Source organism: Adiantum capillus-veneris, chromosome 22 (assembly GCF_014529385.1).
Source record: "Adiantum capillus-veneris isolate H3 chromosome 22, ASM1452938v2, whole genome shotgun sequence".
Taxonomy (NCBI): domain Eukaryota; kingdom Viridiplantae; phylum Streptophyta; class Polypodiopsida; order Polypodiales; family Pteridaceae; genus Adiantum; species Adiantum capillus-veneris.
The window spans coordinates 48,956,881-49,028,969 of NC_140952.1; the positions used below are offsets into that span (position 1 = coordinate 48,956,881).

Below are 72,089 nucleotides of genomic sequence, written 5' to 3' on the forward strand. Positions count from 1 at the left end.
ATGGTGGGCTAGCCTTAGTGGAAACGGTGAAACCCCAAAGACATGGAAAACTCTACGAGTTTCCATCATGAAGCAATTCCTTGCAAGCGAGGCAAAGGACAAAGTACTTACCAAATGGCGCAGTTTGAAGCTTCTCTCACATGAATCTATTCACAAATATGTGGACAAGTTTTGAAATTTACATCTCAAGGCTACTGTCTTCCAAAAGATAGACTTCGCCGAGCAAAAGCAACAATTTTTTGTGGGATTCCATGAAGAAATGGCCGAGTATGTCAACTCCCAACGGCCTGGTTCTATCACCAAAGTAATCCACCACACCATGGTTTCTTCTCGCATCAATTTCCAACAAGGGGCTAGATGGAATGTCAAACCCATGGAAAACAAAGACAAAAATGATGGAAAGGGAAAAACCAATGCCCAAAATTCTTCCCAAGGCACTTTCTACAATAACAGCAACAACAACAATAGGTCCAAGGAGAAGGGAGTTTACAAAGGTAAAAACAAACTCTCTCATGAAGGGATTGAACCTTTTTGCAAGGATCATAAGTGTTTTAAGTGTGGGGAGCAAGGACATGGCTATCATTCTTGCCCCAAGAAAAATGATCACAATGAGACTCCTGGGCTTCCACCATCGAAGCTCCAAAAGAGGATGCTCATTGCAAAGGATCATCTCTCTCCTATGCTTGGGAAAAGGTAAGGGAGCATGATGCCTTCATCTTGTTTGACCCTAGCTTTACTGACAAATTCATATCAATGGAATTGGCCACCAACTTGGGCATTCAAGCTTTTGAGATGGGAGATATTGTAACGGCTGACACAGCTTTCAATGGACAACAAGCCTCCGTTACTCCCTTGATTGGGAAGTTGAGGCTTCATGTTTAAAGCTATGTCGACAAAGAAGACTTTTTCATCTCTCCTCTCCAACATGAGGATGCTATCCTAGGGCCGCCATGGTTTGATCGCATGGCTGTAACCATGAAGTTTCTTGAAAGGAGAATCTACTTCACCTACAGGGGAAAGAACACATATATAGATGCTAATGAGTTAGGTCATACTATACCACTTGTAAATTCACCAGCTTTTGATAAGTCAATGAAAAGCTCTATTTTTGTGTACATGATTTTTGTCAAAGAATCCACTAATGAGGCTAATGATTTATCAAATGAAAATGGTAGGAATCAACAAGAGCTAGACTTGTCTACTTTTCTAAATAGATTCCAAGATGTTTTCATCGATGATATCCCTATGGAATTACCTCCAAAACAAGGGGATGATGACCATCGAATTGAGCTACTACCAGGAAACTCACTGCCTAACAAGCCTCCTTATCGAGTTTCCCAAGCTCAACATTAGGAGATCATGAGGCAAGTACAAGAATTGGTAGACAAAGGGATGGTGAGGCCTAGCTCCTCTCTCTTTTGTTCTCCAGTCCTTTTAGTGCAAAAGAAAGATGGTACATACCGTATGTGTGTGGATTATCGAGCACTAAACCATATCACTATCAAAAACAGATTTTTCGTACCTCGAGTAGAAGGTCTGTTTGATAACCTACAAGGCTCTACCTACTTCAATAGGATAGACCTTAAAAGTGGCTATCATCAAATAAGGATAGTGGATGAAGATATCCTAAAGACCGCGTTTCGTACAACGTTTGGTCTTTATGAATATTTAGTCATGCCTTTTGGCTTGACCAATGCACCAGCCACATTCAATCGTTTAATAAAGAAAAAATTTAGACCCTGTCGCAAGTTCACTGGAGTGTTCTTTAATGATATCATCATCTACTCCAAGTCCTTGGAGGAACACAAGCAACATCTCCAAGTGATTTTTCAAGCATTGAGGGAGAACAAGCTTTTTCTCAACCAAAAGAAAAGCGATTTTTTCCTTCAAGATATTCAATACTTAGGTCATATTATTTGTCAAGATGGTATCCGTATGGATCCATCAAAGTTAGAGGTAATAAAAGCATGGCCTAATCCAAGGAATCTACATGAGCTAAGAAGATTTATCGGTATGTGTGCATACTATAGACAATTCATAGCAAAATTTTCTCAAATAGCAGGACCATTACATGACTTAACAGAGAAGAACGTTAAGTATTCATGGACTGCTAAGGAGAAAAATACTTTTGACAAGCTCAAAGAGAAGCTTACCTCTCAACCAGTCCTCATGCTTCCGGATCTCTCAAAGCCATTTGAGGTCCAATGTGATGCTTGTGGTGATTGCCTTGGAGCAGTCTTTCTTCAAGAAGGGCATGCCGTAGCATATGAGAGCCAAAGGTTCAATATGGATGAACGGGTCTTGGGCATTTATGAGAAAGAACTTTTAGCTGTTCTACAATATCCATGGATTTTATCTTTGGATTACCCAAGTCTATCCATGGAAATACGAGAATATGGACAATAGTCGATAGGTTTAGCAAGCAAGCACACTTTATTCTTGTCAAAAAGACTATTAAGGCACACCAAATGGCAACCATCTTCATATCTCAGATTTTCAAACACCATGGATTACCAACATCCATCGTGTCAAATAGAGATCCTAGAATGACTAGTATTTTCTGGAAAGCTCTCTTTGAAAATCTAGGTACAAGATTGAATTTCTCTTTGGTCTACCACCCACAAACGGATGGCCAAAGTGAGATAGCCAATCTTACGATACTCGATCTACTAAAGACTTATGTTAGAGAAGTAGATCAACGATCACAATGGGAGAAGTAATTACCCCTTGTAGAGTATGCATACAATAATACTGTCCATACTACTACAGGAAAAGCACCTTTTGAGATCATAGAGGGAAGACCTAAAAGTCCCTTGCTACTTAAAGTACATGGGAAGATATTCGTTGCTGATGAGTATAGCCGTGACCTACAAGAATCTTTTCAAAAGGTTAAGGAGGCTATATCCATCTCTCAACAAAGGCAAAAAATTGTTGCTGACAAGCATAGAAGGGCCTTAACGTTCAAAGAAAATGATTGGGTCTTACTTAAGTTTCCCAAGGCTCGATTGAGGCAAACGACAGGCAAAAATCCTACAGGCCATCAAAAGTATTATGCTAAATGAGCAAAAAGATACTATGGTCCCTTTCAAATCTTGAAGGCAATCAATGACATGGATTATCAACTCAAGTTTCCCAACCATTGGCTCATACACAATGCTTTTCATGTGAGCCTACTTAAGCCCTACAAAGGAGAGCCACCAAGAGAACCAATTATTGAAGACCCTCTAGAAATCGAAGACTAAGAAGAGGTGCTACAACCCAAAGCTATCCTTCGGCATGAAGACAAGGTACTAGGGCATTGTAAGATTATCCGACGGTATCTTATTAAGTTCAAAAGGCATCATTTTGAAGATGGAAGATGGATGCAAGGAATACAGCTTAAGGATAGTATGAACCTTGTCAATGCTTACAATGATACACTAGAGTAAGCAAATGTAAATGATTTCTAAATGAACAATTGTTTTGTCTTATGAGACTAATCCTCTTTTGTGCACAAATTTAAATAGTATGCATGCTTAGAATCATGTTTGTGATGATGACGTCACTCAAACACCAAGTAGAATTTGTCACTCTACTGTGGGAGTATGATATGGACTAAAAATCAGACATGCTTGCAGCAGCTAAGTCTCCCAAGCACCATATAGACTAGTCATCCATTCTGGAATGATGTTGTAGGGTGAAAAGGATTCTCTACTCGCTAAGAAACGTAGACTAATGACTAAGACTTTATCTCTTCTACCTCATAATCAAGGACGGCTATGATTTCAAGAGAGAGGTAATGTCATAAAATCTAATATCCAACCAACCCAAATGATTTTCTCATATTAAGCTGATCATTTAATGTGGGAGAATAAACAGGAACAAGGGTTAGAATATAGACATGTGCTTATGGATCTGTCTCAACACGGGGCCAAGGCTAAAGGGGTCCAAATGACAAATGGTCTGTTAAAGAGTAATGCTACCTAATGGAGCTTAAAAACCTTAGGGTTAGCTTCGTCAAACATCTCCAAAAGTTAGTGTTAAAAAGTCCTTTGACCTTAGACAAGCTAGGGCTAACTTGAGGTGGGAATCCTACCCAAGCATGAGGTGCTTGTCAGCTTGCTAACTAAAGTGCTTAAAGTGTTTGTGGGAACCTTGCCCAAGCTTGAGGTGATTATCATGCTTAAATGACTAAGGTTCTTGAAGTGTTCAATTCAAAGATAAACTCTCAAGAGGCATAAATGGTTTCCATGCTTAATTGACTAAGTGCTTGAAGTGTTCAATTCAAACCAAATGACTTAAGAAGCATAAAAGACACATGTCAAAATCCTCCACATGTGTCCCTCATGATGTGCTTCAATCCTATTGGATAGGCCTTAAAGGGGTCCAATGAAAATTTAGACGCATAAAAATAAATAGTTAAGTTCTTTCTCTCAAAGAGGAAAAAGAGGACACATGTCCAAATAATATAATTAAATAATATGGAAAAGAGAGAGAGAGAGAGAGAGAGAGAGAGAGAGAGAGAGAGAGAGGGATTATACTCTCCCACGCACACACACACACACATTCTCTCATTGTGTGGAGTGCAAAGTGCAAGAGCTCCATCTCCTTCTCCAAGCTTGTTGAGAAGTGGAGAGCCTACACAAACCCTCTTGGCTATGGAATGCAAATCCAACCAAGAGCCATGCTTCAATGCTTAAGCTTTCCATCTTCTTCATCTTCATTACTATGCTATTATGCTATTCTAAGCAAGAAGAGTGATGATAAGTGAGGAACTATTTCTTTCTCCTATGGATGATTCTTCTTCCTCTTCCCTACCCTCATTCCCTGCTAGCTCTCTCCACCTTCGAAGTTGTTTGAGGCCTTGGGACTGAGGCTTGGGATAGTTAATGCTTTTTGCAAAGTTTATGTTATGCTTGTGATGCATGAATCTTTCTATCTTCATTGCATCACCTAGGTCACAAGGAGCACACAGATTGTATTGTATCAAGTCTCTCTTGATGGGAGAATCTATAATACAAACGCCTTTTGGAGGGGGGACCGGCTCCAAAAAAATCCGGTCCTCAACTATTGTCATGTTCTCTAATACTCTCTGTTGCAAAATTATTATTCATGCCAAGTTAATTAAGTACTATGTTTATGTTGCTACCATCAATTAAGTTCACCCTCTATGTTTTCAAAGTAATCTCACAAAAATGCTCTCTCTAATTCTCTTAATTCCGCTATTCTCAAAGTTCATAGGCCATTTCCATTACAATGCAGTCTTTATTTGTGGGTGGAATTGGGTGATACTCTCAATAATAAAACAATCATCAGAATTTGTGGAAGATTTTTTTCAAGTTGTGGGAGTAGTGGCCTCGATTTTTGGCCTTCCCAAAGGGCAAAGGCTCACTTTCCCATTGATCCACAATAACCCACTGATTTTCTTTTGGACTTCCTTTCTTTGTGGAATAAAAATATTTATGGTGCTTATGTAGAAGCAAAGAAATATTGTTGGTGGATTAAAATGAATGTACTCTCACGATGAGGTTATATTCAACCGATGGTAATAACAACAGTAAGTGGGAGACATGAATTGAATTGGAGGTAAAAGAGGCAGCCTGCAAGCGTGCGAGAAAGGCACATTCTCAAACTTCAAAGTACCTGCCTCTAGCAAGAGCTATTCGTGGCCCGTCGTGGGTAGCGAGAAAGACCATGCTCCCTCCCTTGCTAGCCATAGCCATAGCTTCTTCCCTGCTCTGTGCACTTCCTCCACATGCACGCTTTGCTGTCCTCTACCATTGCGCCTCCTCTATTTCTCAATCTCCCTTCTGTAGCAACGTGCACTTCCTCTTCTCCTCATGGAACCATCTCACCTTCCCCTCTCTTACATTTAACTGTTTCTCTTACCCCCTCCTCCTTCATCAAGTGGCCTTCCACTTCCTTTTTTGGGGGCCAAGAGCACCCTCCATCGCCACCTGGACCATCATGGCCACAAATTTCTTGTCTTCACTGTGGATGGCATCACTGCCCAGGTTCACGGCACGCAAGACGCAGGCCTCCATCTCCACGTACATTTGCCCCTCCATGAGGTTTGGTCTCTTTGGAATTTCGGGTGGGTGGGATACCATCTTTGTGACAATTAATGTCAACATTTCCTTCAATATTGTGCACAGTGAAAGCATAGCTCTCCCACCTAGAAAGGTGATGGAGATGGGTAGGGCTGCAGTGGTGTCATGGAATGGCATGGCTTACGAGATCTTCACTCTGAAATCATGCATGAGCTAAATTGGTAGCAAGAAGGGCGCCCTGTCAGAGTACATGTCAAGAATGGTAGAGGGGGTGAGACTGATCTTTTCTAGCGATGTTGACAACCATGTGGCCATGAGAGACTATGCCAGCAATGTGCTTAAGGCCATCTATCAGATCCCGCTCCATCACCTAGACACCATCATCAATGGTGTGGATGATCGGGTCCTTCACCGTGATGCCTTTGCAGTGTAGTGCTTCCACATGGGCGCATGCTGCCCATAGAGCATGGTTATCGGCTTCACAAGTTTCCTAGCACATCCAAGCACTACCCTCTCCTCTTACGCTCCTATCAGTAGAGAACCCCTCCCTCTTCCTCCTCATTGCGGGCCACTCACTACATAGCCCTATCCCCCACTGGTGGTGTTGGGACCGTTGTAGTCTACCCCAACTTTGTGTCTCCTTTGTGCATTTATGCAACGCCTTCGGCATCTACATTAGCCCCAGTAATTTGTGAATGCAGGGGGCCAGACCACTTGGAGGCGATGTGAAGGAGTACAAGCGGAAGTGCGACGTGAGAGAGAGTGCGAGAAGAAGATCACGACAATATGGTGAACTCGCTCTACTGTAATGTGTAGAGCATAGTGAGTTCTTATTAGGTTTTTACAAAAGAATATGTGTACATACCTGGCGGTCCGCCCACTTACCTGGGCGACCACATTGGGCTTTATACCCCAACAACCTCCCACTTGAAGTCCAATGTGGTACTTTAAGTGTGAGAGAAGCTACTATACAAGCTAATATACAAGAGATGTAGAGAAGTGATGTACTACCCTACACCTAACTGCTTGCAAAAATGCGCAAAGCTCTCTGAGGGAAGTCCTTTTGTAAGTAGATCAACAGGATTTTCTGTGGTGTGAACTTTGACAAGCTGAAGTTGCTTATCCTCGAGCATTTCCCTGATGAAATGATACTTCACATCCACATGCTTTGTCTTTGAGTGATAAACTGGATTGCGAGCCAATTGTATAGCACTTTGACTATCACAATATAACACAGGCATCTCTTCTTTGATTCCCAAATCTGTTACTAGTCGATTAAGCCAAATTGATTCTTTGCATGCCTCTGATGTTGCAACATATTCAGCCTCTGTAGTAGACTGAGTAACACAATCTTGTAATCTAGAACGCCATGATACTGCTCCACCAACCAATGTAAAGACATACCCTGATGTAGACCTTCGGTTGTCTAAGTCACCTGCATAATCTGAGTCTGTAAAACCCTTTACACTTAGCTCTTGACTCCCATAGAATATACGCATACTCTTTGTAGCTTTCAGGTATCTCAATATTCCTTTCACTGCCTCCCAATGTTTCTTGCCTGGGTTTGACATGTATCGACTTACTACTCCCACTGCAAATGCAATGTCTGGGCGAGTAGCAATCATTGCATACATCAAACTACCCACTGCAGACGCATATGGAATCTTATCCATTTCAGCCTATTCTTCCTCAGACACAAGACAATCTTGTATGCTAAGTTTCACATATGGTGGCAATGGAACACTCAATGCCTTTCCCTTCTCCATATTGAAACGTTGCAAAACCTTGTCAATATACTCTGTTTGAGATAACCAAATCAACTTCTTTGATCTGTCTCTCTCAATGCGCATACCAAGTATATGACTTGCCTCACCCATGTCTTTCATGTCAAACGATTTTTCCATCTTTGACTTCAAAGCTGAAACTTCTTCTAAGTGCTTGCCAGCAATCAACATGTCATCCACATACAAAATAAGGATCAGCCACTTGCCATCCTTAGCCTTCTTTGTATATAGACAGTGATCGAAATCACTACATTTGTTGTCATAAAATCTGAAATCTAACCAACCCAAATGATTTTCTCATATTAAATTGATCACTTAATGTGGGAGAATAAACGGGAACAAGTGTTAAGATATAGATATGTGCTTATAGATCTATCTCAACACGGGGCCAATGGTAAAGGGGCCCAAATGGGAGATGGTCTATCAAAGAGCAAGGCTAACCAATGGAGCATAAGACCTTAGGGTTAGCTTCATTGAAGACCTCCAATAATGTGTGTAAAAGTCCTTTGACCTTAGGTAAGCTAGGGCTGAGCTTGAGGTGGGAACCCGGCACAAGCTCAAGGTGCTTGTCCTGCTTGAGGTGCTTGTCGTGCTTGAGGTGCTTGACTTGCCGCTTGGTTAAGGTGCTTGAGGTGCCTTGACATGCTTGCCTGAGATGCTTGTGGGAATACCCCCTAGTTCAAGTGCTTTGTCATGCTTGGTGAGTAAGGTGCTTGAACACCTAAAGTCAAAAGCATCCCTACAAGAGGGGGGGCGAGCCCTTTTCCTAGGGATTAGATAGAGAACACACACTCACACACACAAGGGAAGCCCCAACTTGAAGAGGCAGCAAGGACACATGTCAGGTCCCTACCCATGTTACCTTCATGTGTTGCTTGAAGCCTATTGGCTAAGCTTCAAAGGGGTCCAATGATAAATTACTTGAATTATCTAATTGTTTTTGCATTTATCAAGTCCTCTCTCTCAAAGGGGAAAGAGGGACACTTGTCCCAAGCCTACACCTAATGCTAGAAATGGCCCAAGCTTGTGATTGGCTGGGCTTGGCAAGAGCCAATGAGCTTCAATTATGAGCTAGAAGGGGTGGTCGACCTAGCAAGGAGGGGGCTTTCTTGAGGGGTATACTCACCCACCCACACTCACAAGCACTCTCATTGTGTACTATGCAAAGTGCAAGAGCTCCCTCTCCAAGCAAGTAGAGGTTGAGAGCCTACACCAACACTCGTGGCTATGGAGTGCAAATCCAACCAAGAGCCATGCTTCAATGCTTAAGCTTGCCATCTCCTTCTTCTTCATTACTATGCTATTATGTATGCTAGCAACAAGAGTATGATAAGTGAGGAACTAATTCTTTCTCCTACGAAATGTTTCTTCTTCCTCTTCCCTACCCTCATTCCCTGCTAGCTCTCTCCACCTTCGAAGGTGTTTGAGGTCTTGGGACTGAGGCTTGGGATAGTTAAAGCTTTCTTCAATTTTATGTTATGTTTGTGATGCATGAAGCTTTCCATCTTCATTGCATCACCTAGGTCACAAGGAACACAAAGACTGTATTGTAACAAGTCTCTCTTAATGGGAGAAGTCATCATACAAATGCCTATTGGAGGGGGGACCGGCTCCACCTAAATCCGGTCCTCAATTGTTGTCATGTTCTCTAAATTCTCTCTCTTGCAAAAGTATTGTTCATGCCAAGTTAACTAATTGCTATGATTATGTTGCTATCTTCAAATATGTTCACCCGGTATGCTCACAAAGTTATTTCTCAAAAGTACTCTCATTAATTTCCGCTACTCTCAAGTTAAATAGGCCAATTCCATTACATTGGTATTAGAGCATTTGGTTTCTCTTTTCTTGCTTAAGAAGAGAGGTCCTTAAGTAGCCTATAAATGGTTGATGTTGTTAATTATAATAGGGTAAGTGGATCTGGGATTTATTATCGGGTTTGTTGAGTCCACTATGTGGGGGATGGTGCACACCTCGGGAGCTTTGGACTTAATAATGGAGTCTTTCTAGACTTGCCTACGGCTTTACCATTATTGAGCCATAAGAAGTCCGAAAGGAGCTAACCCTTGGCAACTCTGCTATGTTAGACCTACTCCTCTACTCTCTATAATTAACCACTTTGAGCCATGGGTGTAGATACTTAAGAGCCGATTTTCAAAGGCTAAGAGGAGTGGCAACTAAGGTTTTGAATTGCCAAAGCATACACTAAGTACATACATAAATTTTGTTAACATGGCTGACAATAATCAAGAGAGTAGAATGAACATTGATAACTTTGATTTTGCACATGAAGGTGCTAATGATGATGCTCCCATGTTTGTGAATTATCTCGTCACTAGGTTGCATCAAGCTATGGGCAACCCTGCTTTGCAAGCCGAAGTTACTCAACAACTTCGTGCTTATGGAATTTCCCTTCCTCTCCAAGAGGAGAGAGAGCTTAGGAGGCCTCTTGAAGACCCCCAAAAGAAGACTCTCTCCCATTCGAGAGGAGGAATCCAAAGAGCAAGAAAGCAATGAAAGTCTAAGTTCCTCTGAAGATGTGGCTCCACGAAGACGGCGGTCTAGACGATCGCCTACTCCTCCCAAGAGGAAAAGATCAACACATAGTCCTTCTCCTCGTCACTTTGAAAGGCAAGAGAGGAAACAAAGGAAGAAAAGGGTTAGGAAGAGGTCACCCTGTTCTCCTTCTTCTTCACCTTCCTCCTCTTTTGACAAAAGCTATGGCTATTCTCCTAGAGAATACAAGAGGGGAGGACATCGCAAATCATTTCCTGCATGGCGAAGGTCACAAAAGCTAAAGAAGTTCAAGGAGGGAGGAAAGAGTATCTCTTTTCTCACCTATGATGGCACCTTCGGTGCTACCGACAAAGTGTTGGCCTTCATCCAACAATTTGATGCGGCCTTTGGAGATGAGGGCTTCACAGAGTCCTCCAAGCTACGCCATGTAGCTATGCACTTCCAAAAATCAGCTCGTCAATGGTGGGCTAGCCTTCGTGGAAATGGTGAAGCCCCAAAGAGATGGAAAACTCTACGAGTTTCCATCATGAAGCAATTCCTTGCAAGAAGTTCAAGGAGGGAGGAAAGAGTATCTCTTTTCTCACCTATGATGGCACCTTCGGTGCTACCGACAAAGTGTTGGCCTTCATCCAGCAATTTGATGCGGCCTTTGGAGATGAGGGCTTCACAGAGTCCTCCAAGCTACGCCATGTAGCTATGCACTTCCAAAAATCAGCTCGTCAATGGTGGGCTAGCCTTCGTGGAAATGGTGAAGCCCCAAAGAGATGGAAAACTCTACGAGTTTCCATCATGAAGCAATTCCTTGCAAGCGATGCAAAGGACAAAGTGCTTACCGAATGGCGCAGCTTGAAGCTTCTCTCCCATGAGTCTATCCACAAATATGTAGACAAGTTTTGGGATTTACATCTCAAGGCTACTGTCTTTCAAAAGATAGATTTTGCCGAGCAAAGGCAACAATTCTGTGCGGGATTACCTGAAGAGATGGCCGAATACATCAACTCTCAACGGCCTGCTACTATTACCGAAGTAATCCATCACACCATGGTTGCTTCACGCATCAATTTCCATCAAGGGGCTAGACGTAATGTCAAGCCCATGGAAAACAAAGACAAAAATGATGCAAAGGGAAAAACCAATGCTCAAAATAATTCCTAAGTCACTTCCAATAACAACAACAATCGGTCCAAGGAGAAGGGAGTTTACAAAGGTAAAAACAAACATTCTCCTGAAGAGCTTGAAGCTTTTCGCAAGGACCATAAGTGTTTCAAGTGTGGGGAGCAAGGACACGGCTATCGTTCTTGTCCCAAGAAGAATACTCGCAATGAGACTCCTAGGGCTTCCACCATCGAAGCTCCAAAAGAGGATGCTTATTGCAAAGGATCATCACTCTCCTATGCTTAGGGAAAGGTAAGAGAGCATGATGCCTTCATCTTGTTTGACCCTGGCTCTACTCTCAACTTCATATCAATGGAGTTGACCACCAAGTTGGGCATTCAAGCTTTTGAGATGGGAGATATAGTAGTGGTTGATGCAGCTTTCAAGGGACAACAAGCCTTCGTTACTCCCTTGATTGGGAAGTTGAGGCTTCATGTCCAAAGCTATGTCGACAAAGAAGACTTCTTCATCTCTCCTCTCCAACATCAAGATGTTATCCTAGGGGCACCATGGTTTGATCGCATGGCTGCCAACATGAAGTTCCCTGAAAGAAAAATCTACTTCACCTACAGGGGAAAGAATATGTATATAGATGCTAGTGAGCGTGGTCGCACTATTCCACTTGTAAATCCTCTTGCTTTTGATAAGTCAATGAAGAGCTCAGTTTCTGCGTTCATGATTTTTGTCAAAGAGTCTCTAAAAGATACTAATGTTTCATCAAATGTAAATAATGGGAATCAAGAAGAGTTAGACTTGTCTAATTTTCTAAAAGGATTCCAAGATGTGTTCATCGATGATATCCCTATGGACTTACCTCCAAAACGAGGGGATGATGACCATCGTATTGAGCTCCTTCCTGGAAGCTCACCTCCTAACAAGCCTCCTTATCGAGTCTCACAAGATCAACAAGAGGAGATCATGAGGCAAGTACAAGAGCTGGTAGACAAAGGGATGGTGAGGCCTAGTTCCTCTCCCTTTTGTTCCCCAGTCCTTTTAGTGCAAAAGAAAGATGGTACATACCGTATATGTGTGGACTATCGAGCACTAAACCATATCACTATCAAAAACAGATTTCCCGTACCTCGGGTAGAAGATCTGTTTGATAAGCTACAAGGCTCTACCTACTTCAGTAGGATTGACCTTAAGAGTGGCTATCATCAAATAAGGATAGTGGATGAAGATATCTTAAAGACCGCGTTTCGCACAATGTTTGGTCTTTATGAATATCTAGTCATGCCTTTTGGGTTGACTAATGCACCAGCTACGTTCAATCGTTTGATGGAGAAAATTTTTAGACCATATCGTAAATTCACTGGAGTGTTCTTTGATGATATCATCATCTACTCCAAGTCTATGGAGGAACATAAGCAACATCTCCAAGTGATTTTTCAAGCATTGAGGGAGAACAAGCTTTATCTCAACCAAAAGAAAAGCGAATTCTTCCTTCAAGAGATTCAATACCTAGGTCATATTATCTCTAAAAATGGTATCCAAATGGATCCATCAAAGTTAGAAGTAATAAAAGCATGGCCTAACCCAAGAAATCTACATGAGCTAAGAAGCTTTGTTGGTATGTGTGCATACTATAGACGCTTCATAGCAAAATTCTCTCAAGTAGCAGGACCACTACACGACTTAACTAAGAAGAACGTTAAGTTTGTATGGACTGCTAAGGAGCAAAATTCTTTTGAAAATCTCAAAGATAAGCTTACTTCCCAACCAGTCCTCGTGCTTCCGGATGTCTCAAAGCCATTTGAGGTCCAATGTGATGCTTGTGGTGATTGCCTTGGAGTAGTTTTGCTTCAAGAAGGGCATGCCATAGCATATGAGAGCCGAAGGCTCAATATTGATGAACGAGTCTTGGGCATTTATGAGAAAGAGCTTTTAGCTGTTCTACACGCCCTAGACACATGGAAGCACTACCTATTGGGGACTCCATTTATCCTACGAACCGACCACCAAAGTCTCAAGTATTTCATGACGCAAACCAAGCTTTCCGACAAACAAATGAGGTGGGCAAATTTTCTTTCGCAATTTAATTTCCATATTGCTCACATAGCTAGTAAGCACAATCAAGTAGCCGATGCACTTTCACGACGACCAAAAGTTAATGCGGTGTCTATAGCTACTCACAATGATCTATCCTCTATGATAGATGAGTATGCTATTGACCCTGACTTTAGAGACATAATGTCAGCCCTTGCTTTGGGGAAGAAAGAGGAACCATTCACCTTGAAGGATGGTTATCTTCTCCATGGCAATAGGCTATGTGTTACCCATTCCCTTCGTGAGAAAGTTATGTATGAATACCATGCTCCTCCATATGCGGGGCATAGAGGTATTCAACCTACTCTCCGAGGAGTAGAGATGTACTTCTATTGGCCTACCATGAAAGTAGACATACAAGAGTATGTATCAAAATGTGTAGTATGCCAAAAGACCAAGTATGATAGAGGGAAGCAACCTGGATTACTCCAGACATTGCCTATTCCAAGTTCACCATGGGAGAGTATATCCATGGATTTCATCTTTGGATTACCCAAGTCTATTCATGGGAATACAGGAATATGGACAATAGTCGACAGGTTTAGCAAGAAAGCACATTTTATTCCTGTCAAAAAGACTAGTAAGGCACATCAAATGGCAACTCTCTTCATATCTCAGATTTTCAAGCACCATGGATTACCCACATCCATCGTGTCAGATAGAGATCCTAGAATGACCAGTAATTTCTAGAAAGGTCTCTTTGAAAATCTAGGAACAAGATTGAATTTCTCTTCGGCCTATCACCCACAAACGGATGGCCAAAGTGAGATAGCCAATCTTACGATACTCGATCTACTCAAGACGTATGTTACCGAAGTAGATCAACGCTCACAATGGGAAAAGTACTTACCTCTTGTAGAGTATGCTTACAATAATACTATACATACTTCTACGGGAAAAGCACCTTTTGAGATCATTGAGGGAAGACCTAAAAGTCCCTTGCTACTCAAAGTACATGGGAAGATCTTCGCCGCCGATGAGTATAGCCGTGACCTACAAGAATCCTTTCAAAAGATTAGGGAGGCTATATCCATCTCTCAACAAAGGCAAAAAGCTGCTGCTGATAAGCACATAAGAGCCTTAATGTTCAAAGAAAATGATTGGGTCTTACTCAAGTTTCCTAAGGCTCGATTAAGGCAAACAACGGGCAAAATTCCTACGGGCCATCAAAAGTATTATGCTAAACTAGCAAAAAGATACTATGGTCCTTTCCAAATCTTGAAGCCCATCAATGAGACGGCTTATCAACTCAAGTTGCCCAACCATTGGCTTATACACAATGCCTTTCATGTAAGTCTACTTAAGCCCTACAAAGGAGAGCCACCAACTGAACCAATTATTGAAGACCGTCCCGAAGTTGAAGACCAAGAAGAGGTGCTACAACCCGAAGCTATCCTTCAGCATGAAGACAAGGTACTACGACATGGTAAGATTATCCGACGGTATCTTATTAAGTTCAAAAATTATCCTTTTGAAGATGCTAGATGGATGCAAGGAGTACAGCTTAAGGATAGTATGAACCTTGTCAATGCTTACAATGCTACATTAGAGTAAGCAAATGTACAAATTTCTTTTAAATGACTCATGTTTTTGTCTTATAAGACTAGTCCTCTTTTTACTTGTGCACAAATTTAACTAGTATGCATGCTTAGAATCATGTTTGTGATGACGACGTCTCTCAAACACCAAGTAGAATTTGTCACTCTACTTTGGGAGAATGAAATGGACTAAAGAGCAAACATGCTTGCGGCAGCTATGTCTCCCAATCACCAAATGGATTAGTCATCCATCTTGGAAAGATGTCGTAGGGTAAAAAAGGGATCCTCTACCCGCTAAGTACGATTGACTAATGACTAAGGCTTTATCTCTTCTACCTCATAGTCGAGGACGACTATGATTTCAAGAGAGAGGTAATGTCATAAAATCTGATATCTAACCAACCCAAATGATTTTCTCATATTAAATTGATCACTTAATGTGGGAGGATAAACAGGAACAAGTGTTAAGATATAGATATGTGCTTATAGATCTATCTCAACACGGGGCCAATGGTAAAGGGGCCCAAATGGGAGATGGTCTATCAAAGAGCAAGGCTAACCAATGGAGCATAAGACCTTAGGGTTAGCTTCATTGAAGACCTCCAATAATGTGTGTAAAAGTCCTTTGACCTTAGGTAAGCTAGGGCTGAGCTTGAGGTGGGAACCCGGCCCAAGCTCGAGGTGCTTGTCCTGCTTGAGGTGCTTGTCGTGCTTGAGGTGCTTGTCCTGCTTGAGGTGCTTGATTAAGGTGCTTGAGGTGCTTGACTTGCCGCTTGATTAAGGTGCTTGAGGTGCCTTGACATGCTTGCCTGAGATGCTTGTGGGAATACCCCCTAGTTCAAGTGCTTTGTCATGCTTGGTGAGTAAGGTGCTTGAACACCTAAAGTCAAAAGCATCCCTACAAGAGGGGGGGCGAGCCCTTTTCCTAGGGATTAGATAGAGAACACACACTCACACACACAAGGGAAGCCCCAACTTGAAGAGGCAGCAAGGACACATGTCAGGTCCCTACCCATGTTACCTTCATGTGTTGCTTGAAGCCTATTGGCTAAGCTTCAAAGGGGTCCAATGATAAATTACTTGAATTATCTAATTGTTTTTGCATTTATCAAGTCCTCTCTCTCAAAGGGGAAAGGGGGACACTTGTCCCAAGCCTACACCTAATGCTAGAAATGGACCAAGCATGTAATTGGCTAGGCTTGGCAAGAGCCAATGAGCTTCAATTATGAGCTAGAAAGGGGGGTCGACCTAGCAAGGAGGGGGCTTGCTTGAGGGGTATACTCACCCACCCACACTCACAAGCACTCTCATTGTGTACTATGCAAAGTGCAAGAGCTCCCTCTCCAAGCAAGTAGAGGTTGAGAGCCTACACCAACACTCTTGGCTATGGAGTGCAAATCCAACCAAGAGCCATGCTTCAATGCTTAAGCTTGCCATCTCCTTCTTCTTCATTACTATGCTATTATGTATGCTAGCAACAAGAGTATGATAAGTGAGGAACTAATTCTTTCTCCTACGAAATGTTTCTTCTTCCTCTTCCCTACCCTCATTCCCTGCTAGCTCTCTCCACCTTCGAAGGTGTTTGAGGTCTTGGGACTGAGGCTTGGGATAGTTAAAGCTTTTTTCAATTTTATGTTATGTTTGTGATGCATGAAGCTTTCCATCTTCATTGCATCACCTAGGTCACAAGGAACACAAAGACTGTATTGTAACAAGTCTCTCTTAATGGGAGAAGTCATAATACAAATGCCTATTGGAGGGGGGACCATCTCCACCTAAATCCGGTCCTCAATTGTTGTCATGTTCTCTAAATTCTCTCTCTTGCAAAAGTATTGTTCATGCCAAGTTAACTAATTGCTATGATTATGTTGCTATCTTCAAATATGTTCACCCGTTATGCTCACAAAGTTATTTCTCAAAAGTACTCTCATTAATTTCCGCTACTCTCAAGTTAAATAGGCCAATTCCATTACATTTGTAGCCTTGAGAAAGCATAAACTTGTGGAACTTATGGTACCATGCCCTCGGTGCTTGTTTTAAGCCATAAAGACTCTTTAACAACTGGCATACCAAGTCTTCCTTGCCTTTCTCAACAAACCCTTCTGGCTACTGTATGTAAATTTCCACATCTAAATCACCATGCAAGAACGCTGTTTTGACATCCATTTGGTGCAACACCAAATCTAATATGGCAACCAATGTAAGAAAGCATCTCAATGTAGTCATCTTGACCACCGGAGAGAAGACTTCATCAATGTCAATGCCTTGTTCTTGCTTAAAGCCCTTGGCAACAAGCCTTGCTTTGTACTTTAGCTGACTATCATGAGCGGTGATCTTATACCTGTAAGCCCATTTACAAGGTAGAGCCTTTCTGCCCTGTCGTAATTTAACTAGCTTCCATGTCTGGTTTTTATGCAGAGCTGTCATCTCTGACTGCATGGCCAATTGCCAATTCCCGGAGTCCTTCATTTGCACTGCTTCCTTGTAACATGAAGGCTCATTGCAATCAGTCAACAGGACAGAGTTCATAGATGGAACAAACCTATCAGGAGGTCGCGTGATACATCCAGATCTACGCACAATAGGTGGCTCAGGCTCAGCCACAACCTGTGGTTCCAATCTATCATGTCCTTGCTCCTCTTGAGCCCTGACATTTTGTCTTGCACGTGCAGGTCCATCTTCTTGGAAGACAACTCTTCTAATCTCCTCAACCCTCTTTGGTTTAGAATGATATTTGGATTCATTAAAGTGCACATTTGCTGCGGATAACCTTTCTGAATTCGGGATCCCAAAGTCTGTACCCCATCTCACCAAAATTACCATAGCCTAGAAAGATGCACTTTCTACTCTTTGGCTAAAGTTTGTTCCTAAATTCCTTTGCAATGTGAGTATATGCCTCACAGCCAAAGACTCTGAGATGCTTGTATGAGGGCACCTTGCCTGACCATACCATCTCTGCCACTAAATCCTTCTACAAAACCTTGCTAGGAGATCTATTTATAAGATGAACAGCTATTGATACAGCTTCAGCCCAAAACCCATTTGGCAGTTGTGCATTAGACAACATACTTCTGACCTTCTCTTGTATGGTCCTATTCATCCTCTCAGCAACACCATTTTGAGGAGGATTATAAGGAGCAGTAAGTTCACGTTTTATACCTTTTGACTCACACAAGTCCTGAAAGGCCTTTGAAACATACTCTCCACCATTGTCAGTATGTAAGCATTTAAGCTTCTTGCCACTCTGATTCTCCACAAGTGTCACAAAAGTTTTGAAAACACTTAACGCTTCATCCTTGTGCTTGAGAAAGTAAACCCATACTTTCCTCGAGTAATCATCTATAAATGTCATAAAGTAAGAAGCTCCCCCTAGAGATAGGTTAGGCATAGGTCCACACAAATCACTATGAACAAGTGCCAACTGTGTATCTCTTCTACTGCTTCTATGCTTATGTGGCTGCTGTGTTTGCTTACCATACAAACAATGTTCACAGAATTCAAAATCATTAAATGACAAGCCAGGCAAATAACCAGAACGAGACAAGATTTCCATTCCCTTCTTGGACATATGTCTAACCGGCTATGCCACAAAGAAACGTTCGGCTGTTCGGTTACATTGATTACATTTTTAGAGATATTTGATACATAAATCATGTAAAGTCCTCCAGACTTTACTCCATGTGCTACTATCATAGAACCCTTGGATATCTTCCACATGTTCTGTCCAAAAGTGGTGACGTAGCCAGCATCATCAAGTAAACCTATGCTGATCAAGCTCTTTGTAATTGCGGGAACATGTCTCACATTCTTCAGCGTGAAAGAAGAGCCATTCTGAAACTTCAATTGAACATCTCCAACACCTAAGATCTCACATGTCTGCCCATTGCCTAGCCGAACATGATCTTTAGTGGTCACATAAGAGGTAAACCACTCCTTGTTTGGAGACACATAAAGTGATGCCCCTGAGTCTATAATCCAGTCACTCAGTGCATTTCCATCAGATGTTGTAAGAAGAGTTGAGTCCATTGTATTCTTCAAGAAGTAGATGTCTCCTGACACTAGACTGTCATCCTCTGCAACAGTGTTTGTCACATTTATTTCTTGAATCTTCACTAAGGACTTGTTCTTCTCACCATGGTCTTCAGCTTTCTCTTTGCCTTTTTCTGCTTTCCATTCTATGCAGTCTCTTTTCATGTGACCCTTCTTGCCACAATGGTAGCATTCTATGTCACTCTTGCCTTTAGCACTGCGAGACTTGCTACGAGACTGATTCCTCTTTCCACCTTTGTACTTTTCTTTGGTCCTTCCCCTGACAACTAAGGCTGTTCTTTTGCCTTTGTCCATTGTCTTTTTATTGGTTTCTTCAGTAAGCAGACTTCCTTCTACACCTGCTATGTTCAAACCATCTGGAGGTGCAGAATTACTCAAAGCTGTGCGAAAAGTGTCCCACTTTTTGGCAATGTGATCAACAGGAACATAGCTCTAACAGGTTCATCAAACTTGACACCTTGAGCTGACAACTGACTGTAGATGGTGTTGAATTCATTCAGATGATTGGACATAGGTGTCCCTTCTTTCATCTTCAAGTCAACAAGCTTCTTAAGCCAGTATACCTGTGAAGCAGCACTCTGCTTCTCATAAAGATCACTCAGCTTTAACCATGCTTGATAAGCTGACATCTCGTCTGCTACATTGAAGTAAACGCTTTCTGCCAAAGTCAGCATAATGGTAGAAAGTGCCAATTCATCCATTTCGCTCCATTCATCTTCGTCCATATCTTCTGGTTTTATCCCCTTGAGCTTTATAGGTTTTATCTGCTTCTTTTGTACCAACACGTGCCAAATCTGCTTCTTCCACAATGGGAAATTGGTTCCATCCAGCTTCTTGATATTGTAAAGAGCAGTGTCCTGTGATCCAGCCATAGCTACGCTTCACAGTAGTTTACGTTCCAGGGAAAAATTCGACAGAGTTTCCCCTGTAAACTGACCTCTGAACCAATATCAACCTGTCAAATGAACCAAGAAAGCTTCAGATTCTGTATAAATTAGAGTCTCCTTTGTAAAATGGCTCTGGTGTACTAAAAAACAGACCAAAAACAGCTCAAAAAAAACCACTGTCTCTCTAACACTGTAAGCTGTGGGTAAATCTGTCTTGCACCTATACTGTCTCTCACTGTCCTGTCACTGTCCTGTAAGCATAGACTGCGACAATGCCTCAACGGCAGTAAAGCAAAGATGCAATCCCAACTGTCTAACTCACAGTCAATACATCCTAGCTGCCTATCTAAGGGTGCTCGAGGGATCGCTCCAAGACCTGTATCATCGAAAGGATCTCAACATTCGAGAATCCCCCAGCTCAATAAAACCTCACTTGACCCTCAACAAAGGCTGCAGTAAATCTGACAATACATAGACTTCCCACAAAGTCATACATCCACAAACTTCCCACTGTATGTTGTAACCGCTGCGGCGGTTGTTTGCTGCGTGACTCACAACCACCAACCCTCAACAGACATACATCATCTCTGACAATACATCCCATGTGAAAGTACCTGCAATGTCAGGATGAAATCTGGAATATCAAGCAGCAAACACAAGCTACCTGATGAACTAGTGGATGTCGCCTACAATCTGTGTGTAGATGCGTCCGTGTCGTATGTGACACGCCTCCAAGAACTGTGAGCTGTCCTTCAATGTGTAGACAACCACAAATCAGCACTCTGGGAGTGCCGATATCCTCAACACCTGCAGTCGTAGCCCGCTGAGACCACCTAGTCGAAAATGGCCTGCGCAGAACTTTGTCGAAGCCGAACGGTGGCCGAGATGACCTCAGAATGAAATTCTGAGAACACCAAGCCCTTCGGATTCTCCCACAAGATTTGGGGCCATGTCTTCGCCTGTCGAATCTCACTCCAATCTGTGCAGGTGACTCTGGCTACCTGCAGATACTGCCTCGAGCATCGATCTGAGCTCTGATACCAGTTGAAGGAGTACGAGCGGAAGTGCGACGCAAGAGAGAGTGCGAGAAGAAGAGCGCGATGATATGGTGAACTCACTCTACTGTAATGTGTAGAGCATATTGAGTTCTTATTAGGTTTTTACAAAAGAATATGTGTACATACCTGGCGGCCCGCCCACTTACCTGGGCGACCACATTGGGCTTTATACCCCAACACGATGCTCTATAGATTCTGGCCACACTCTTCTCGAGTATCAACATCCATGCAAAGTGTAATGAATGACATTAGGTAGGCATTACAAAAGAGCATAAAATTGTGTTGTTGTTAGCTACCAAAATGTCTTTGGCTTCAGAAAGATTTATCACTAATTAAGAGACATAATTGTCATATTTACAGCCAATCTTGGAGCATTAGAAAGGTCTTGCATCTACATAACTCTGTCTTATATCATCGTGGCCAAGAAGATCCAAAAACATGTGTGTCGATTCGTGCTCGTATTCAAGCATCTCTCTCTCTCTCTCTCTCTCTCTCTCTCTCTCTCTCTCTCTCTCTCTCTCTCTCTCTCTCTCTCTCTCTCTCTCTCTCTCTCTCTCTCTCTCTCTCTCTCTCACATGAGCGCGCGATGTCTCTCTCCCCCCATCTTCAGCGCAACGACCAGGTATCATGCGCTGTTGGTGGGATGCTATTGCAGGTTCCGATGCCATGACTAGGTATCCTACACTGTTGGTGGGATGTTGCAGCAGGTTGCAACGTGAAGATGGACACAACAAAGTGAAAGCACTTCAACAGATTAAAGTGTCCTGTAGGCTGCAAGGAAGCCCAACAAGGGATACCTTTTACACACACACACACACACACACATGCATGTGTGCGCACACATTGACACACACACACACACACACACACACACACACACACACACACACACACACACACACACACACACACACACACACACACACACACACACACACACAGAGAGAGAGAGAGAGAGAGAGAGGTTTAATGGTCGTGGGTGGAAGAGGCGATAGGGGTCAAGGAGATAGGAGGGGACCAAAGAGAGGACCTCGCAAGGAGGAAGAAGAGAAGTGTGTACCCGTCACAAATCTTGGGCACCTGGTGAAGGAGTTAATGATCCGTACTTTGGAGTAGATCTATCTGTTCTCTTTAATGCCCATCAAGAGTGTAAGGTGTTAGTCGTACAAATAAGTACATTATTGCACAAATAATGTATGACACTCTAGCTACCAGCCTACCAAGCTGCAGGTGATGTTGTCTGGGCAACAACCTACTCTCATGCGCTGCCTCATTATGGGCTTAACAAACTGACAAACTATGTTGCGGCTCACTGAAATGGGCTTCTACTTACTCGCAGGGTATTGAAGCATTTTGAGCTGAACGAGGTCAAGTATGTTCAAAATGTGGAGGCCTCTGGGGAAGATTGCAAGTTGGGGACTAGTGACATCCTTTCAGAGCCCTTGTAGATGTCGGCCTCGTGAGATGTGAGAATCTCTATTGGGAATTATAGGGTTTTTGGAGCCTTGAGGGTGCCCTAGATAGGGGCTTGGACATTCCACACAGCGACAAGAGGTTTGCAGGCTATGGTATGATGAGGTGCTATTATTCTCCATCCACTGCATGATGGAAAGAAGAGGTACATCTCTCTAATCATGAAGGGCAAGCAGATGCCCTCAATCTTCTTGGGCTTTATCTGGAGATAAGAAGCACTTGGCTTCATCTCACTGTCGCAACATGCGGGTGGCCTGATCAAGTTCATGACTGAGCGAACAACCAACAATACATTATGGCTCACGTCGAGACCACCATCGTGCATGCAGGTGCAAGTAATCACCTGCAGGTCATGTCAAACCTCGCTCTATCCACAACAAACTCAAATTTTTGTTTCACACAAAAGCGAGCCACAAAAGCCATCTTTGCTTGTTGTTGCCTTCCTGCTCACTGTGTAGAGTGGTCTTGGAAGCTTTGCCTATGCAATACCGACTTAATTTCTGTGCAGCATTCCGTCTCAAGCCATAATGTATCTTTACTTGTCAAGGATATCTTGAGTCAGCAGCTAGTATGGGTTTCAGTTGTGGAGGAGTTATATAGAGGACACATATGAGAGTTAGTAGGCGGGCATCTTCAAATTTAAGTTTTTCAACTACACATGTACCATCCTCCTAGCTCCAACCTGACCTCCTCTACTTCCTCGTTCATCAAGCCAAGGTCGACAACCTTGCATGCCTAGCCATTGAAACCAAATTGAAGTCCTACACTCTACAAACTCATGCAATTATACAGTCGCATTCAACAACCTGGCACACCCTCCCTGCAGGTCTAATTATGAGCTCCAAGAGTAGGTATACGACATCTTTCATGTGCTTTTCAATGTCCTGATATATGGTTGTTGCCTAGCATGGGAGACCTACACAAATCCATTGGTGTGAATCAGGTTGGATTGCATGTAATTGTAGGTTGTCTGAGCTCCAACAAGGGATGTTAATAATACCGTGAAGATATTGATGAATTTCTTTGAGAAAGAATCAAACCAAAGGGCAAGAAACAGCATGCATGTTGCATCTACGTCCCCAAGAAATCCGGAACTAGGCAGACTCTGCAAAGGTCTTCAGCCTTGAGGAGAAGCAGATGCCACTAGAGAATTTGTAGACCCTTCCCTTGCATATGCAACATGTGGCTGTCTTGATGATGAGGGATATGGTCCTCATGTTGATTAGAGTGGGGATGAAGTTGATGTGCATCTTGATCTCTCATAATACATGTAAACGATTGGAGCGTGAATGTGAACAGCCCAGCTTGTGTGAGGTACGCTTGACACAAGTTCTGGACGTTGTTGTAATGTTGATTGATAGTTTAACCAATCTAATCCTTGATGAAGTGTGTGGGACGCACAACACAACCATCAGTGGATAATTTAAAAATCTCAGATTGTGGCCAAACATCGTAGATATTTACACCAAGTCATCTACTAATGAGTGGCATATCTATGGATCAGAAAGTACAAGAGCAAGGCGTGTCATGGTGGTGGTAAGATGAAGAGGGCATAGGTATGCATCTCTCCACTCTTAGGCAGACAAACATATAGGCCAAATATCGTATGTATCTACATCCAAGACAACACCAAGTCATCTAGTGAGGAATAATGACGTGTCTTTGGTATTCGATGTTGGGGTATAGGCGTCTGTGCCTTGCTCGGCCGCCCAGAGTCTGGGCGCCCACTGACTTGTATACCTTATACATAGCATAAGTGTATAGGGGGCTGCTCACTCTTTGGAGTCTCCCCACCCATATCTGTGTCGTGTGTCTCCTTCTCTCTCTCACTCTCCGTCTGTGGTGCTCCCCGATCCCCTTCAATTGGTATCAGATCTATGGTGACCGCGGAGAGCACGACGGCTTTGAGAGCTTCGAGACGATAGCTCGCTCGCTCTCGACGGTGGAGTTCGATCGTGGAGTTTCACAGAGAGAGATTTTAGCTTGAGGAGCATTGTCTTTGGAGCTTAGGAGCTTGGTGTGGTCAAGCTTGGTCGAGGAGGCGGTTGCGGCTTCCTTGGTGAGAGGAGCTTTTGAGCTCAGTGGAGCTCGTTAGAGAAGTGCTCGGCGGAGGAGAGCTTGACATTCGAGTGCTTGGATGTTGTTGTGGCAGAGCTCTTGCGTTGGAGCTTGCATTGAGAGGACATTGCATCACGCAGAGTGGAGCAGGAGCAAGTTCAAGACTGTGTGCAGCTCGTTTTTGCCATTTTCTGGCTTCGTCATACAGAGTCAGATCTACATGATCCAGGAGTCTAGGTCAGGGTTTTGGCATGATCTAGACGCGATGGTGATGTCTATTTGCTGAAATTCTGCTTTGAATTACAACAGGTATAGCAGCAGGTTTATTTATGCACTTTCGGGTCCCAAAAACACTGTTTTTGGTATATCTCACACACACGGAGTATTTTCTGCAGCAACTAGCAAATTCATAGGTGTACACAGGTTTTTGGATATGCATTTGTCCAGAGAGCCACTCATGCGAGAGTGAGCTATGTTGCCATGGTCTTGGCGGTTTATGTATGCCATATATGGATTTGTGTATTTGTTTATGGCTGAGATTATTTGAGTGGTACTCCGGCAAGAGCGGGTATGCTCATATGTATGACTTTGTGAGGTGATTCCGGTCGAGTTTATTCCCGGATTGGCCATTGTGGCATATATTATTGTTTCTTTGAGGTTTACTGTTGAGATTTTTCTCCAGTTACAAAGGAGACTCTGCCAAAATTTTGTCAGATATTTATGCGCGATTAAGTCATATTGACTTGTGATTTTGTGCAAGGTTTTACACGGTTATTGGTGCAACTTTGCATCAGATTTTACAGCCATATTTGCAGACTTTTGTTTGATGCGATTCGAGTCAGTTTAGGACTGATTTGGTTGACATTGCGGGAGCTCTATTTTGGAGTGTGTCTCACAGGTTTTACATTGTGTTTCTGGCCATATTTGTAGACAGTTTCCAGGTGTTGTTGGTGAGGTGGTTTTGCTATCTAGCTTGCTACTTGTGCTCATGGCAGAGACAGGTGATCGATCAGATTGTGACCTCTCACAGATGCGCATGTTTGATGGGTCAGACTTTGCAGCATGGAGAGAGTGTATGCTTGATGCATTGACACAACGAGGGTTGCATCGACCATTGAGTGGTGATGCAGGTAGACCTTCAAACATGTCTGACGATCAGTGGCAGGAGCTAGAGGAGATGGCACTATCTACGCTCTCTTTGCACCTTGCGGAATCTGTATATGCTCTTCTTATGTATGAGACTACTTCGAGAGCACTTTGGCGCAGATTACATGATATGTATGATAGATCTGAGTCATCACGGACTCGTGTGAGACATGTACATTCACGAGCACGCCGACAGGTGACATGTTGGTATTGTGGTCATTCTGACACGTTAGACAGCGTTGTTGTCGTCGTATGAGACATCGTAGGAGACATGGCAGTCTCAGAGATGTATGTAGTGATGCCATGGACTCAGTTGCTTTGACAGTTGAGGCACATGTAGTGTCGGAGTATACTAGTGACGGGGATGTCACTTTTACCTCGAGCTATGCACGAGATGCTATACATGTGGATAGTGCACTCCCTTCGCAGTGGTTGCTAGACACAGATGCTATGTTTCATGTCACACCGCATCGTGCATGGTTTTGTAGCTATTCTAGCGGGATGCTTGGCAGTGTACGTTTGACCGATGGATCGGTGCATGCGATAGCAGGTGCAGGAGATGTGAGACTGTCATTACCGAGTGGTGCATCTTACTTGTTACGACATGTGCGCTATGTACCATATTTGACAGTGAGTTGGTTCTCGATTGGTCAGCTTAGAGATTGTGGATGTCAGATTTCGCTACAAGAGCGAGATTTTGTGATGCATTTGGGTTCGCTAGTGATTGCGAGAGGTGCCACGAGTGGTACAGGTTACCCATTGCATGTGGATCACGCGAGAGACGGTGTTGTCTCTGTGATCACGCAGCCAGGTAGAGAGCGAGAGAGCAGGCGAGTCTCTTTTGCTCATGGGTTGCAGGGTACTTTGCATGGAGTGCATAGTAGTGAGCTCGTTGTGCACACAATTGGGGCACGACTTGAGCAGTCACATAGAGAGGTGACAGAGTCAGACATGCATGCTTTGCTAGTGACTGAGCAAAGCAGAGAGTCAATTGTGCGAGATACTTCTATGCAGGATAGACAGGTAGAGTGGTCTTGCTCTAGTGAGTCACGACAGGAGGACGTTGTTCAAGAGTCTATGCATACGGAGTTAGAGCATGAGAGCTCTAGTGAGTCACAACAGATTGAGTGGTCATGTTTGCAGTGGATGATTGCAGAGGAGGCTGAGATGTCAGCGATTATGCAGTCATTCCTTTCTATGATCGACAGTGAGCATGGGGATATAGTTGTGCAGGATATGTCTTCCAGCAGACATCTAGAGCAGCTGGTTTGCTCTGAGGTTGCACGACAGGTTGATGCGTCTTTTGTAGACAGTCAGAAGATGCATGTGGCTGACACGCCTTGTAAGTCAGAGATGCCTATTGCCAGGGATATATATGTTGATGCATGCTCCGCAGAGCTAGCAGGGCCCGCTAGCATTGCATCGGCATTTGGTGGTCTCATGTATGAGATGTTGATCTTGAGACCAGATATCGCAGCTGCAGTGGGAGCATTTGCAGTTGGGGTTGTCAGTCGTTTGTTGACTGATGATGGCATAGTGCACGAGGGAGATATGCAGGTATTGCGTACATACTTGCAGTACGTGTGCGGTACGTCTGGTGGTGTATGGACTTACACGGGAGCACGACAGCCGGATGCACACGATCACAGCCAGTTAGTGGGCATCGGTTGAGAGCGGTTTTCTCTCACCTTTTGTAGTCTTTAGACTAGGTTCCCTTGCTTAAAGGCACAGTCGCCTTTAAGTGGGAGGTTGTTGGGGTATAGGCGTCTGTGCCTTGCCCGGCCGCCTAGAGTCTGGGCGCCCACTGACTTGTATACCTTATACATAGCATAAGTGTATAGGGGGCTGCTCACTCTTTGGAGTCTCCCCACCCATATCTGTGTCATGTGTCTCCTTCTCTCTCTCACTCTCCGTCTGTGGTGCTCCCCGATCCCCTTCATTCAAAACACAAGAGTAAACAGTGCGTCACACAAAAATGAAGAGGGAATAAACTATGCATCTCTCCACTCTATGTTTGACGAGCAGAACTCTTGCGTTTCTACGTGATACAAACGATGATTTAAGCCGATCTTAAATTGAGAAACCTATAGGTCACTCTGAAGTGAGAGGTGTAGCATCATGCCTACTAGTTGTTGGAGATTCAAGAGCATGTCAAAAAGTGCATGAAGGGTGTTGCTTCTAGTGTGAAGAAGGCTAAGCAAGCATTGGGGAGTGTCAAAGGCAAGCCGCAGAAAGCAAAAGGCAAATTGAAAGGAGGAGAAGAAGAAGAGATATTGATGTCTAGTTGTCTTTGTTTCCAAGTGAAGGTTTTATAACTGCTACACTTAAAGATGGTTTGTTTGTAAATCCAAATTCCTTATGGACAATTTAGATTGTTTGTTTGTAGATCCCAAATCCATTCTCATGAACAGTTTTCCCGTGGTTAGTACACATTGAAACTGAGGATGCTTCCAATGATGTGTCAACAAGTAACCCTTACTTAAAAATGAACTTGGGCAAAGGCATCAATGCATCCATTGCAAAATCAACCTCTCATACCCCATCCCCTTTTGCACCAACACTCTGTTAGGAAATAAGACGTAGCTAAATAGATAATTGAGTAGATTACTTAATGGAGAGAGACAGATTTATATACACAAGATTATAGAGTAGAGAAAGAGAGAGAGAGTACACACGATATACGTGGTTCACCCAATGTGGGCTATGTCCACGGGAAAGCAGCCACTCAATGGCTTTAGTACTTCAAAACAAGAAGTAGTTTACAAAGGGATTATACCCTTAATGGAGCTCCCGCCTTGCTTCACTCTCACCACCTCACACTCACCTTGTTGCATCAACTTCACACTATGAAATGTGTGTAGAAATGGCCTCCTTTTATAGGCCAAAAGGGCTGCCCTCTCTTATGAGAGACAACCATGTGTAGCCGCCCTTGTGCGAATAAGTCCAAATCGGACCCTCCAATCTGCCCATGTGTGGCCGCCCTTGAGAAGACAAGTCCGCTTTTGAATTCGGCCACCGGCCATTGAATTCGGCCACCGGCCACCGGCCATTGACTTCCAACCACCGGCCATCGGCCATTGACTTCCGACCACCGGCCAACCGACCGGTTGTTTTCCGACCACTTTCCGGCCGCCGGCCGGCCATAATATTCCGGCAAAAAAGAATATTCCGATGAAAAAAAAGTCTCGGGGGGCTCCGCCCCCGAGGCCTTTAAAGTTGCCCCTGATTCTTGTCCGTGAAAATTTTTGGTTTTCACGCACGATGGTTTCTCCTCATAATGGGGGCCTTACAAATGTGCGCTTTTACCACAGAAAATTACAAAGGGTAAATCAGGCTCCATACTTAACACACTCTGCAGACATGGAGGAAGAGAAGGACAACTTTAAAGCAACAAGACAAACTAGGAGAGAAAGCTGGGGTGAACTCTACACGACCATGCCACCACCACTGCCTTCCTTTTCTCACCTCACAAATGGAACCTGCTTAATGGGATCTTTGGTGATTTCACTTAATGGACCACCCATCATCACATGAGTACCCTATTGGCTAAGAGTTTAGCTTATCTATCCTATATGTTAGGCAGGCCTCGAGATTTTATCATTTGTTCCTACTTCTCAACGTGGACTCTGGAGTTTCATATATCTAGGTGGATTTGGGCTCCTCACCCCATGAGCACAAATTTCAAAGCAATCAAATGAAGGGCCATCCATGCTCATGGAAATGTTCCACCTCTCAAAAAATGTGCACAGCTACTGCAGAACGTGTGAACAGACCCAAAGAATCAATCAACTGGGCATTGGCGTACATGTAGTAATGGTTCATTTACTATTAATGGTTTCACACAATCATCGATAGTGATTCTGTCTCTACTTAATGGTCTTTGAACTTACTCCCTCATGCTGGGTCGTTTGAACTTCATTCATTAATTTATCACCAAGATTCCATCTGCCTTAACCTTTTCTTAACCTTTTTTGAGCTCCACATCACCCAAGCGATCGTTGGCACGAGCTGTCCTCTCCCACCACTAGCCGTTTTTATCTACTGTCGTATGGCTCTCTAGATTGCCAGCTTGTGCTCATCTTTGCCTTCTGCTGTCCTCCTTCTCCACAGACGCAAGCCGGCGTTCTCTGCTCATCGAGGGGCTCCCACAAAGATTGCTACCAACTTGCGTCTACCCACGGGACATCCTCTCTCTCTCTCTCTCTCTCTCTCTCTCTCTCTCTCTCTCTCTCTCGATAGCATACAACTCTCTCACTCTCTCTCTCTCTCTCTCTCTCCCACCTTCAGACGAACGCACAGCAGACTCGGACCCAGCCTGTCTCATCCCTACGCCTCCGGCTCCTTTCCCTGGCTCAGCTTGGTGCGCCTCGTCGCGACCTCCATTGTGCATGAATCGTCGCCACTTCCGTTCGCCATGCTCACCCGACCTGCCACTGGGATGCCCACAGTAGTTGCGCGATGCTGGAAACATCACCATCACAAAAAAATCTGAATTATTGTCTCTCTCTCTCTCTCCCCAGCCACACACGTGCCTTGTCTGGCCTTTTTCTTCTCCAAGGGATGCAAAAATCTCCATAGATTCCACCAAAAGTAATGAAAACAAAATTGTGGGGACATACTCACTCAAATCGTTCATCTCTCAAGTCTCTCTTCATATGGCCAAATTGCCAATCTTGAGCCTTCTGCGTTAATCGCAAGCATAAGGGGCTCGCGTACTACACTCTTTGATTGTATGCGTGTCTTCTCATTCGGGAGTAGGGGGGCTGTTAATCTCAGCCCTCCCTTCAGGGAGCATTCCTCAGTCTTCCATGCAGACGTGAGTCCACCATCCGCCAACCACTGCGTGACGTATCAGCACGGGGAATAGCATGAGCATGCGACACATCAGCAAGCAGAATCTGCAAGCCACAGTTACGGGCATGTGCATGGGACACAGCAGCAAGCGGAATAGCTGAGCGCGAGCTCTGCTGCTGACAAGTCAGCTCTCGGAATGGGTGATAACGACATGTGAATGAGCCAATGGCCTCCATGTCAGCGCTGGGAATGTTGATGGCGACGCAGGCAGCCTCAAATGCCCTCCACGTAGCATGTTCAGTGATCACACTGCAGCCCCCTCCTCCCGACACTTGACGGTCGCCAGTAGGTTGCCATTGTTATGTGGAAAGGACACTCAGTGTCCGAATTTATGTAACTTGCGCTGACGGTGCAGCTTAAACTGAATGCAATTGAAGATTTCATCTGCCAAGAGGGAGATGCAACCGTCAAGTTGAGCAGCACACCTTTATAAGCTCACACCAACATCAAAGGTGAGGAATCTCCTTCCTCACTCAGGATTGGCTTGCAGTTATTCTACATTTTGGCATTATTTGTAACCCACTTCTCTCGTTAAGTCACTTAGATAAGTCTCACATAACAGACTTTCAATGGGTACTTTGGTCCTTTAACAGAAGATTAATCGTTGTCTCAATATGAGGAGCTTTATTACATCCATATTTAGGCCAGCAAAATAACAAAATTGTTCCTTTTTGTTCCAAATTCTTCATCTAAGAAAACAATTTACGGGCTAGACCCATTAAAGTTTTTTGAAAGTATTTATAGGTGGTAAACAAAAATTTCTACTGTTCGAGACATAGAGAAGCTTGATATTCATAATTTGTTAATTTTATCCGATGAAAGGTTTAAGAGCAGAATGAAGGATGTAAAATGATACTAAGAGTGACGGATTTCTTCCCAGATCTAGAAAGGACAGTTTTATAGTCTTTTACCAGCCTAATATGGTACAGCTCCAACCTGCCCAAATATGATGCTCCAACAGTCCCTCCCTTGGAATTCTGATCTTTACTTTTTTCCCTTTGCAATGGCTCGAATTATAGCACACATGACCTTGAGACAAGGGGCCGTCTCTAGGACGCTCTTTGATGAACACAGCATCTGTGTCCATGAGATCATTTATGTACCTCAAAATCTTGTCGTGGTGGTTCCCTTGTCTTGGCTTCAATCTAGAGCATAGGCTTTGAGGGTGCGGTGCTCATTGGTGTTCGTATAAAAGAGTGGTTTAGTGTATTTTTAGACCCGAATCCTGGCTAGAGTCCGCGCATGTCTTGAAGAAAATTGAGAGAATACAAGTTTTAGTGTAAATACCAGCAAATACTCCAAAATTTAAGCTAAAATCTGGGAAAGTTTAAAGTGTTCCCTTTTTTTCTTTGGTTTAAAGAGTATTTTTGGTGAGTCCCGATGTATGCATAGGGGTGACTTGCTCTAGTAGGATGTCGTGTCACATTTGTTTGAAATAGTCAACCTGTCGGCCTTACCCATTTTGAGCACGGGCTCTAATTAGAGCATCCCATGGGATGACATCATAGAAAGGGAGCTCTAGCATTTGAGTAATTTTGGTAAATGTAGTTCTGTCAATCAATCCATTAAGCAAACCTCGTTTTGTCTGGTGGTGTTGTCTACAGACATTATGCTTATTTAAGGGAGCAAAATGGATTGTTGTGGCTATACATCTAGAAAGGCTTGAGTGAGTGTGACAGCTGATCCATCGGCATATAATCGGCCAAGTGGCTTCCTCCAGGAGTCTCTAGTCATGCTTGGTTGGCATTGTCTTCGAGGTATGTTGGGGCAACACCCACCACACAAAGATCCCTCCAGGGACACTCGTTCGCTACTTGGGCTGCCAGGTTGGCTTGGACTTGTCACCAAAGCAACAAACTGCCCCCCTCCTCCTTGCCATTTGGCGGAAGCTCCACATCTTGCTGGATCTTCTCAAGTTCTTGTATCAGTCAGTTAGAGAGGCTGCTCAGGAACTTTTTGTGGACAGGGAGAGACATGCAGTCGGCTCGGGCCAAAATCTCATGGCAGGTCATCACCTTACCTTGCTCTCAGGGGGGATTGGGTATGATTGATCCAACACGACAGAGTAGAGGCCTCCTTGGGAAGCTCATTGTCATGGGTCTTCTTCCAAGGGAGGAGCCCTGGAAAGAGCTCTTGCTATATAGGATCGGAGGCAGAGTTCCACAGACAAGAGGCCATTGGAGCCAGCTTGCTTTGGTCTTGGGAGCATCTGAGGGGGGACTTGAGCAGCACCAGCCCACATGCATAGAGGAGCGCTCGAGACAGCCCCTTACATGGAACCCTTTGGTTAGTACACAGCGAGGTCACATGGTTGGCAGTAACCCCATGTCTCATGGTAGTCTCATGGTAGAGAGTCCTGGCCGCACCCTTGGAGATTGGTTTAAAGCACTTTCTAAGGAGAGTCAGAGCACCTAGCTATGTGGCATGAGGGGCGTATAGAGCACGTGTCAGGACATCGTCGAGGCTATTCAAGCAGAGTGGCACACTCCTCTCGAGCCGGTGGCTCCCAACTGGATGGAGGCCTTTTCTCGCCTTGAGGTTCTTGTCACAGTACGGGCCTGCCCCGACTTAGGACCTTGCATGTTCTTTGAGGTTCAGTGAGGGTCGACTTCACAGAGTTGCTTCTGAGGCACCTGAGGTAGCAGAGTGTTGCTTTCATCAGTTTCGAGTTGTGGGCAGCAGAGGGAGGATATCTATGCTTGATCCCGACCCGATAAATCTAGAGATTGGACATTGGACTCTGGAGGCTCTGGGCCTGGGAGAGTCACCCTGGTCACGAGTGCAGTGGGACCCTGGGAGTGGTTTTGGCAGGACCCTTTTGTGTCAGGAGATCACCCAGAGATCCCTTCCAGTACACAGCACGTCTGGGGCACCACATTCTGGCTGCTCGGAGAGACCCGCCCTGTTGCAGTAGGCCATTGGTAGAGGAGGGTTTCACACTTGAGTTCTCGGCAGACTTTTGGGAGCGCTTGTGGGACAGCAGACAACCGAGGAGAGTCACCATGTTCCAATGGCTTGTCGCTCATCGAGCTACCGCAGTGGGAAGTTGGTTGGTCTACAGTGACCTTCCGGCGGGCTGTGCCGTGTGTGACCACCATAGTCACAAGGGGACACCCATTTTGGGGCTTCCTGTCCCCATTTTTCAGTCCCCACTTGCCGTCCCGCCCTCTTTTTCACACTAAAAATTCATTTGAGCCCTGTCCCCCGTCCCCACTCCTCGAGACGCGTCTCTTGTGACTATGGTGACCGCTCAACTGAGTCACAGAGACATTGGCTATGGGACTGCCCCACGGCGCAACAGGTTTGGCTTCGGATTCTACGGCTGATGCCAGCCTTGTCGTCAGCTAGTGAGTACACTTGGGGTGCTGTTGCTTGGTCCACCCTCACAGGGCCAGCACTTCGTTTTTAGCTGTCCTCGGCTAGTAGGATGATTGTGATTCAGGAGGGCCGGCCTGTCACAGAGCTTACGCTTCAGGGGTGGAGCAGTGATAGAGAGCTTTCCTGGGAGCTGATTTGCAGCCTGACTCTGGTTTATATGGAGAGCAACAACAAATGACAATGCTTGATTCCCTTCCAAAGATTCGGAATCGTCCTTGGGAAGATCCCATGCCAAAAACACGAGAGCAGCATCTCGCTCAAGAATTTTGTGGAGTAGGGCTCTGTGCCCATGACATGCCAGAGTGGAAGAGAATGCATTTGGTAAGGCACCTACATTTGGCCAGCGGTCAAAGCTATCAATACCGTAGCAAGACAAAGCCTTTCCATTTACAAGCTAAAAATGAGTTGGTTAAGAGTAGTCCATGAGAACCAGGTTTTAGTTGTGTTGGAGAAACTGGTCCAAGGAAAATAACACAAGTTACACAGTACCTAGTAGAAGCAGGGTACACAACAAAATGGAAGATTGGTTGCACACAACCTCAAAGAGTGGCCGCAGTGTCTGTAGCCAAAAGGGTTGCTGAAGAATTTGATTGCAAGCTTGGTGAAGAGGTTTGTTATGGGATTAGGTTTGAGGATTATAGGGCCTTGAGACACAATACTTTGGAGAGAAGAGCTTGTGGATAGCCAGCTCTCAGCATATTCTGTTATCGTGCTTAATGAAGCACATGAAAGAACAATACAAACTGATGTCCTCTTTGGGCTGTTGAAGGACCCAGTAATGCTGTTAAAAGATTTGCGTTTTATAGTCACCTCAGCTACACGTGATGCTGAGAAGTTTTTTGGATATTTTATTTTTCTAAGAACTTTTTCTGTCGAGATTCTGTATGCAAAGCAACCATACAGTGACTATCTATATGCTGCACTTATTACTGTTATGCAGATACTTTTAACGGAGCTAGAAGTTGATCTCTCTCTTTTTAAGAGGAGAGGAAGAAATTGATATAGCGTGCAAGATCGTGTATAAGAGAATCAAGGGGTTGGGTTCCAATGTTCCAAAGATGCAGACAAGAACTTTTGACCCAGCACCACCAGGAACTAGGAAAGTGGTGGTTCCAAAGGCATCTTTAACCATTGATCGAATCTACTATGTAGCAGAACCAGGTTTTGCTAGGCAAAATGTCTATAATCCCAAGCTTGGGTTAGTTTCACTTGTCATCAGGCCCATTTCTCAAGCGTCTGGAAATCAAAGCGTGGGGCGAGCAAGCAGATGGGACCAGGCAAGTGCTATCGCTTTGTACACGGAGAGCACATGTAGGAATGAAATGTTACCAACAATTGTGCCTGAAATCCAGAGAATAAATTTGGATTTGGAAATACAACTATGTAGTTAAAGGCTCAGGGCATTAATGATTTATTGGCCTTTGGTTTTACGGATCCACCGCCGCCACAGGCTCTAATATCAGCCATGGAACAGCTCTATAGTTTAGGAGCCTTGGATGAGGAATGGCTTTCGACAAAGTTGGGAATGAAGATGGCTAAGTTTCCTTTGGAAACACCCTTATCAAAAATCCTACTTGCCAACATGGACCTTGGTTGCAGTGGTTAAAAAATCATCATTGCCTTGCCATGTTATCTGCACAGAACATTTTTTAAAGGCCTCGAGAGAAACAGCCAAAGGCTGACCAAGAAAGAGGAAAACAAATCCAGCCAGAGGGGGACCATTTGACTCTTTTAGCTGTTTACAAGGCATAGAAAGCTCAGATTTTGTGTGAAAACGTGACTCTTTCTCTCTTGATGTTGCTCACCATCATGCTACGTGAGCATTTCAGTGCTGCCATCATGCCAATTTTTAAAGTCAAGAACAACTCTATGTTAGGCTGAGCATGTGTATTGAAAAGCCGACAGAGAGCGAGGGAACCCAAAAAGCAACCGTCTTTCGCTAGTTGATCAATGCTCCTGACGCACAACAAAACACCTCCAGAGCCTGCTCACACTTGTGCAAATTGGCCTCACAGCCCTCCAAAAACAAGCCTGAGTCATCAACAAACTTAGTGTCGAGAAGCTCCACTCCCCAAATGGGTAGCTGTAGGCTCCGCAAACCAACCTCCTGTGAGGCCACATCGCCTCTGCATAGAAAAGAAACAGGAAGGGGGCAAGAGGGCAGCCCTGCCGTACTGAGCTTGTAAGCATAAAGCGTTCCCCTCGACCTCCTGCTAACAAAACCTGACTGTGAGCACATCTGTAGAGAACAGACACCCCTCTGATCCCTGCATCTGAGAAACCCATTCTACGCAAAGTGCCCTCCAAGAAGTCCCAATCAGCTCTGTCGTAGGCCTTCTCAAAGTCGAGGAGGAGCACCACAAGATCCTCTCCTCGTAGGCGGGCAAGGGCAATCGCCTCCCAAAAGGTGAAGATGTTGTCAAGGATACTACGCTCCTTGACAAAGCCCGTTTGAGTCTCAGGTATGAGGCTCTCAAGTAGTGGCTGAATTCTCAAACTCAGAGCCTTTGCAAGAATTTTGTAGGCTGAGTTGAGAATGGTGATGGGTCGCCATGGCCACTCTAACAGTAACGTCCCCTTGAGTATCGAAACTCTCAGTCCATAGCGTAGCCACCTGCTCTCTGAGTTCTGTATCTAGCAAGATCCTCTCAAGAATGCGTAGCATGACACTGCCACTCCGCTGTCTGCCAGCTAGAGTAAGGATCACTGGCACGTGGTCTGAGAAGGTAGTCCCTGCCAAAATGCAAATTGAACCTAGGTCACAAAGTGCTCAATAGCATATGCCATAGAAGCGATCTATCTTGGATAGATTCACTCTGCCTACTCTGCGGTCGGATCTGGAAAAGGAGAGGCTGTGTGAGGGCCGTGCAAAGCTAGCATGTTGCCAAACATCCGAGGTCCTCAAGGTCATACATAGCCGTTCCCAAGCAGCCAACTCAGTCCCATGTACAATAGCATGCCGAACATCCGAGGTCCTCAAGGTCATACATAGCCATTCCTAAGCAACCAACTCAGTCCCATGTACAGTACCATGACTACCCCCAACCCTGTCTGAGGGGTCCTCAAGCATGTTTAAATCCTCCCCAATGCACCACTACTCTGCATGGGGTAGGGATTCCACCAAATATGACCAAAACTCAACCCGTGCACTCACATGGTGGGCACATAAATGTTCAGAAAGCCCACAAGGCAGCCATGTAGCTGCATAGTGACCCACTGGGCCTTGCTTGGCACACTAATGCCTCTGCCCACAACGGCCTGCTGCCATGAATCTGCATTAGTCATACATACACCTCCCTGAATGCCACCAGGCCCAAAAGCAATTGACCACGCAAAATTTGTCCACAACGCTTGATACGGTTCTCACACAAATGATGCTCCTAGCCTCCTCGAGCATAAGCATATTAATCGCTCCACTCACAAGGCATCTCTGGAGCTTCTGTCTGAGTCGACCTCTCTGGTGTACAAATTGAGGTCCCCCTAACCCCGACACATTCCATGAGACTATCCTCATGGGGTCAGTGAGAGAAGCCCGATGCTGCCATCGCGATTCGCAACTAGTCTCTCAATTTTCGAGGTTGGCTTGGATGGGGAGTAATTTGCATCCGAGAGCGACCTCAAGAAAGTCGTGTTTGGAGTGTCTGTCGGGCCGGGCGTGCAGTCCGTAGAGTTACGTCCTTTGTCTAGAAGTCGTCATGAATATATATATAGCAGGGTGCACTCTGTGTGTCGGCAAAAAAGTGTACCACAATGTGCCTACATACTGCTGTATCCGGTGGTGTCACAGAGAACTTGGCCAATGGCTACAGAGTTTGTATCAAATCTGTCACCCCCAAGTCTCCCGTGTGGTGAGAGAACTCAAGAGCCTGAACCTGAAGCTAGTCTATCACTGTATCCATAGTCCACTTAGGCTGATCCTTGCTACACAATGGGAAGGTGTATGGTGCAGCGGAAGTGAATGTTGAACTTTGCTCAAGATGAGTGCTCTGAACTGTGCTCAAGGGTTCCTTTTACTTACGGAAGGGAGAGCCTTCCGTTCCTTTAGTGAGAGAGTGCAATGGACACAAACAAAGTGGTGAACACTGTGAATGGAGGTGCTGAGACTGAGAGATAGAGAGAGAAGAATACGACACCAGAATGTTGTCAAACCCTCCTCCGAAGGCCCCACTCTCTGTGGCGAGAGCGGTCTACTTATGATTGCACAAATCTCTACAATGCTTGGACTTGCCGACGATATCGACGACGATGAGGACGGCGACGAGACGGGCTGAAATCTGAAAATGCTAGGGGCTGAAATCTGCAAATCTTTATCTGCTGAATTCCGACTCTATGTCGGTGATGATGTCGATGGTGAGGATGCGACGACTACACGCTGAAAACGCAGATGCTGAAATCTGCGTTTTCCGGGCTGAATCTGCAAACTTCGCGGGATCTGATTGTGCGGCGAGGATCTGCTGCGGGAAGGTGAGATCTGCGAGGTTCGGGGGTTCTACTGCGGGTACTGACTGCTGAAAACTGAAAACGCTGATACTAACTGAGGTCTTGTCGCGAAGATCTGCAAAAACGTTGATGGTCTTAGGCTGATGCAAAAACGCTAGGGCTGAAAACTGCTATCTGCTGTGGAATCTGCTAACGCTAGGAAATCTGCCGTTTTCTGTTGTCGCCGGGGCTGATATGTTGTGCAAAAACGCTAGCTTCTCAGATGGGCTGAAAACGCTAGGTCTGTTGCGAGGGTTGGTCTTGCTGAGATGTTGCCTGTTGAGCAAGTGCTCCTGCTGCGGCTTCTGCCAGAAAGTGCTAGCGCTAGGTTTCTATATATACAAACTTATGAAATTTGCCCTACTTAGTTTCCAACAAAAGTCACTTAATAAATAAGTGAAAAATGTCAAAAAATAGGGAAAATTGGTTTAATGCACTGGAAAATGCTCCTGATGGATTTTGATGGTAATGCTGATGATCATGCCGTGTGCAACCAGAGGATATGCATCTACTCTAAGTGCCTGGGCATGCACGGTCTGCGAACAGACTCACAAAAGTGTCAGAACACTTCCTAAGCTAGACTGACTGGACTGATTGAACCCTTGTCATGCTGTAGCTTGTCCACGGACACATAGGGTTGGATGTGTCACGTGACATCTCCTCCTTTTCAAAGTGAGGTATTGGTACCGAACTGTATGCCATCGAGGGAGATCGCCAACAGGGTTTGGATTCCTGGAAAGGACTCTTCGCCGGCCCACGCTGATGTGTGGGTCGTGCGATACTTGAACTTCATAAAGGTCTGGAACGCTTGCTTCTTTGGGCCGCGCTGAAAGCGACACAAAGTCTTCGAGTCTCCATCAATGCTTCCACTTCTTCTATGGACGTAGGTCCACCTTCTTCAAGAATCTCCGAGGCTGAAAATTCCTGAAACCACTTCAACACAAAAACATGAACATACCAATTCCATGTAAAGTGACTGGAAAAATACTATTCCTTTGAAAAAACTGTGCATGCAATGCAGATGAATAAAGTGACAGAGTGCCAAACCGTTCATCAAACACACGCAAACAATGAGATCGAATCTTGTCTTTCTGATCTAAATCAATCAACTGTGGCAATTCACAATGAAAATGCCTATGCTTGATGCTCAATCCTTCTCGTGCTCTTTCGGATACTGTGTCATGCCAAGAAAGAGACATGGAATGTGCTTCCTTGAATGCATACTTTTCAGCTTTTCATGAGAAATCCGCATACATCCGTGCTCATTCATGAGTGAATCGTGCTCAACGTACAATATGGCATGCCTATGAAAAGGGATCACATAAAGACGCTGACTAAAATACAGGAAACGATCACGAATAAAACACTCGATCAATGCGTGCTGACTAATCATTCGAACATAGAATACTTCCTGTGAGGGGTCTTTGGACCTTGACTCGTGAGCCAAGATCGGTTCGTCGTAATGGATCGAATCTTCCTGTGGGGGTTCTTTGGACCTTGACTCGAGCGCCAAGATCGGTTGTTCGTGATTGATTGAATTTGCAATGAGGTTAGCTTCACTAGAGAAAGTATCTACTAACACATCATCCTTGTGAACAATCACATTATCTTCATGCAAATCATCATGCTTGTCATTATCAGGCAATTCATCATGCTTGGCATTATCATTCAAATCATCATGCTTATCATTGTCATTCAAATCATGTGTGTCATGCTTGGGAGAAGAAGAGACGGAGAGAGTCTCCTTTTCCCGATCCCTTGCATCTGTGCTTGCACTTGAGAAAAGAGTCGCAACATCTCTTTCACGTGTCGGTCGTTCATTGCTTGTCTTGCTTTGTTCTCGCGATCAAATTCGGCTTGTCTTACTTTGGCTTCCAAGCATGCTTGCTCTCGCTCACGCTCATGCTTGCTCTCGCTCACGCGCTATGGTTGCCATTCTTTCTTCGTACTTACGATCAATTTCTGTCTTTCTTTCTGCTGTTCTTGCTTCGTGTTCTAACTTCCTTGCTTCACGTTCTAACTTGCTGTCCATAAACATCTGCTCCAACTCCTCTATAGGAGTTAGTGCAATCCTTGGCGTAGATGGGGAAGGGGGAGGGTCGGAAAAACCTCTTGGTGGGGAAAATTCTTCTTCGCCAACTCCATGCTCATCACCTTCTTGCAAAGTATCCATGTCGCTTCGGGTGATGACCATCCACTGAAGTCTTGGGTTCTTAAGTTCACGAGGAACTTGGGTTCTTGCGGGTCTTGGTTCTTGAGGTTCTTGAGTTCTTGGGTTCTTGAGTCCTTGAGGTTCTTCTTTAGCTTGCAATCTGTGTTAGAGAAGGATCTTCTCTTCACACGAGCTCTTCTCTTTTCCGCGGGCGCACCCCTTGGCGGCCTTGCGGTCACACCAAGGTTGCTTTTTCCCACCTCACGTTGATTGGCCGGCCGCTAAGTGCACGGTCGGCTCTCAATGAGTGAAAAGGGAAACAAGGGGAGGCTGGACAAGCCCTTCTTTCTTGGGTTTCCTGTCACTCTTCAAAAACACGATTAAGAATCGACACGCCCAAGAGGACTTGGGTCACGTGCGACCGCAACAAGCAAAAAAAAAAATGTGGTTCTTGTGGTTCTTTCCTTGGGTGATACAGAACATTGCCAAAGCTTTGATACCAATGTAAGGTGCAGCGGAAGTGAATGTTGAACTTTGCTCAAGATGAGTGCTCCGAATTGTGCTCAAGGGTTCCTTTTACTTACGGAAGGGAGAGCCTTCCGTTCCTTTAGTGAGAAAGTGCAATGTACACAAACAAAGTGAACACTATGAATGGAGGTGCTGAGACTGAGAGAGAGACAAAAGAATACGACACCACAATGTTGTCAAACCCTCCTCCGAAGGCCCCACTCTCTATGTGGCGAGAGCGGTCTACTTATGATTGCACAAATCTCTACAATGCTTGGACTTGCCGACGATGTTGACGACGATGAGGACAACAACGAGACAGGCTGAAATCTGAAAATGCTAAGGGCTGAAATCTGCAAATCTTTATCTGCTGAATTCTGACTCTATGTCGGTGACGATGTCGATGGCGAGGATGCGACGACTACACGCTGAAAATGCAGATGCTGAAATCTGCGTTTTCCGGGCTGAATCTGCAAACTTCGCGGGATCTGACCGTGCGGCGAGGATCTGCTGCGGGAAGGTGAGATCTACGAGGTTCGGGGGTTCTACTGCGGGTATCGACTGCTGAAAACTGAAAACGCTGATACTAATTGAGGTCTTGTCGCGAAGATCTGCAAAAACGCTGATGGTCTCAAGCTGATGCAAAAACGCTAGGGCTGAAAACTACTATCTGCTGTGGAATCTGCTAACGCTAAGAAATCTGCTTTCTTCTATTGTCGCCGGGGCTGATCTGCTGTGCAAAAACGCTAGCTTCTCAGATGGGCTGAAAACGCTAGGTCTGTTGTGGGGGTTGGTCTTGCTGAGAAGTTGCCTGTTGAGCAAGTGCTTGTCACGAGGACGTGGCAGTTATTAACCATGTCACAGAGATGTGGCAACTGCTAACCTTGGTTGTTGGTTTCTTTCCAATGGGGTTTATTTTATTTGTTTAAGACCCTCTTTTTGAAGTAGCAAACGGTCGGACATTGTATGGCCAATGTGAACGGTAGATTCACCCGCAGATGGGAAGTGGTCGGCACTGGAATTCGTATGGTAAGAGGATGTCTAGGCTCAGAGCAAGATCATATAGGTTCCCCCGTCGCACTTAGCAAGTTGGTGGATACTAGGAAGTGAACTCAATTAAGGCGTAAAGTCAAGGTGGGACTACCAACAAAAAGTATCCAACAGTTGGGCCACATTGCACTTTTGGATGCGGTCCCAATGAGGATAGATGGTCAGAAGACCAGTAGCAGCCCAACGGAAGCATCTCCTAAAATTTAGGGAACTGCTATTTTGGGCCGGGAAATGTGTTCGCGTCATTACCTCCGGTATGACTAGGGGAACATTTTATAACTCTGCCGTGAAGTCAACTGGGCAACCGGTCAGGATATTTTTAAGCGGCGAACCCGAAACGGGAAAATGCTTGTAAATGCGCCAAGTGTCACAGTTTCATGCACTTTCCTCTTGCAGAAGAAGTGGCGCTGAATTTTATGGTGGGAGAGGCCTCATTTCAGCTTTTGTCACAGGTTAAGAGCTATGGAGTGCTTCCTTTCCCTCTCATGTACAATGTGGTGCTAGGAGTGATGCCCTGCACACTACACACTGCTCTCTCTCTCCCCTACGTGCAGTTATGTGATGCCCCACAAGAGGGCTACTCATTTGACTGATGTACAGTTGTGTGGGTTCATGCTTTTGTGCTGAGGCAAGAGCCTCCTTGAGCAGGAACAGGGGTAGCTAACTGCTGCTCCAAAGCAGGCACTGGTGAGCGTCATAACCTCACTGTACAGGTGCAAAATCAGCGCTGTGTATGCGCTGTAAATTTATTGTTTTTCAGCCATACGGACGCCAGGACCATTGGGAATCGTGCCCCACTGGCAGAGGACAGTTAGGGGACTGTTTGGGGCTGAAAACAGGGCAAAAACCAGTAAATACAGCGTGCTGAATTTATTGTTTTTGGGCAGGAATCAGAGGGTATACGCCAGTGCAAGTGAGTTCCAACAGGGGAATTGGTTTCGCGCAAGTTTTGGGGCTGTTATGCTGCCAAAATTTGGCCAAATCAAATGGTATCTAGGTGGATACACGTGAAGGATTCCCAGGACCTTACCTTGTAATTTACCCTCCTAAAGAATAAAGAAATACCGAAAGGGGCGCCAATTTTGGGGCCTACAGGTTGTCGGCGTCTGCTCGGAGCATTCTAGCTTCCGAGCCGTGTGTGTGATTAAGTGCTAAATCCCGTTACAGGTCTCCTTTGCGAAGTGCTCGTGTGTGTGTCTAAAGTAAAGAATTTCGGGTGAAAGCCAACGCCTACCGCCCTACGGGCCGGTTTCATGGTTCCATTGCCGGGATATCAATCACTTTTTCCTCAAAGAGTGAGCCTGGATTGTTCAGGGTCAAGACACACAGTGCAAGAACGCGGGGATTACACTATGGCCGACAAGGGGAAGGGAATTATGGAAGAGGGTTCCTCTCCAAAGGACAGGCAGGAGATTCCTATGGTTTTTGAGATTGGCGAGAGCTCACGGCCACGTCAGTCTGTACCTCCTGTCAACGTGAATGTCCCTCCAGTAGTACAGGGCTTTATGACAGGGCAACTTGAGGATGATGCGTTCAAGACTCAGTTAGTTGCCGCGGTGAATGTCTTTTCGCAGCTGGTGCAGAATCCGAGGTTTATGGAATTCTTGCAAGCGCCACCAGTGCAACAACAAAATAGGCAACCTACGCCGCGTACGGAGCTTGTTGAAGCTCAAGCCCAGGTACTTCATGAGGCGCAGGAGGAAAGGGAACACTCGCATGTTGCGGAGTCGGGGGCTCCAAAGCAGGTTCCTCCCGTGCTTGAACAGGTGGCTAGAACGCCTATTCCACAGGTTATGCCAGTTCAGCCCGCCACCTTTCAGAGCCAGCATGCTGTCTTGAATGGACAGGGAGCTGGATACCAGGCTATGCACTCAGTTTTTCCACCACCCACGGTACATCCTGGGTATTTCGGGGGTGGATCAGTGTTCCAAAGTATGGCTGGTTATGCGTCTGGAAGTCAGCCGTACATGCCAGGAACAATGTTCGGGGGTATGCAAGGCATCATGCCAAACCCCATGTATGGTACTATCGGCATGCAACAAGGTTTCCACGGCAACCAGGGCCAGTTTGGGGTGCCACAGGGTCATTTTGGCATGGCTGGTTTTTCTGGACAGCAGCCGGATATCGCACCTCTGACGCAAAATGTGAATGGCCAAGGCGTGCCGATCATGCCTAGTACAGTGCCCATGTTGCAGACAATCCCGTATGACAACTTGGGGGCACTAGAGAAGCCGAAGGCTTACAAAGAAGGTGGTGCAGCGGTAAAGTTCAGTACCTTCAGTGGTTTCGAGGATAAGACAAAGGCACTCACTTTCCTCCAGCAGTTTGATACAGCTTATGCGGGAGGGAATTTTACAGAGGCCTCGAAGGTTAGGAAAGCTGCCACTTTCCTAAAGGACAATGCGCTTACATGGTGGACGACATTGTTAATGCAAGGACAGACACCCGCCACTTGGGTTTACTTCAAGCAAATGTTTGCATCTGCTTGGCTATCAAATGAATTTGAAGCCGATGTCCTGACAGATTGGCACCGGCTTACTTTAGCTTCGTGCAAGAGCTTGCTGGAGTACAATAGGAGGTTTTGTAAAGCGTTACTCTCAGTGACCTCCTACAGATTTGTGCCACTGACAGAGCAGATAGAGAAGTATTGTTGTGGGCTGCCTAAAGGGCTTCGTGATTACTGTACAAAGAACAGAGTGGCTACCCTTACTCAGCTTATGGAAGTTGCGAACACTGGTCTTGCCCTGTTGAAAGGAGAGGACAGTGGATTTCCGAGCAATGATAAAGGAGGGCAGCAAAAGAAAAATTCAGCGAAGAAGCCCCTTGTGAAAACGGCTCCTGATGCGTCACAAGGCTCAGAACAGGCCACCAAAGACAAGGATTCAGCTGGGACTTCTGGAGCGTAGGCAAAGAAATAGAAAAGGAAGCCTTTTGTGCGCAAGTCGCTCGAGGAAAAGAAGGTCCTAATGGCTGAGAACAAATGCTTTATATGCGAGCAGCCTGGTCATATTTCTATCAATTGTCCACAAAGAAAAAGGCCAGCTGACTCAGAGGATAAAGAAGACCAGAAAGGCAAGAAGCCTAAACCCACGGCAGGTTTAGTGCCAGACATGGTGGGTGACAGGCCCAGCACAGATGCCAGTGAGTTATGCAGGGCATGGGGTAAAGTTAGGGATCAGACGGCACTCATCTTTTTTGATCCAGGTGCCAAAGCCAACTTTATCTCACCAAAGTTAGCTATGAAGCTCGGCATCAAAGCTGAAGAGATGGGGTACACAGCAGAGGCAGGGTTGGCATGTCCTGGCCACTCAGAGTGTGTTACTCCCATCATTGGAAAACTGCGTCTGCATATTCAGTCGTATGTGGACACTGAAGAGTTTTTCATCATACCGCTGGAAGGTTGTGACGCCTTGTTGGGGATCTCGTGGATGTTCCGAGTGCATGGAGTCTTGGATACCTACAACAAAAACATCAGTGTACAGCATAGGGGCAAAACTCACATCTTGGATGTAAAGCTTAAAGGAGAGTCAGTCCCCATTGTATCTGCTTCTGCTATCACTTCTGTAATAAAGAATCATCTTTCTGTGTACTTGATTTTTGCACGTGATGTCTCAGATAGTGATCAGTCAAATTTATCTGTGTTAGATAAAGAAAGGTCAGCATTTTTGCAAAAGTTTAGTGACCGTTTTTCTGACTCATTACCGTCGCAATTGCCGCCAGAGAGACCTGAGGACCATCGGATAGATTTGGTGCCAAGGTGTAGCCCACCAAATAGACCTCCCTACAGGGTTAGTGCGGCGCAGCAGAAAGAGATTATGGGCCAAATTGAGGAGTTATTAGAGAAGGGGCTGATTCAGCCTAGTTCTTCACCCTTTTGCTCCCCAGTGCTCCTAGTGCAGAAGAAGGATGGCTCATGGCGCATGTGTATTGATTACCGTGCGTTGAATAAGAATACCATCAAGAATAGGTTTCCTATTCCTCGCATTGATGATATTCTTGATCGTTTAGAGGGTGTTGCAATTTTCAGCAGGATAGACCTTAAGAGTGGGTACCATCATATTCGTATAAGCCCAGAGGATGTGCACAAGACTGCGTTTAGAACGACATTTGGTCTTTATGAGTTTCTAGTGATGCCGTTTGGGCTAATAAATGCTCCTGCCACGTTCAACAGAATGATGGACCGGATTTTCCGCTCGCATCAACAGTTTGTTGGAACATTCTTCGATGACATGATTGTGTATTCGAAGAATGAAGAGGAGCATAGGCGTCACTTGACCATTGTGTTCGAAGAGCTGCGCAGTCACAGGTTACTTGTCAATCCTAAGAAAAGTGAATTCTTCCTCGAAGAGATCCACTTTCTGGGCCACATAGTCTCAAAGGATGGTGTTAGAATGGATCCCGCAAAGGTCGAAGCTATCAAGACATGGCCAGACTTGAAGACTGTGCATGATGTCAGAAGCTTCTTGGGATTGTGTTCCTACTATAGAAGGTTTATCAGAAATTTTGCAGAGATAACATCGCCTCTTCACGCATTGCAAAAGAAAGAGGTCACTTTCAGATGGACCCAAAAAGAGATTTCAGCTTTTAGTCTCTTAAAGGAAAAGTTGACTTCAGATCCAGTTATTGTTTTGCCAGATCTCAGGAAGTCATTTGTGGTCCAGTGTGACGCGTGTGGCAGTAGCATCGGAGCAGTGCTAATGCAAGATGGACGGGTAGTAGCCTATGAAAGCCGAATTTTGCAAGGGCTAGAGAGGACTATGCAAGTCTATGAGAAAGAGCTCTTGGCCGTGATTCATGCGCTTTCTAGCTGGAAGCACTACCTCTTAGGTGCTGATTTTGTTGTCCAAACAGATCATCAGACCTTGCGATGCTTCTTGACACAGTCAAAGTTATCTGAAAAGCATATGCGATGGGCAAACATTCTTTCCATGTTCCACTTCCAGATTATGCATGTGGAAGGCAAGAAGAATGTTGTGGCTGATGCGTTGTCAAGAAAGCCACAAATTTCAGCTGTGTCAATTCCTTATCATCATGAGTTAGATGACATGAAGGAACAGTATACTACTGATGAAGATTTTGCAAGGATCTTTGAACAGTTACAAGAGGGGCAACATCACGAGCACTACCTCCTTAGAGATGGTTTTATTATGATGCATGGCAGACTTTGTGTCACTAGGCCACTGCGACATAAGGTCATGGAAGAGAGTCATGTCCCACCGTATGTAGGGCATCGTGGCATTGATGCGACAGTCAAAGCGGTAGAGATGTTCCTCTATTGGCCTACCTTGAGGAGAGATGTGGATGCCTTTGTGCGAGCATGCATAGTTTGCCAAAAGGTCAAGTTTGACAGGCAAAAGGCACCAGGGTTGTTACAACCACTGCCGATTCCGGATAAGCCATGGGAAAGCATTGCTATGGACTTTATCTTTGATCTTCCAAGGACGCCAACAGGGAATGATGGTATATGGACCATTATCTGCAGGTTCAGTAAGCAAGCCCATTTTATCCCTGTCAGGAAGAAGATAAAATCTGATCAGATGGCACGCTTGTTCATGTACAATGTGTTTAAGTACCATGGTATGCCACAATCGATTATCAGTGATCGTGATCCTCGCATGACCAGTTTGTTCTGGAGAGGATTGTTTGAGAACATGGGCACTACGCTCAAGTTTTCGTCTTCGTTTCATCCACAAACTGATGGACAGTCAGAAGAGGCCAATTCTACTGTCTTAGATCTGCTGAAATGCTATGTGTCAGATAATAAGGGCAAGTGGGAACAGTATTTGCCTATGCTTGAGTATGCGTACAATAATACGGTGCATTCGTCTACTGGCAAAGCACCTTTTGAAATTGTTGAAGGCGGCAAAAAGGTTCCTCCCATTTTGCACACAAAGGACAAGATCTTTGAGGCAGATCGATATGTTGAGAACATGGATGAGATGTATAAGAAGATTAAAGTTGCCTTGGAGAAGACTCAGGCAAAACAGAAAAAGGCTGCTGATCGTCACCGTCGTGAATTGCTACTATCACCTGGTGATTGGGTTCTCTTAAGGTTCGAAAAGGCAAGGTTAAAGAAGATGAAGGGCAAGGAACGGCTGTTTCCTAAGCTCAGCATGCGTTACTATGGGCCTTTTCAAGTGCTTGACAAGACCAGCGATGTGGCTTACAGGTTGAAATTGCCTGATGTGTGGAAGATTCATAATGCGTTTCACGTGAGTCTTCTAAGACCCTTCGTGGGTGATGTGCCAGAAGATATGCCAGTTGAGGATCAGCCAGAAGTTGAGGAACTTGATGAGATCCTGGTACCTGAGCAAGTTTTGGCACATAAGGACAGAAAAGTTAAAGGACAAGTTGCAAGACGTTATTTGGTGAAGTTCAAGAACTATCCACCTATGGATGCAAAGTGGATGGAAGAGCATGAACTGTCAGAGTCACCAAATGTATTGCAACTTTACCTTGAAGCCTTTGGGGTACAACCTACTTATGCCCCAACCCAACGTGTGCAAAGGAGGGGTAATGATAGAGCTAGTACATCAAATGTACATATGAGTTCAGTGCCATAGATGGAAATGGCAAAAGTATGAAGGCCTCATTAAGTCATTTGTATCTATGTATGTTACGACCTTTCTTGCGGATACATGCGATGATAAAAGAGTGTTAATAGCACAAGATCATCAATGGCGTGTATTTATGGTATGCAATCGAGGACGTTTGCGATTTCAAGAGGGGGGTATGTCACGAGCACGTGGCAGTTATTAACCATGTCACAGAGATATGGCAACTGCTAACCTTGGTTGTTGGTTTCTTTCCAATGGGGTTTATTTTATTTGTTTAAGACCCTCTTTTTGAAGTAGCAAACGGTCGGACATTGTATGGCCAATGTGAACGGTAGATTCACCCGCAGATGGGAAGTGGTCGGCACTGGAATTCGTATGGTAAGAGGATGTCTAGGCTCAGAGCAAGATCATATAGGTCCCCCCGTCGCACTTAGCAAGTTCGTGGATACTAGGAAGTGAACTCAATTAAGGCGTAAAGTCAAGGTGGGACTACCAACAAAAAGTATCCTACAGTTGGGCCACATTGCACTTTTGGATGCGGTCCCAATGAGGATAGATGGTCAGAAGACCAATGGCAGCCCAACGGAAGCATCTCCTAAAATTTAGGGAACTGCTATTTTGGGCCGGGAAATGTGTTCGCGTCATTACCTCCGGTATGACTAGGGGAACATTTAATAACTCTGTCGTGAAGTCAACTGGGCAACCGGTCAGGATATTTTTAAGCGGCGAACCCGAAACGGGAAAATGCTTGTAAATGCGCCAAGTGTCACAGTTTCATGCACTTTCCTCTTGCAGAAGAAGTGGCGCTGAATTTTATGCTGGGAGAGGCCTCATTTCAGCTTTTGTCACAGGTTAAGAGCTATGGAGTGCTTCCTTTCCCTCTCATGTACAGTGTGGTGCTAGGAGTGATGCCCTGCACACTACACACTACTCTCTCTCTCCCCTACGTGCAGTTATGTGATGCCCCACAAGAGGGCTACTCATTTGACTGATGTACAGTTGTGTGGGTTCATGCTTTTGTGCTGAGGCAAGAGCCTCCTTGAGCAGGAACAGGGGTAGCTAACTGCTGCTCCAAAGCAGGCACTGGTGAGGGTCATAACCTCACCGTACAGGTGCAAAATCAGCGCTGTGTATGCGCTGTAAATTTACTGTTTTTCAGCCATACGGACGCCAGGACCATTGGGAATCGTGCCCCACTGGCAGAGGACAGTTAGGGGACTGTTTGGGGCTGAAAACAGGGCAAAAACCAGTAAATACAGCGTGCTGAATTTACTGTTTTTGGGCAGGAATCAGAGGGTATACGCCAGTGCAAGTGAGTTCCAACAGGGGAATTGGTTTCGCGCAAGTTTTGGGGCTGTTATGCTGCCGAAATTTGGCCAAATCAAATGGTATCTAGGTGGATACACGTGAAGGATTCCCAGGATCTTACCTTGTAATTTACCCTCCTAAAGAATAAAGAAATACCGAAAGGGGCGCCAATTTCGGGGCCTACAGGTTGTCGGCGTCTGCTCGGAGCATTCTAGCTTCCGAGCCGTGTGTATGATTAAGTGTTAAATCCCGTTACAGGTCTCCTTTGCGAAGTGCTCGTGTGTGTGTCTAAAGTAAAGAATTTCGGGTGAAAGCCAACGCCTACCGCCCTATGGGCCGGTTTCAGTGCTCCTGCTGCCTCTTCTGCCAGAAAGTGCTAGCGCTAGGTTTCTATATATACAAACTTATGAAATTTTCCCTACCTAGTTTCCAACAAAAGTCACTTAATAAATAAGTGAAAAATGTCAAAAAATAGGGAAAATAGGTTTAATGCACTGGAAAATGCTCCTGATGGATTCTGTTTGTAATGCTGATGATCATGCTGTGTGCAATCAGAGAATATGCATCTACTCTAAGTGCCTGGACATGCACGGTCTGCGAACAGACTCACAAAAGTGCTAGAACACTTCCTAAGCTAGACTGACTGGACTGATTGAACCCTTGTCATTCTGTAGCTTGTCCACGGACACATAGGGTTGGATGTGTCACGTGACAGAAGGAGAAACCAACCGCTATATCCAGGGCCTTTGCCCGTCTAACTGCTAGAAACAATACATGGACTCTGAAGCAAGCTGCCTCAAGGTCGAGAGAGGAGTCCCCGAGGAATAGTGTGAAGTTGTAGTCGAAGAAGTCGCACTGGCGATGAATGTTGAAACTAGTTAGCTCACGAGGGACTGTCGCAATAGGTGACATCTGCACCAATAGGGGCGTCCGCAGGTATTGTTGCTCCTCCTACGTCAAGCGGCTCATGGCAAATGCATTACCAAGAGATCTCCGAGTTGCCGAGGAAGGACCTGTCCCTTGGGACGGCGGTTGGATATGAGAGGGGGAAGACGACGAAGCAGCGGGACTAGCGGAAGGGGTGGAGAGGCGGTAGCGGAAGGGATGGGGGGAGGCGGGTGCGGTAGGTGGAGCGGGAGGGGAAGGGGTTGTCGGTGGCGAAGCTGAGGTGGAAGGGGTGTCCTGTTGTAGAGGGTCGAAACGGTTCCTTGTTGGAACCCACTGCTACTGGCCTGGTGTAGGTCAACTACCAGGGGCGCCGAACTAGTGTTGTGGTCCCTGGCGACGTCGACCACGAACCTGCTGTGAGCCCTCCTCTAGGCCAGGGAAAGAGACCGAAATGGGGAGGTCTACCTCCTCGATAAGAGCATCGATAGCTGGATCGAAGCCATGGCGGCGTGGCGCCAATGTCGAAAATGAGCTTTGGCTTCTCGGATGGCCAGTGGGCTCATCGCAATGACTGCAGATGCCATTTCGGAAGTCTCAAGCGGAACGTCAATGATCTTTCCCACCTCTGCTAAAAGGTGGGCCTGTAGGAGATCACGCACCTGGTCGAGTGCCGATGATCTTGTAGATAACAGAGGTGGCCTCAAGGCGCGCCACCTCTGCCTCTAAGCTCGCTTGCTCTGTCGGCGAAAGAGCAAGTTGAATGGTGGGTTTTGCGGAGTCAGGCGAGGGGGCTTCAGTCGAGTCCTTGTGTGGCGGAGCAGAGTCCTCAATTTGTGTCTACTGTTGTGACAGCAAGCGAGGATGGGAAGCCGTCACAAGACGGGCACCACGTGCCAATAGAAAAGAACAGACTGAACAGACTTTTGGCACTTCAATAACAACTGAACTGAAAGAGAGAACACACACGACACGAAGTGGCAGAATTCCACCCCAAAGAGTATTGGCCCCAAACCTTGGCACCCCTTTCGGTATTTCTTCATATTACTTGAACTCTGTACAACGACACTACTCCAAACTTTGCCCCTTCTCCATGAAGCATACCAAAGAATGATCCCATGGACTCATATTTAAAGGCCCTAGGCCCAAAAGCAGTTTACATGAAAAGCTTTAAACTGAAAAGCAACTGGTCCAAAAAGCATCTGGCCCCAAAAGCAGCCAGCACAATTTACGAAAATCCGTACAACTATCACGTCAGCAAGCCAACGCGAAATCCGAAAATCCGTACAATCTGCCACGTCAGTACCTAGCGTGAATTGTGGAATTCCGTACAATCTGCCACGTCAGCAAGTCAGCGTGAATTGCAGAATTTCGTACATTTGCTTCTTCTGATTCTTCACTTAGGGTTTAGGCCCCTCGATCGGGATCTGCAAGTCGGCTCCGTTCTTCAGTGGCTTGACACATCAACAATTTGTGATAGAAGCTAACGAGGTAGGAGGGTCGAAAGGCGGATGCGGGATCTCGAGCTCCTCCATTGAAAAAAGGACGAGCAGCACGGGGGGGGGGAAGGGGGGCATAGGACAAGCTGACAGCGTGCAGGGGTGGAATGGGATAAGGCATAGGGCTGGGACGGAGGTGTGGCAGGCTGGAGGCTGCACGCAGGGCTGAGGGCAGTGCACAGAGTGTTGTGGGCCGGGGGGGGGGGCTACGAGAGGGGGATGGAGCAAGCAGTGGCGAGCAGGGTGCGGGCAACATGAGCGAGTGATCAGTTCAACAACTTGTTTTGCTTTTTCTTTATTCAAAGATCAAGTGTTTCACTTTTAGGGTTTTAGGCCTCTCGGCCAGTGCTTCATAGGTTGGGTGGGACTAGGATTTAAAAAATCCCTCATTCTTTTAAGTTTAGGCCCTCGGTCATTCTTTTAAGTTTAGGCCCTCGGTCATTCTTTTTGGGTTCACAACTTCCTCTGTTCTTCGGCGCGGCATGCCACGAAATCACTTTGTGACAGAACCAATAATTAAGAGAGATTTGGTGTGAAAGCCTTGCTATATGGTCTATCTAACAATTACCTCTAAAATGTAACTTTTTCAAGGGGTTTTTTTTGAGCACTGGTCATGAATATCCATGCACTTACCGAAATTGCAGAGTCCAGTGCGTACCTAAGTAATCCCTTTATCTTTCACTAAGGTAGATAACACAAAGTGCATTGATTAGTGGGCATCTGAACACTTTAATGGGAATTGAAAATTGTAATAATGCATTCTATAGACCATCATTGTTTGCCAAATACCGGGTGTAGTGTATTTTAATCGCGGCTAAAATTGCAAAATCCTAGCTACATTTCGTCCTTGCCTTGAAAAAAAAACCGACAAAATATAGCACATTTTAGTGTAATTCCGAGCAAATGCTTCAAATTGTGACCTAAAAACCGGTATAGTTTGAGTTTTCCCTTATTTTCTTCGGTTAGGAAAATTGTTTTTGGCAAGCCCTATACTAACTTCTAAGCCTCAAGTCGATGAAGTCAATGTGTATCACAAAAAAAAAAAACCTACAACAATTGAAAGATTCACGATTTGCTCTCTGTCAAGTTAGAAGCAGTGGTTGTAGGGCACGAGGAAGGCTCCAAGAGGCAGCAGGTAGGCAGGCGACAGCTCACGCAGATCGGGACAACTCTCAAGGCGTATGCCATAGATGTCAGGTACTAATCCAATGACTTGCTTAACTCGATTGGTTGGAGATGGTCTTGGGTTTCCGTCGATCGTCGGCGTGGGCGTCGGCTCCGTTGGTCTGTCAGAGCGTTGAGGACAACCAAAATAGTTATGTCTTGTTTGAAAGCATCCAAAACATCAACCTTCTTGTAGTAAGGTGTCTCATTGTTGAGGTGTCAAACGAGGCCTTTGTGGTTGACTTTCACGAGACTCTCGAGAATTTGTTCTTTGTTGGCGAGAGTTGTAGTTAGTGGCCGGAGGTTCTTCTGTGGTAAACTCTAGCTTCCCTTCATCAGTTTGTAGCCGACCGCGGCATGGTCCATAAGCTCTTGCATGGTAGAGACTTGCTTGGAGAGACAATATTCTTGCAATGGTAATGGTAGTCCATTGGTGTAGCGCTTGCATTGGTCCTCTAAGGAAATGAACTTAAAGAAGGACACCAGAAGGTACACGTCGAGAAACCTTTGGTTATAGTCGTCTATGGTTTCAGTGGCAAGCATTTTCAAGTTGCTTAACCATTGTAGCTTGGTTTCGGTGGCAAGCATTTTCAAGTTTCAAGGGTATCCATATGGGCTCCAACCATTGTAGCTTGGTGGTGGTGGTGGAGGTGGGGGCAATGGCGGTGGCAAAGGCGGTTGCACTGGATCAGGGTAAGATGGTTGCACCATATTCCTGAAGACTCCCCGATCGGAACAGACGGCTGAGAAGGTTGCCGGTTGGAAGCTCTCGTACTTTCTGGTGCTGGAGGAGGAGGTACCACCTGGGGCATCAGAGGGGGTAACATGTAGTTCAAAAATTGTTGAAAACTTTGCAGCATCGAAAGATTCTGTTGAGGATGCGGCGAAAGAATGTCGCGAAGCTCGTCGAGGAGAAACTGCAAGTATTCCGTTGAATCCATGAACGCCATGTCTTGGGTTCTTTATGGCTTATGCCCTGTACGACAGAGCGCGCCCGATGCGTGATGAACTGAGGGTGGGAGTGGCTGATAAGTCCGAGGCACCAAACTTGCCGTGGGCTTAGGCTTCTTTCCTTTTTTGTCCTCTTTATCATCTGAGTCAACTGGTCTTTTCCTTTGTGTTACAATCTGCAGCAAAGTGACCATGTTGCTCGCATATAAAGCATTTATTCTCAGCCATCAAGACCTTCTTTTCCTCGAGCGACTTACGCACAAAAGGCTTCCTTTTCTGCTTCTTTGCCTGCGCTCCAGAAGTCCCGACTGAGTCCTTATCCTTGTTGACCTTCTCTTGACCCTTGCGACGCTTCAGGAGCCGTTTTCACAAAGGGCTTCTTTGCTGAATTTTTCTTTTGCTGCCTCTCTTTCACGTTGCCCGAAAACCCACTGTCCTCTCCCTTCAACAAGGCAAGACCAGTGTTGGAAACTTCCATAAGCTGAGTGAGGGTAGCCACTCTCAGCTTTGTACAGTAATCTTGAAGCCCTTTAGGCAACCCACAACAATACTTCTCAATCTGCTCTGTCAATGGCACAAACCTGTAGGAGGTTACTGAGAGAAACACTTTACAAAACCTCCGATTATACTCTTGCAGGCTCTTGCAATTAGCCGCAGTGAGTTGGTGCCAATTTGTCATGACATCGGCTTCAAATTCATCTGACAGCCACACAGATGCAAACATTTGCTTGAAGCATACCCATGTGGCGGGTGCCTGCCCTTGCATCAACAATGTGGTCCACCATGTAAGCACATTGTCTTTCAAGAAAGTGGCAACTTTCTTGACCTTAGAGGCCTCTGTAAAATTCCCTCCTGCATAAGTTGTATCAAACTGTTGGAGGAAAGTAAGAGCCTTTGCCTTATTCTCAAAGCCGTTGAAAGCGCTAAACTTTACAGCTGCACCACCTTCTTTGTAAGCTTTTGGCTTTTCCAGTGCCCCCAAATTGTCATAAGGAATTGTCTGCAACATGGACACTGTAGTAGGGATCATCGGCATTCCTCGGCCATTGACATTTTGCGTCGCAAGTGCCATATTTGGCTGCTGTCCAGAAAAACCAGCCATGCCAAAATTGCCGTGTGGCACCCCAAACTAGCCCTGATTGCTATGAAAACCTTGTTGCATGCCGATATTACCATACATGGGGTTTGGCATCATGCCTTGCATACCCCCAAACACTGTTCCTGGCATATATTTCTGGTTTCGAGGCGCATAACCAGCCATGCTTTGAAATGCTAATCTACCCCTCAAATACCCAGGATGTATCGTGGGTGGTGGAAAAACCTGATGCATTGTTTGGAAACCGGTTCTTTGCCCATTTAATGTAACATGTGGACTTTGAAAGGTGATGGGCTGAACTGGCAAAACCTGTGGAATTGGGCGTTCTAACCACCTGTTCATGGACGAAAGGAACCTGTCTTGGAATCCCTGACTCCGCAACGTGCGAGTTGGGATGCATGAAGTACCTCGGCTTGAGCCTCAACGGGCTCTACTGGCTGTGTGAGTTTCCTTCTCTGCTGTGTCACTGGTGGCACTTGCAAAAACTCTATAAACCTTGGGTTCTGCACCAGTCGAGAAAACACGTTCACAACGACAACTAACTGAGTCTTGAACGCATCATCTTCAAGTTGCCCAGTCATAAAGCCCTGCACTGGTGGACCATTCACATCAACAGGAGGTACAGACAGGGGTAGCCGTGAACTCTCGCCAACCTCAAACACTGTAGGAATTGCGTGCCTGTCCTGTGAAGAGGAACCCTCTTCCATGATGCCTTTCCCTTTGTCGGCCATAGTGTAATCCCACATTCTTGTACTCTGTGTCTTCGCCGCAAACCAATCGAGGCTCACTTCTTGAGGAAAAAGTGATTTCGACGGAACCATGAAACCAGCCCATAGGGCGGTAGACGTAGGCTTTCACCCGAAACTTTACTTTACTTTAATACACAGAGAAACTTTGCGAATAAAAACTTGTAATGGGAATTAACACTTCAAAGCACACACGGCTCGGAAGCTAGAATGCTCTGAGCAGACGCCGACAACCTGTAGGCCCCAAAAACTGGCGCCCCTTTCAGTATTTCTTTATTCCTTTAGAGGGTAAAGTCACAAAACTAGAGTCCTGGGGATCTTCACCTGTCACAAACGGGAGCGCATAACAATATAAAATATACTCGGATAAATAGAATTTATCACTTAATACTGAAGCCAGAGGATATAGAGAGAAGTAAATAGAGAGAGAGAGAGAGTGAGAAGACCGACACAGTACTGGGGACCAAAAGATGGGCTGGTCCCCCCCCTTTAAAGAGAATTCTTTATTAGGGAGAATCTTTTTACAAGCACAGGAACCGGAGAAAACCCCTCCGTTCTAAATCTCTAACTCGATGGTCGTTCCTTCCCATAAGGAAAATCCGAGAGACGAGCTCTCAATCCTTTTTCCGTCTGTACTCGAAGTCCAGACTCCGCAGAAAATTTCCGAATTCCGTTTTCGGAATTCCCAAGCGTAGGCTGAAGCCTTCTCGCTTCTCCTTCGCGATGAAGTACCTGCAAACACACACACACACACAAACATGCGACAACCATTCGTATAACAAATTCCACAATAGATACCTGTCGCTCTTGCGCGAGAAAAGCGACTTCCGTGCTTCGTAGTCTCGCGATCTCTTGCGTCTTCCGACGGCAGAGTCTTCTCTTGCTGGTGCTAGCAACTTCTTTTCAGTGAGGGCATGTGGTGCTTTTATAGCTCCTTGACCACGACACGAATAGCTGCTCGCGTAGAGATCGCGGTTTTTTTTTTTTTTTTGTTCTACCCGAAATAGGGAGAGAGAATTGGCTGGTTGGTTTTGTTGCTTTATTTTCTAAGTGGCTGTCCACTTATTAAGTGGACGGCCGGTATATTTTAAAATTGGTTTGAACCTGCCCAAAAACTCAATAAAACCTTATAAGTTTAAAACAATGGTTTTCAGAACACTTCCCAGGCATCCCTGGATGCAACCACATGCACGAATGCAATGCAAACATAGATTCCTCGCGGGAAAGCGTCTTCTCTTCCCGGAAAACTCGTTAAAATATTCCGCTTTTTAAGAAAAGCTTCTCAGAACCCATCTTTATTCTTGTGCTTGCGTCTTTACGCGTATTCCTCTTTTCCAGTTCAGATTTCCTCTCGACTATGGATATCCCCTTTCCGATGCACTCGTCACCCACCTTGTGACGCATCAGGAATACCCATCACCTAGTCCTTTCCTACCGAACTTACGGTACAATCCCCTTCACGATGCTCTATGTCACCATCCTATGACGCATCAGAGATGTCCGTTCCCGGATGGTCGGATACTTCTTCCCGATGCTCCCTGTCACCCATCCGATGTGACGCATCAGAAGTACCCGTTCTTGGTGGCCTTACAGATATTCCCGTTCACAGTGCTCCCGTTATTACTTTGAATGACACACTAGGAGTACTCTGTACTCGGATGTCTCCAGTGAGAAAAACCCTCACTTAAAATTCCAATAATTCATTTATAATTAGTTTCTTGGTGTTCCAAGCGAGAAAACCCTCTCACTTATAAATCCAATAATTCATTTAGAATTATTTTTCTGTCAAATAAAGCCAATTTAGTAACATCCCTCTCACTTATAAACAATTGTCCTCAACTGTAGAGATCCAACTGAACTGCCAGGGAGAAACAGGAAAATTTCAAATCTTGCTCAATGGTGAGTTGAGCTGGTCCTTTCTCAAAAGAGAACTTAAAAATTAAACCAAACAGAAATTCAAAAATTCAATAATGCAATACTTACCTTACCGGTTTATGTCCTTCCTCTAGTACCTCGAGGATATCCTTCACCATTCATCAAACTTACGAGCCATGTAAGAACTCGCCATTCGCGTCTTTCCAACAGATTGGAAGTTTCCTCATCCGAGAATCTGTTAACTCAATTCCACCTTCTCAATCCCGAGAAGAATAATCTTCCTAGAAATCAATCCAGGTATCTGTCCTTGCGCATAATCCTGCGTTGTTAGTCCAGAGGGTATTAAACCTCTTGTGTCCTCCCACATAGGGAATGCCCAAGTCATAGAGCATTAAGCTGATGTCTTTTTTTCACAATTTGTGATCACCTTAAAGAAGGTTCTTGTTCCGGGCCATCGCTCAACGTAGGCGGACGGTTCCAATCCGAAGATTCTTTGTGCACAGCGGCACTTCCTTCCAATCTTTTCATCCTGCGAGTTATTACCACCAGCAGTGTTTTCCCGACGCCCATTAGCGTCTCTTCCTTACAAAATCATAAAAAATGATTCACCTTGCGAGCATCAATGATGACTTGCAAAATCTTAGGCAAATAGGATTCTAACCATAGCATTTTTTGAACGTACGTTCAAACCTCGTTCACAATAGAGTGAACCGTCTTTGATTCTCAGGGATGTTCTCCCATATGTAATTCTTACCATTTTGAAACGGTTGGCGAACTATATTCTTACGAACATAATAGTTTGAATTTATTCCAGCAGCATGTAAATGCTACTTGACCTGCTCATGGAGAAACATATACCGCAACCAAAAGTTGCTACTATAATGGTAAAAGCACATAGCGTACTCAATGATCAACGACCATCAAAAAATCTCTTCTTCGTAGAGAAACTCAAATTCCTTCTACCGAACACATCTCAAATAGAGATTCTCGCGTCGGAATATTCTTGGCGCAAAAAGGCGCTCAAGAGAGTATAACAAACTCCCGTCCAGTTCCTTAGCATAGGTATGCATCTTCGTGTGTTATCCATGTACTCAAAAGTGTACATAATTCTTAAGCTGTGTTAAAGTTTCGGTGAACCTGGGAAATTACCTTCCCTTCGTAAGATCCTTAGAGCGAAGACGCTCAACTTGATGATCACTTGGATCGATCTTAGAGCAAAACCCGCTCATCAAATAATCTAGGATTTTAATCCTTGGATTCCTCAAGCACAGGCCGTAGTCATCGCTTGTTCCTTCCCTCGTAAAGAGAGTGTTCATTCACTTGTGCAAAAAACACTACCATATCTTCCCTTACGGGGTAGGGGGTGTGGGCTTAAAGAGTACTCAAGATTCACGAAAGCTTTTCTTTGCTTGAAAACTTAGAATGGTTCCTTCATAATTTCCTACCCGCAATAGCAGATAATTTGTTGGAGAACTACCGGATACCAGATCAATCATGGACCTTCTGGATGGTTAAGCAAAGCAGTTCATCGTATAAACAATGTTCTGACTCAACCTTACTCTCATAAACACTCGAGAGTGATTGTCCTGGTTAGACACAACCATATCTCGTGCATAAAATCAATACGCACTTTATGAGTTCCTCAAAGATTTAACTTTGATCAAAGACCTGCCCTCTCACTCAAAGTCTGAGGGTCAAAAACTCAGGAGTTAGATTGAATTCCCTTACTCCAAACTTTCTCCGGATAGCAATGTATCCTTCGAGGAGAGGTAACAAAAATTCGTTGTTTCTGTGTTCAATGGTTCTCGTCCCGCTTCTTGATCTCGTACTTTGCCCCATGCGCGACAAAGTTTTGTGCTTTCATCCATCTGATCTGGGTGTGTCCCCATACAATTTGGTACCAATCCCGCTTCTAATTGTCTCTTCTGTGCCTTTTTGGGGCACCTTGCAGAGATGTGTCCTTGTTCTCCACAAGCAAAGCACTTCCCTTTCTTGAGGTATTCTGATTTTTGTTCCTCGGTCAGTCGGGGTCGTGCGTCCTTCTTTTTTTGAAACTTCCTTCTTCTTTTGTTATCATTTGTTGAATTCTGTCCAGTCCTTGGTGTCAAAACTTGATCAATGGGGTAAGTCAGGTTACCCGAATACATAGCAAATTCTTGCTTAGCATATCCCATCAATTGTTGTATGGACTCGGACTTCTGTTGAAAGGCAGTACTCTTGGATTTCTTTGGGAAGTCCACAACAAAGTCTCTCGATTTGCTGCTTAAAAGTGACTTTCTTAAAAGAAGAGGCAGGTAGAAAAGCATCCCAGAATCTCTCAATAAAATTATCATCAAGAATAGATTCCCTATCCCAAGGATCGATGATATTCTTGACAGACTACAGGGTTCCTCGTGATTTAGCAGAATTAATTTGAAGAGTGGATATCATCAGATCCGAATTCCTCCAGGGGATGTCTACAAGATAGCTTTCCGGACAACCTTTGGTTATGCCTTTTGGATTGACGAATTCTCCAACAACATTTAATCGAACGATGATCAATCTTTTGTGGGCACTTTTTTTTGACGACATTATAGTTTTCTCCAAGAATGAAGCAGAGCACACACATCACCTGCTATAGGTCTTTTGAGCATTGCGGATGCATAGATTGGTTATCAACGTGAAAGAGAGTGAATTTTTCTTGCCCGAGATACATTTCTTGGGGCACATCGTCTCAGCAGAACGAGTGCAGATGGACCCAGCCAAAATTGAGACTATTCGGGATTGGCCTGACCTAAAGAATGTTCATGAAGTTTGAAGCTTTTTGGGCTTGTGCTTTTACTATCGGCGGTTCATTCGAAAGTTTGCAGAGATAGCTTCTCCTTTGCATTTTCTGACTCAGAAAGGAGTCCCTTTCACGTGGGGACCGACAGAGGTTACCCCTTTTAGACCCTCACAGAGAAATTGACTGCTGGACTAGTGTTGTCTTTGCCAGACTTGCAAAAGCCATTCGAAGTTTATTGTGATGCTTGTGGTCGTAGTCTGGGAGCAATTTTGATGCAAGAAGGCCATGTCATTGCTTACGAGAGCAGGATGTTTTCACATCCAGAGTTGGTAGCATAATTTATGAAAAAGAGCTATTGGAAGTTATCCATGCTCTTACACAGTGGCAACACTATTTACTCGAAGCTGATTTCAAAGTCTTTACTGATCATAAGAGTTTACGCTACTTCTTGTTCCAGAAGCATCTTTCGGAAAAGTAGATGCGATGGGCTAATATCCTGTCATGGTTTCACTTCTAGATTGTCTATGTTCAGGGACAAAAGAACTTAGTGGTAGATGCATTGTCTCGGAAGCCCTTGGTTTTGGCTATTTCCATGATACATCACCGAAGCTTTGAGGATATGGTTGACTAGTACGCCACAGATCCTGACTTTACAGACTTTGAGGAAAAAGGTTTTGATAGAGTGCCATTGTCCACCTTTTACGGGCCACTGCGGCATAGATACCACCTTGAAGGGTGTGGAACGTTACTTCTATTGGCCGAGGCTCCAAAAGGATGTGGATGACTTTGTTCGCAATTGTTGAGTATGCCAAAAGGTTAAGTTTGACAGGCATAAGGCGTTGGGACTTCTACAGCCTTTATCCATTCCCTCCCGCCCTTGGGAAAGCATTGCTATGGATTTCATTTTGATCTTCCCAAGACTCGAAGTAGGCACGATGGCATTTTGGACACTGTTTATTGCACATATTTTTCGGTTACATGGCATGCCTAAGACGATAGTTTCGGACAGAGATCCCCGATTCATGAGTTTGTTTTGGAGGGCAATTTGGGAGAACATTAGCATGCGGTTGCAGTTCTCTTGCTCATTCCACCCGCAGACATATGGGCAATCAAAGATAGCCAATTCAATGGTTTTGGATTTATTGAAATCTTACATTTCGGATCAGAAGACTCAAGGGGAGTTTGTTGTCACATTCAAGTTCTGACTATCGATGTGATAGTGATATGTATAAGAATGAGATCAACAGTTGTGCAGATAATGGTAGTAAAAGGAAATACCATATTCAAGTTTCCCCATCATCTGTTACATGATCGGTTGAGAATCTCGATTGTACTCTTGTATTTGCTCATAATTGCTCAAATGTAAAAGATTATGCCTCGTTGTTTGGCAATGAGAAGGCTCTCTATGATAATGAAGCCATGATTACACACAAACTACATGCGCACTGATGGGTCCAGATTCAGATGATGGAGAGCTAAGGGAGGTTATGAATCATAAGATAAAACAGGCTCGGCTCTTGGGGAGAGCTTCTTAATGGTTTTCTCCATTATAGACAAAGAGGTCCTTATTTGCATGATTCAACAGCTCCACAAGAAACCAAGATGGAGAAAAGTGCAGTAACAACTTCAGAGCACGGTTCTCTTTCCTTTGAGCATTTGTTAGGAGCATTGAATCTTGGCAGTCATGTAAAGAATCTGTTACATGTGTTGCCGCGTTATTTGAAGAAAAGATGGAGGTTCCGGAGCTAGTGAGAGGCGGAAGCGCAAAACAGACTGGTGGCCTCTACACCAAGACTATGCACAATAGCCTCATCATGGGAGGTAGACAATAGGGGCTCCACCTAGCTTGGAAAGCGGCTAGGACGCATGGTAGGGGGGTTGGTACATAGCACAAGGAAGATGTGAGAGAAGGAGAGAGAGAGAGGGAGAGGAAGAGATCATTAGAGCTTCATTAATAAAGGCTTCATAAACACCATACAAACATTCACAAGGAGAATTGCACATAATCCACATTTCACAAACTCATATGTGCATGGTAACTCAAACCTCTTGGCCATTAAGAAACCAAAAAGAAAAACCATAGCCAATACGATGCCATAGTAGATTTTAGAACTATGTGTGCTTAGAGGTGCATACACAAGGATGTACATATGAGAGCGTGAGTGCTAGAGCTTGGTTGTGTGTCGGTTTACAGAAGAGAAGGCCTCCTTTTATAGGCCAAGAGAGTGATGAGGGAAGAGATTATGAGCAAGAGGAGTTATTACAAAGTAACCTCAGTTAGGGCATCCCACCAATGAGAGAGCTCCGTGTGCCCTACTTATTGGCCAATTTCCTCCTAATCGTCTTCATCATGACGAACTTTGTCTCCATGCCTTCTTCCATAGCTTGAGTCCAAGAGTTCCTTATAATAGTTGAGAGAATCTTGATAAAAGAAGAGAAAATCAAGCAATAATGGAGAGAAACCTATAAGAAATTATATGTGTGGAGTTGGATAACCATGACTTCTTCCCATGTGAATAGATAGGCTCCACCATTTCGGCCATATCTCCCAAACTGTTTCCAAAAACTTAAAAAAAAATAGAGGCTGAAAGATCAAGTCAACGCGTACAACTTTGCTGTCGAAAACTTTTTCCAATTCGGAATGGAACAAATAGAGAAAAATCCCATAAAAATATATGTTCGTCTTTTCCCTTCCAAAAGTCTTCCAGGTGGTCCCCTCTTGACTCCATGTGCAAGCCTTGCGTCCACAAATGAATTATGCTTGAATTTGATAATATTTTGTGGACTCCAACTCCATAATTCATAAGATTCTCCTCCCTTTCACTAATGACTTTTATTCTTCACCTGTAGTGACCGTCAGGTAGTGAAAGTCGGGTAGAATCAGCATCCAGTGAATTTTCTCTTTTTCATAGGGTTTGTTCCTACCTCTCCTTATTTTCAAGATCCAAACGTGTCAAAACCATAGCTATGTACAAAATATAAATATAGATTTAATGCATTAGGTCTCTCCTCCTCCGCAAAGCCTTGAAGCCTTGCCATCAGGTGCATACCGAGAGAGAGGTGGTCCAAAATTTGAAAAGCGGCCCTCATTAGCCCTCCCCTTGAAGTTAGAGGCATTTATGTCTCTAGCTTTGTACTTGATTGTTTTTCAGTTGAGGTGGAGGAGTCTCCCTCCTCAAGGATTTCCATCATAGGTGCTTGATCAAACCTCAAAAAGTACTGCTTCAGCCTCCATCCATTGGCACGTGTTTTGTGGAGCCTACCATCTGCATCCATCAATCGGTAATTGCCATTGTTGTAGCGCTTTCTAATGATGAATGGACCCTCTCATCTGGGTGAAAACTTCTCATCCTTCCTAGTGTCAAACTTGTTATCATACCTTACGACCAACATACCTTTCTTGAGACCTTTTGCCTTAAGCTCCTTGTTGAAGGTAAGTCGACGTTGCTCTGCTTTCGTTGCATAATAGTTGATAGCATCTTCTCTGTCTAGTTGAAACCTCTTTAGACCAAGAATGTGGTTGTGAAGGTGAGCATCAGGACGTTCCATCTGCCTAGCTAGTACCATGAGACTAGCCAATTGTACTTCATTGGGTAAAATTGCCTCCTTACCATACACCAAGTGATATGGTGTGAACCCAAGGGATGCACGAAATGTAATGCGATAAGCCCAAAGTGTAGCCATAAGATGCTTGTTCCAATCACTTTTGTGATTGTTTACATGTTTAGTGATGATCTTGCAGATCATACCATTTGCTTTTTCCACCAAACCGTTCCATTGTGAGTAGTAGGGAGTTGAGTGTCATCGTGAGATACCCAGCTTCTCCATCAGCTCTCCTACTAGGTCTCCTCTAAAACTTGGTCCCTTTTTAGAAATTATTTCAAGAGGAGTGCCAAAACGGTAACAAATGTTTTCAAATACAAACTTAGCCACTTCCTTAGTTGTAATCCAGGTAGTAGCAACTGCTTCAGCCTACCTGGTCATGTAGTCCACACCCATTATGATATCCAATCTACTTGATTGGCTCCTTGGCAAAGGTCCAATAGCATCAATTCCCCATGTCTCAAATGGTCCATAAGATATTATAGGAGTATGTGGCTCATATGTGAACCTCCTATCCCCTGCCTTGTGACATTCCTTGCATGTTTTACACCAGTGATGCACATCTCTCTATAAACTAAGCCACACAAACCCGGCTTGTAGGACCTTCCTACTGGTGATGTCAAGTGCAAAGTGCCCTCCACAAACACCATCATGGCAACTTGAAATGATTTTGGTGATTTCTCTAGAGAGAGGTACACGCCTAAGAATTTGATCCCTACCCTTGCAGTAGAGGTCATCATTGATAAGGCGGTATTTTGTTGCCTTGCGCACAAGCCACTGCTTTCTCCTTTGTCAACATGTCCTCATTATAGTGCCAAATGCTTGGACCTATCATTACTCCTTATTGAAAGCCCCTATGCTGGAGGTTGCTTCAACTTGCCAAGGCGAATAACCGACATTGTTATCCTTTAGTATTTTTTCAACTATTTGTTTCCCCGCCTACAACATCTATAGTAGCCCGAGGGCCATGGTACTTGCCTCTTGATCTTTGTCATTTCTAACAATAAGGATCCCTTAACCAAAACCAAAAAGAGGAAAGATTTTAAGAATCACTCCTTCTGCAAAAGAGTGAATCCTAAATTTTCTAATACATAAACACTACCTTGTACCTTGACACAAATGATTGGGCTATGTTCCAAGTATTGCCAACCGTTCTTCCTATTGTTTATCTGGTAGTTTCATTGTTTATATGGTTGTAGAGCCTACCTTGCAATCCTTGTCCTTGTTAATGACATTGAGACCCCCTCCCTATTTCACTATGTCATTTGTTGAAAATTCTTCGAGAACAACATGATCTCTTGCCACTTTCAAGTGACCATACCGTCATTGTTAACCTTCTTTGCTTTCCACTAGCATTGTTTATAGTTTTTTGGTATTCATCTCTTTGCAATCCCATCTTCTAAAACACCAATAGAGCAAATACTTCAAGGTCTACTAGTGTCCATCTATTGCCACTTGTGCACTACTGTCAAGGACATTAGCTAGAATTATTGACCTTTTGTTATGAGTGGTCTCTTATTGGATTGCTAACGTATTGTTGGATTTTTGGAAGCGCAAGCCAAGAAACAAACCATCTAAACTAGACAAAAGAGTCGATTATGCACTATTTTCTAGCATATGTCCTTCTTAGTGAGTGATTGTCTTGGTGGTGATGTACTTTTAGTTCTTTTTTCATGCAATCATGGGATTGATATTCAACTTGTTGCCACCAGTTGATCAACAATGTTAGAACCTCTTAGTGTTTCAAAGCATTCGGACACATTTCTTTGTGCATGCTTGTAGTTGTTGCAATTTCAAAGTATGTGCTTCAAGTAGAGCTCACATTACTGCAACTTGTTTGTATTCCTACCTATGTTAGCTATATCATGTAAAAAGCGCAGTTCAAAAAGATGACAACCCAAACATGAAGCTCATCAATAACCAATTATGCTTCAAAAATACACCACACTTGGCATGCATGTTAATCAAAGCATTTTCAATCATGATGCACATCATTCATGTGTGCATATGTGACATGCCTTTAAAACACAAGCATAACTTATGCCGCTTGGAGAGAAGCCATGGATCTGCGTTTATTGAAAGTAGTCGAGAGCTTCCTGGTAAGAACATATGATGTACATATCTCGCAATAAGTGCAATCCTTCATAAAAAATCTTGACAACGTGTTTTTCTCTAAGATGTATGTCATCATGTTTCCTACTATAGTGTAGCAGTAAGCTATACACAATAGATTAAAGTGCTAAACTTGGCTAAAGCTTGGGGGAACCATACAATGAGTAGCAGAATTCCCATATGCATGGATTGAGACTCAACAATGTGACATCATTGTTTAGGTGTTTGCGGGTCGCCGCGACGAACGTCCATAGCATAGCTCTCACGCATCAACATAAAATATCAATATAAGGGAAGCGACCAGATGAGGCATGGAAACTCACTAGGGTGTCATTCCTAATGAAGTGAACTCGATGAGATGCAACTACTAACTTTGCAAGCAAATCATACGCACTAAAGCCAAGTAATCTGCCTATGTCCTTCTACACAGCTCTACAGTCATCACGCTCGTTTACCATGCAAATCATATCGGATTCGCACGAAACTTGAAGGGAAGCGACAGGGAACTATATAGAATCTATCCTATCACTATCACAGCATTCTGGAGAGGTACATGGATCGTGATCGTTCATCCCTAAGTCAGCAAAAACAGTGAACAGATGATCCGCGTCCCTGAAGCCTCTCCTAGGGTCAAAAAAACATAAAATACGCATTTAAACACTCAAAACAGCGATTTAAGGTCTCAAACGCGTAGTTGAACACCTACACCGAATCTTGAATGCTTACACTTGAATGGAAGAGCAAAGTAAGAGGAACACAATGCAATAAACGAATCTGAATTCGGATTACCGTAGCCAAAGTAGCAAAGATTACAATTTGGAGCAAGAGGAAGCTCTCAAACATACACTGTCTTCTTCAAAACTTGTGATAAAAGAGGATTATGTTCAAACTTACAAAACTGACCTTTATAGTTTAGGTCTTTACAAATGGCTTGTCCGGCCAAAAAGTCCTAAACTTCTAACTGGATCTCCACTACACAAATGCTCTTGGAAAAATAATCAAAAATTTCTTTACAAGTTCTCGGCTTAGAGAAGCTCTTTTACAAAAGGATGAGATTGCCACAAAAGTGTAGATTCCCTGAAAAATGTGATTCTTTCTTTGGAGACCATTGCTTCGTCCGCCAAACACTCCCCCCTTCCTTATCGTTGCACGTCTTCGTGTATGTTCAGAGCTTTGATCGTTGATGGGGCTCCAAGGAGGCAAGTTTTGCTGAAAAGCTTCGTGTGCGGAGTACAGCCTCAAGGTCTTCTTGTTGCTGTCTGAAAGGGTTTTCACTTACTGTGTGCTCGTATGCTATGTACCGTGCCTTGAGGTCCTTCGTCATAGGATGAAAGATTCTTGAGTCGATTTCGAAAAAATCTGTGACGAAGGCCTCCTCGAATGTCTGCAAGTAATGTGACGGCAGGTACATAAGTCTGGAGTACATTGCCATCAGGATATGTCGTGGTGGTGAATCTTGCAAATTCCAACAAATTCCTCTATACCCTTCTAAGAACAGATTCCACGGATGATCGTCGCCTTCAGTTTCTTTGAACACTTGGATGCAGGTGACGATCATCCGGGCTATCTTTACCAGCATCTGACAGGCTACGTCGGGGACATCCTGCAGCAAAGTGATTGTCGAATTGAGAGTGTTTACTACGTAGGCTACCGAAGGAGGGTTTTGCGCTGTCAGGACTGGGTAGTTCAATCTCTGTCTCTTTGAGCCTCTCCATGCTACAAAGTCCTTCCATGGCCTTCTTCGAGGGACTGGACAGAAGGTAGGATCTATTTGGATGTGTTGAGGAGCATTGTGGTAATGTGTTAGATCCTGTGGACTCTTGTCCAACCACTTCTACCTCCATTTCAGGTGATCTTCGATGAGAACCTGAGCTTCTTCTGTTGTTAGTGCTACACCTTCGTAATTTCCTTCTTTGTTTCGTGGAAGGGTTGGCCGCATCTTTTCCTTCCATAAATTGGCTTCGTGGCATATCAAAGGAAAAGGTAGGTAGTCATGGCCAAACCGTTGTACTTGCTCTTCTGGCTGTAAGAATGCCAGTGCCACTGACTCCATTATCTTTACTTCATAGAGCATGTATTCTTTGGTTGGACCTTCCGGCATCTCCTTAATGATTTGGGTGAGCTCATCTCCAATATCTAGGCTTGCCTCCGCTGATCCCTGTCCTTGTTCTCCTTCATGTGAAGTTTCAGGCAAGTCAGGCATGTCTTGAATAGGCAGCAGTTGCGGTTGCACATGGGCTTCGTCTGTTTTGATTTGTTGTTGAGAAATCACTGCTTCTTTGTCTTTCAGCAGTGTCTCGCTGATTTGCTTCTGCGTCTCTAATTCGGCTCTGGCTTCTGCCAATTGCTGCTCCAGCTCTTTTACTTTTTGCTCATTGGCCGCCGTCTGGGCCATCATCCCTGAGAGAAGCAATTGTCTTTGAAGTTTTTCTTGCTCTAGCTCCTCTGCCGCTAGGGTATTCACTATTGTAGCATTGTCTGATGTGGAGACCAATGCTCCAGCAGGTTCCTGGTTCACCAACAAGGTTGTTAGAGTACTTTTGACAGTGAGGTATGAACTATTAACCCTCTGGAACCTTGCGCTTTCGTAATCAAGCTGCTTCGTCTCTTTCTTTACCCTTGCTGTCAAATCTTGGCATTCCGTTTCCTTGGTTGTCAACTCCGTCTTGACATCCACCAGGTCTCTGATTAGAGAGTGAGTCTGTTGTTGCTCAGTGTCTCTTTCCTTCGTTGTGAGCTCCAGTTGTGCCCGCAAGCTCTCTAACTCCTCTTGCCCAGCCTTTCCTTTTCTTCTAGCACCACTTGCTCGCATCGGAACTATTTTTCCAGATCTTGCAAGGTTTTTCTTTAGTCAAAATCAGCCATAGCTTGACAGGCTTCTTGGTACCCTATTGCTTCAGGAGGGGGCACATACTCTTTGTGTGCAGATGATGGAGGAGGAGGTGGTGATCTCAGCGAGGGAGGAGTAGGATCCCTTTGTCCTTCTTCTATATCTTTCTCCACTTGTTGTACGTGCCTCTTTTTCGGTGCATCTCCCCTTGGCTGTGAAACAGACGCGTCCACTTTTCTTTTCTTTAAAAGCTTTATTATTCTTTGGCGAGTCAATTCCGTCGCCTGTCGTGCTTCCACATTCTTCTCTGTTTGAGCTTTCTTTAGTTGCTCTGCTTGGTTCGTGTCTTCAGCCACTTCTTTCTCCTTTGTTCCTTCAGTGGACTGAGAAGAAACCTCCACTTCTGCAGCTTTTTGTTCCGCTTCTAACCTTTGTTTTTCATCTTGTATTCGAGCTGCCTTTTCTATTCTTGCTTGTCTTTCCTTCTCGAACCTTCGTTTTTCTGTTTGTTGCGTTGCAGCAGCCCTTGCCTTTCTGTCGGCCCGCAACTTTGTCCTTCTTTCCTCAATTCTTTCTTGGGCCTTTGCATATACTTTTTGAAGTTCGGACCTCGGTACTGTACTTCTTTCCCTTCCTCTTCTCTAGAGCGGTGTGGTGGTGTCTTCCTCCTCACTTTCTTTAAATTCAGATGGTCCTTTGTCTTTTGACCCTTGAGGGTTTCCCTCGTCTGCAGTATCCGTCTTTTCTTCATCACTTGAGCTTTTGTTGGATGCCTTGACAAAGCGCGATGATGTTGCGCTAGTGGTCATCCTTACTGAGTGAGCAATCAGCTTTGCTTTCTGAATCAAGGCCGCTTGAGAATTGGCCGCCGGCAAGTCTTCAATCATTCCCAAAGCTTGGTCCTGCGCTCATGTAGCTTTTGTTTTTTGCTAAGCCCTTCAAATTTACTTCGACCAAGCTTTCCAAGATGTAAGAACCATAATCGCATCGGATGGTTCTGTTTTCAGCTGTTGCTAGAGCCATGACCACTGCAATGTGCAGGATCGGCCCGGTGTAGCGAGGAGGCTTTTGTACCCTGAAATGTTGAGAGATCATTCTCATCGGAAACTCCAACTCACCGTATATCATGTCACTGTACTTGTACTTGTTTCCTTTTGCTTTGATAAACACCTTCTCGTTGTCCAGTGACTTGGTCTTTGCCAACAAGTCGTGTTGCCCTGGAAGGAAGTGCAAAGCTTCGTTGATGATTTCTTTTGTGATCTTTACTTTCACCTTTGAACCATCCTTGTCGGTGAGCATCACTTGCCTATCATACTGTATCGAGCTCATGAGCTCGTGGGCCCTCATGTAGTATTTTCCCCATGGCTGCAATCTGAAAACTGCTCCAAATGAATAGCCCGCACGGCTTCGGTGACCTCCGACCTTCGGTGAAGATTCCATATTTCCCGTGGCATGATGGTCGTCTTTACCATGTCACCATCAGCATCCCTAAACTTCGCGATGAAAATGTGAGCAGGGATCTGAGCTAGTGTTTCATCCGAGATGTGAGCTTTTTTGTTTGTAGAGAGCTCATCCACTTCATATGGTGTTGCAGTCCAATGTCTTGCTTGCTTTTGGCGAGACATTCTATATCATTAGAATCACAAGCTGTTAGGATTTTCCTTTCGCAACCAGTAGCATTTAGACTTTTAGTAAAAAGCAGTTCAAAAGTTAAAACTGATCATAACTTGAACAAATCTCATCCATTCTTGTCCATATTTCACTAGTGGGACTAGGAAGACTAGAGCTATGACTGATTGAAATCTGAGCCAAATCTGGGCATGAGGTACACCGATCGCGATCGTAGTACAGAGGCCAAAATAACATTTGATCACATGAGTGGTTTGTTGACAGCTAGAGGGTCATTTTGGTCCACTCTGTCTTTTATTTGAACCACTTTTGAGTTTATAAGTCCCAATTTTGGGTTACAAGGGAGTTTTGGACTAGACTTTGATTTTTCATGGGTTTTTGATGTCCAATTGGCTTGAAGCTTGATGTGTAACTTGAGCAAGATGTGTACAAGAGATCTGTTAGGTTTTGGTCAAAATCTGATGCTGAGGTATATCGATCACGATCGTAGTACCTGGGATTTTTTGGGTGAAAACTAGATGGCTTTAGTCTCCTATGCCTGCCTAGTCCACTGATGATTTATTTTCAAGTTTTGGACTTAAAATGAACAAATTAGAGCAATTTTTCACTGTTTGACCTTATTTTACTAAGTCTAACTATATTGGGTTTTCCTGATGAATTCTGGTTGGAGCCTGGAGTTAGTTGATGTTAGTTTTTGAGCTTTTACTGCTTCCATGATGTGTTGCTATCATCAACCTACTCCGCTGTTTGATTCTGACTTGATCAGACACTTTTTACCCCGTCTTCGGAGATTTTCCAGACTTGGGTATTTTTCAGGCATTCTTTGGATACCAATGGGATAATTGGGCATCTCTAAATCGCCTTTTAGTCTTTGACATTAGTTTGACTAAATTCTTCCCTTGTGTGATCACT

General features: G+C 44.7%; 2 pseudogenes; both read left to right on the top strand.

Moving 5' to 3' along the window:
• Positions 1-6,288: 6,288 nt before the first annotated feature.
• Positions 6,289-22,509, top strand: LOC147429309 (uncharacterized; annotated as a pseudogene).
• Positions 22,510-33,106: 10,597 nt separating this feature from the next.
• On the top strand, positions 33,107-35,851 carry LOC147429310 (putative pre-mRNA-splicing factor ATP-dependent RNA helicase DEAH5 pseudogene; annotated as a pseudogene).
• Positions 35,852-72,089: the final 36,238 nt, after the last annotated feature.